This window comes from Lynx rufus, unplaced genomic scaffold (genome assembly GCF_022079265.1).
Source record: "Lynx rufus isolate CCGP_SWC_20201006 ecotype Redwood Valley unplaced genomic scaffold, mLynRuf1.p SCAF_34, whole genome shotgun sequence".
NCBI classification, from domain to species: domain Eukaryota; kingdom Metazoa; phylum Chordata; class Mammalia; order Carnivora; family Felidae; genus Lynx; species Lynx rufus.
The window spans coordinates 1,773,218-1,844,090 of record NW_025814850.1 but is presented as its reverse complement, the minus strand read 5'-3'; the positions used below and the strand labels follow the sequence as shown (position 1 = coordinate 1,844,090).

At 47.3% G+C, this 70,873-nt stretch overlaps 2 protein-coding genes across 4 annotated transcripts in view; one reads left to right on the top strand and one right to left on the bottom strand.

The window, feature by feature from the left end:
- The window catches only part of ETV4 (ETS variant transcription factor 4), a 13,762-nt gene extending 3,401 nt beyond the window's left edge, over positions 1-10,361 (top strand). Inside the window, exons 4-12 of one of the 3 annotated variants that reach the window (XM_047093544.1) lie at positions 4,262-4,315; positions 5,516-5,639; positions 6,061-6,222; positions 6,499-6,767; positions 8,713-8,787; positions 8,943-9,011; positions 9,163-9,335; positions 9,584-9,685; positions 10,053-10,361. In XM_047093544.1, the coding sequence (XP_046949500.1) occupies positions 4,262-4,315; positions 5,516-5,639; positions 6,061-6,222; positions 6,499-6,767; positions 8,713-8,787; positions 8,943-9,011; positions 9,163-9,335; positions 9,584-9,685; positions 10,053-10,277 (1,253 nt within the window). In that variant the 3' untranslated portion in view covers positions 10,278-10,361. Of the gene's footprint in view, positions 1-4,261; positions 4,316-5,512; positions 5,640-6,060; positions 6,223-6,498; positions 6,768-8,712; positions 8,788-8,942; positions 9,012-9,162; positions 9,336-9,583; positions 9,686-10,052 lie in introns of all 3 variants that reach the window. The other 2 variants (XM_047093545.1, XM_047093542.1) reach the window with 2 other exon arrangements.
- Positions 10,362-14,660: 4,299 nt separating this feature from the next.
- Positions 14,661-46,539, bottom strand: DHX8 (DEAH-box helicase 8). The gene is made up of 23 exons (XM_047093375.1): positions 46,334-46,539; positions 41,951-42,036; positions 41,328-41,400; positions 40,862-40,947; positions 38,602-38,711; positions 37,856-38,221; positions 37,293-37,437; positions 36,747-36,950; positions 36,008-36,095; positions 33,734-33,831; positions 32,656-32,803; positions 30,971-31,152; positions 28,786-28,980; positions 28,296-28,481; positions 27,959-28,169; positions 27,184-27,365; positions 24,951-25,091; positions 21,515-21,670; positions 17,975-18,112; positions 17,117-17,245; positions 16,740-16,936; positions 16,101-16,280; positions 14,661-15,367 (listed from the first exon to the last, which is right to left on the bottom strand). Exons 1-23 carry the CDS (start codon positions 46,479-46,481, stop codon positions 15,148-15,150), a joined length of 3,669 nt encoding a protein of 1,222 aa, XP_046949331.1. The 5' UTR covers positions 46,482-46,539; the 3' UTR covers positions 14,661-15,147.
- Between the last annotated feature and the right edge of the window lie 24,334 nt (positions 46,540-70,873).

Below are 70,873 nucleotides of genomic sequence, written 5' to 3'. Positions count from 1 at the left end.
TTTGCAAGCCGAAAGAGAGACCCTAGTGTGTGAAGGGTGTGCACGGAAGATGTGTTTCACCCGTGTGCTGCCGTATAGTAAAAGGAATTAGGGTGTGTGTGAATCTGTGTGCTTGCACGCTGGTGCCTCAGCGTGTCTGTGGGGCAAGATGGGGTTAATCCCCTCCCCCCCGTTTTTCCTAGCTACAATGCCTCCTTCTACATCTCTCTGTCTCCTCCCCTTCCAGAAGGCTCTTGGGGACAAATATCCCTCCATAGATAGAGAACTGGTTCCTTCCAGTACAGAGGCTACCAGGGTGGGGGCAGGGTAAGGGTGAGCGACAAGGCCAGTGGTGACACGGTGGAGCAGAAGCCCTGGAGAATGCCTCCCCCTACTTCTACTGGAACTCCTGAAGAGGCCCCTTCACCCTGTGATGGGGCCCCAGGAAGGGGAGAAGATGATGGGGCGTATATGGTGTAGGTAGGTGGCTAACCTGGGGTGAGCTTAAGCTGCTTGGCTATTTTAACCTGCTTCTCTTGGAGCCCAGCCTGGGAGGCTTCCAAGCCCCTTCTCTTCTACTGACCCCCATATTGGAGGGATGATCCCCCAAATTCTCTCTTTCTGGGCATTATGCTGGCGTGGCACTTTTCCCACCCCCTCCGTAATCATCTGCCATGTCCCCGGGCAGATAAACTCCACCTTAGTGCCAGGATGGAGTTGGGGGTAGACCCTGGCACACTAGCTCGGCAGCCAAAACTCAGCCAAGTCAACAAATAAATAAAATGGCATACACTCAAGACCAAACACGGTAATTAGAAATTCTCCTGCTCTCCAGGAACTCGGGGCTCGGTGTTCCTGTTCCTATTTCTATCCTTGTGGACGGTCTCTGATTGAGGCCCCTCTCCTATCCTTTTGGTTTGAGAAGCCAGTGTTCTGGGCAGGAGCCAAGCAGAGACTGGGGTTCACATCACAACCCATTTTTGCCTTGGCTGATTTGTCCTGGCCCTGGGAAGAGGATGGCCTCTCTTTGGGAGGAGGGGCTGTGTGCTGGGGGGAGGGGCCTCCCCGGGGACTGCTGCGGAGTGGACATTGGGGTCAAACCTCGGGGGCCTGAGGCGGGAGGGAAGGCAGGATGACCCCTAGGGCTCTCTAGAGTCATGTGAACTGGCCTGTGACTGGCCTGTGACGCCAGCAGGAGATGCCCCCAGCCCATTACCTCAATGGAAACTGGCAGGTAATGAAGCCCCAAAGGGGGCCCAGAATGCGTCAGCCTCCCCCACGCTCTGCACCTCTCCTGCCCTGGGGACCCTCCCTCCTTGCCTAGGTAGCAGGGATGGGAAGGTTGCTTATCCTGCTCCATCACCCCCATCCTGCCAATTTTGGGGGTATCGCCCGTGGCTGGGCCAGAGGGCACATCGGGGATGAACTTGGCCCTTGCGCCCCGGAGCAAGGTTTGCTCCTTCCTTTTATCTCATGTTTCCCAAACCTGACTTTTTTTTTTTTTTTTTTTTTTTAAAGAGAGAGAGAGAGAGAGAGCGCGCGCGCAGGGGAGGCCGGGGAGAGAATTTCAAGCAGGCTCCACACTCAGTGTGGACACTCAAAGAAGGGCTTGATCTCATGACCGTGAGGCGCCCCTCAAACCTGCCTGTTCTTATGGGCCACCAGGGGTGCTTGTTAAAAGTACAGGCGCCTGGGCTTCAACCCTGCCTATGGAATTAGATTCTCCAGGGGTGGGGACCGGGAGTGTGTGCATGTTTAAGTAAACTTTACACCCAACGTGGGGCTCGAAGAGTCACATGTTCCACCTACCTAGTGAGCCAGCCAGGGGCCCCAGGAATGTGTACTCTTTCTTCTTTTTCTTCTTTTCATTGTATTTACTTCAGCTAGAGAGAGCAGGGATGAGGGGCAGAGGGAGAGAGAGAGGGAATCTCAAGCAGGCTCTACACTCAGTGTGGAGCCCGACGCGGAGCTTGATCCCACAACCCTGGGATCATGACCCCAGCTGAAATCAAGAGTCAGATGCCCTACCAACTGAGCCACCCAGGCGCCCCAGGGATATGTACTTTTAATGCCCTGGGGATTCTTGATTTGGGTCAGTTTGGGGGATGGTTGCCTTCGTGCCTCAGCTGTGCTTCTGAGTAGATAGATGCTGCCTGTGTGTTTTTGCCAAGGGACTTCGTGTCCTACTCATTTATTTGATCACTTTGGAATAGTTTCCTGCTGACTTCTCGGGAGTCCTTCTTTAGCTGCTGGTGGCTTCTGATTCTTCAACCCCTCAGTCCAATCCCTCTGTCAAGATGTCATCTATCCATAAACGTATCTTGAAGTACTTGGCACATCTGATATTCAAAGCAAGTTGGGGAAGAATCCTCCTGCCGAGCAATTGATCACAGCCTAAAGCATCCCTTGTGAGATGTGCTTTCTCTGGAGGGAGGACCTGCCTCTATTAAAGTTAGCCTGTGTGTGTGGGAAGGGGGATGTCCTGAGGGAGAGGGAAGAGCTGATTTGTTAGGATCTCTGCCACTCTTGCTCCCCAGTCCACAGTGTCAGCTCCCACCAGCCTGGGGATGGGATCGTGGTATGTTTATTCACATAGTCCACAAATAAGGCAATGAGCATCTATTCTTAGCCAGACCCCATTTTCCAGATGCTGGGGTATCAGGAAGACAGAGAAAGCAAAAGCCCCTGCCCTCAGGAAGCTTAACTTTCAGGTGGAGAAGGTAGACAACAAACCCATAAAAGTAAATGAATTAAAGAGATCCAAGTAAATAAGATGCATCCACGTAGCTGTACATGCGAGGGCAAAAATAAACAAGGGAAGCGATGGGTAGCCAAGAGGGACCACTTCGGTGTGGGTGGTCAGAGAAGATGTCTGAGGAAGTGACCAAGTGACAGCTAGGACTTCGGTAGCCAGGAAGAAAAAAAAATACAGGCAGGTAAAGGTTTGGGGAAGAGGAATGAAGAGCTCTGGAGACGAAGGACAAGGAGAGGCAGGTCGGACAGGTAAGCAGGCCAGACCACGTGGGGCATCAGAGGCCTGCTGAGAAGAAGACTTTGGGGTCCCTGCTTTAAGCAAGGAGAAAAGGGAGGGGCCTTCTATTGCAGAAAGACCACTCTGACAGCTGTGTGGCACCTGCTGTAGGAGGTAAGCGCGGAAGCAGGGAGTTCCAATATTAGAGGCTCTGGCTGAAATCCCAGGAAGAAACCATGGAGCCTCTGCTGACTGGGAAGCCTAGAGGCTGGGGTGTGTGTGTGCAGGGCTGGGAGCGGAGGTATCCTCCAGCCGTCTCCTCCTGCCCTTCGTCCTTCCCAGCCGTTCTCGATCTGGTTGTCGTCTCCGTCACTCTCCTCCTTGTCCACTCTGAGAGCAGTCTCCTTCCTTGGCTTCCACCACCACGTCACTTTCAAGCCACTCTCTTCCTGGAGTATCCGGAAGTTCTTCTTGGTGTCTACCCCTTCCCACTTCTGTTTGGACTATTCTTGAGAGAGGGGCAAAGATTCTGGGGTCAGGGGAGGGACTCTGCTATATTCCCTCCTGAAGGTGTTGGAGAGGCCAGGGTAAGCACTAGAAATTAAAGCTGGAATATCCAGGTTGGAGATCATGGATGAACTGCTGTTCTATTGCTGCCTAACCCCCAAACCCAGTGCCACCCATGCTGGCACCCTGGGAGTGCTTCTCAGACCTCCAAGCTCGGAAACCTTCCTCTCCTAGCTGCACGCTGCAGACAGGAGGCAAGGGGACCTGCCCGTGTCCCCAGCCACTTCCTCTCCCACTGTCCTCTTATGCACGTCTCTTGGACCACCACCCTTCCTCTATTCCATCTTCTTCCCCAGGTTCTAGATTTCTAGATTTCACCCGGGAGGTTGTATAAAACACAGATTCCGGGGCCCGGCCCAGCTACAGAATCTCCCCATGTTATTCTAGGTTCATTAGGATATCCTGCAATGCCTGCCCATCCCAGATGTGACTCTGCTGGGAGCTCTGGGAGGGGCAGGGCTGCCTTCACTTCAGGAAAATGGAGGGAATAAATACAAAGCATCCAGGAAAAGACTCTGGAATCTGCTCAGACAGGTTCTGGGAACTTGCAGCCTGCCCTCCAGGGTCTTAATGGAGCGTAGAGATGGAGGGTGCTAGGACCTGGGGTGGGGTTGCCTTGCGTCCTAGGAAGGCTGTTTTCCCCTTGGGCTGGTGCTAATCTGCAAGGCCTCCGCAATGGTGTCTCCTGGGGACTGCCATGGGGGGGGCCCCACCCAGACTCACCTCTGACCTCTCTCTCTGCAGCCCAGGTACCAGACAGTGATGAGCAGTTCGTTCCTGATTTCCATTCAGAAAACTGTGAGTGGAGGGCCCTGGGTCAAGGGAGTGGGGAGTCGGGGAGGGCAGGAAATGAGTCATAGGGGTAGAGAATCACAAAAGATGAACTTGTTCCCTCCTAAAGGAAAGGGAGAACAGGGCTCCCCATTCTTAGGTTTGGACTCCAGGACTCAGTAACTGGGAGATGAGGCCCTTGGTCCAAATCGGGGCTTTCTGCATCCTGGCTGTGAGACGTGCGAACTTCATCTCTCTGATCCCCCACTTCCCAGTTTCCTAAATGAGGGGCTTGGACCAGCTCAGCAGGGTCTGGGTCTTTTCTCAGTTACTTTCACGCACCCAGGAGCAATTTTGCCCCCGAGGAGACACGGGGGCGACGTCTGTAGATGTTCGGGGTTGTCACAACCGAGGGGGGGGGTGCTACAGGCATCTAGTGGGTAGGGAGGCCAGAGGTGCTGCTGAACACCCCGTAATGCTCAGGACGGCCCCCCACAACAAGAATGATCTGGCCCAAAGGTCAATAGTGCCCTGTTGAGAAGCCCCGCTTTACTGTCAGATACTCCGGTCTCAACTGTCTTTGATAAAATGCAGGAAGGGCACATATAATGGAAAACAGGGAACAGTCAGTCACAGGCATTTGGCTCCACGCGGGGAAGACAGACCCTCGTGCTCAGCAGACTTGGAACCAAATGTGCTGCTCGGCCTGGTGGCTGGGGTTTGCAGACCCGGCGGGGGCCACAGGAGAGACTAGTCTTCACAGAGAATCAGGACCATGTGTTTAATGTTGGTCAGCTGACGTGCAAGTAGGCTAATATCCAACCTCAGCCGGGGAAAGAAAGATTCTTTAGAGCACCAAATAAGAAAACATCTCTCTCCCTTGGAATTTTCCAGGGCGCCCAGGCAAACCACAGGCCCTGGGTTGGAGGTGCTCAATCCTACAAAGGTGTTTTTTTGGGGGTTGGGGTGGTAGTAAATGTTGGATTTTGGACGGTTTCTTTGGTTAATATTGGACATCAGCCCGACGTATAAAACTAGACACGGCGTCAACAGCCAAACTGTCTGACCGTGAGTCTCTGAAAACCGAGACCCAGAGAGGGGCTGAGTCTGCACAGGTCACCCAGCTGGCCGTCAAAGAGCAGAAGGTGTCAGGAGCTCTTCTGGCCTCTTCTGTGACCCGCTCTGGCCTTGTTCTGCCCCCACCCCCACCCCTCACCCCTGCAGTAGCTTTCCACAGCCCCCCCACCAGGATCAAGAAGGAGCCCCAGAGTCCCCGCACAGACCCGGCCCTGTCCTGCAGCAGGAAGCTGCCACTCCCCTATCACCATGGCGAGCAGTGCCTTTATTCCAGGTGAGCCCCAGCCTGGCCCTGGTGAAGGGCCGGGATGGGGGAGGGAGGGCGAAAGGCGGCAGATGCCCTGCCACATAGACCACAGAAAGGATTTCTGAGCCCCTGTCAGGGGAGCCCGATGGCTCAGGATTTCCTCTGAGTTGTCGGGAGGAAGAACGCAGCAGGGGGTTCAAGGGATGTGTGTGTCAAGGCCTGGGCAGAGCCTTTCCACCCGAGGAAGCCACCGGCCCACCCAGGGGAGAGGCATTCTCAGGATTCACAAAAGGAGAAAAAGAGTTCGCTTGGGGCCCGGGCCTTTCCCAGCACCTTCTACTCTACCTCCTCCCCTGATCCCTGTGACTCACTTCCCGGGGGATAAAGGGTTCAAAGATGCTCGCCCAGCTTCTCTGCCCCCTCACCCCCATCTCCCCCTCAACTCCAGTGCCTATGACCCCCCTAGACAAATCGCCATCAAGTCCCCCGCCCCCGGTGCCCCTGGACAGTCGCCCCTGCAGCCCTTCTCCCGGGCAGAACAACGGAGCTTCCTGAGATCCTCCGGCACCTCCCAGCCCCACCCTGGCCATGGGTACGTCGGGGAGCATAGGTAAGGAGGAGGCCAGGAGACGCACAGAACCTGTGGGCCCCGGCCTCACCAGTTCTTCCTCAATCCCTGAGTGTTCTCCACCTGCCCTTAAGAGACCTGGCATGGGGGGAGGTAGGGAAGAAGGGATGTCGACACCCCACCCCCGACCCTGACACACACACACACACACACACACACACACCTGAGCCCACTCCGCAAGCTCTGGGGGTGGCCGGCGCGAGGACCCAACACGGCTCAAATTAATCTCTTCTTCCTTCTCCCTCCAACCACACCCAGCTCTGTCTTCCAGCAACCCTTGGATATTTGCCACCCCCTCACATCCTCCCAGGGAGGGGGCCGGGAACCCCTCCCAGCCCCCTACCCACACCAGCTGTCGGAGCCCTGCCCACCCTACCCCCAGCAGAGCTTCAAGCAGGAATACCTTGACCCCCTGTACGAACAGGCGGGCCAGCCACCAGTGGGCCAGGGTGGAGTCAGCGGGCACAGGTACCCAGGGGCGGGGGTGGTGATCAAACAGGAGCAGACGGACTTCGCCTACGACTCTGGTAAGAAATGCTCCCGGGGAGGGGGAGGAGGAGTTTGGGGGGCATCGCCGGGGAGGGTGGCATATGATCAAATGGACAGTTCCACTAGACCCAGAATGTCTCCCAAGTGTTTTACCCACCCACCCCCACGCCCATTTACCAGTGCCTACCTCCAACCCACCCAACCACTCGCTTTTTTTTAATGGAGGTTCAAAACAATTGTCATTTTCCAGTCAGCAAACTTGTACTCAGATAAAAGATGAGTGGTTTGCAGGTCCTTGCCCTCAGGCAGCTTGTGACTTCCTAGGAAGCCTTTCTTCCTGTTTCTCTTCAGCAAGGGTTTGAGGTTATAATGACCTTACCGGCCTGGAGTGTGGGCTTGTGGCGCTGGAAGACACAGTGATGAATAGGATGTGTCCCAGTCCCCACAGAATCCAAAACACATAAACGGATTTGAACGAAGAGAAACATGAACCCGCAACTAGCCAGGCTCAGTTCCCAACTGGAACGCGGGGTGACTGTGTGGTTTCCACCTTCTTGTTGGGGCCTCCGGGTTGATAGGGCCGGATACCGAAATAGGACTGCTAGTTCCGCCTGGCTGTGAACAGGAGTGAGATACGCTTAGCTACATTCATAAACAGCTGGAATTCAAAGCCTCAGGTCCCCGAAGGGAGGGCCTTTCTCATTTAGGAGGGACCCAGAAAACCTTGGTTTCTGTTCCACTGTTGCCATCCCCAAATTTGAATTCATCTGCCAGCTTGTATGAGAAAAATAAATACTGAGGTTCCAGTAGGCGCAGAGCTGGCTAGAGCTTTCGAATTTCCCTTTTCCTGATGTCCAGTCTTTCAGGGGTAGGGGGATGAACCACAACTCCCCCCCCTCCCCAATCCAGGGCTGCCCCAGTGAGAATCAGAAAGGCGCGCCTCTCCTCAAACCCGGGGCATTAGCTGAGTCTCACCAGGCAGTGAGGTGGAGGAAGGAGAGGGAAATGCTCTCGCTGCTGACCTTCAAAGGATGTAGACCGGAGGAGATCTGGTTACATGCCCTTGAACTCCTGCCCCTCCCCCTTCAGCTTCCTCTCAATGGAGTCAGGAATTCCATTCACAAAATGGAGGCATGAATGAGCCCACCCTCCCGCCTCCTCCCGGAGGTGTCGGGTTTCACCATCTCATTCATAGGTGGGAGTGGAGGGGGTAGGGCGGGAAGGGGCTGGGACTTGAACGGGTGGCTTCACACAGCCGCCTCCTCCAGGTGGAGTAGGGATATTTCCATCCTAGGGAGTAGAATGAAAAGGGAGAATATGCTCTGCTGTCAGAAATGAAAAAAACACGGCCCAGTGCCCACTGCCTTGTCCCCAGATACAGATACATTCTGGCTTCTGGCGTGCTCTCGCTCTCCCCCCTTCCTCCCTCTCTCTCGCTCTCCCCCTCTCCTTCCCTACCTACCTGCTAGTCTTCCCCCAGCCCCCGACCTCGGTTTCCTCCCTCCCTAAACACATGCTCAGTGTGCGCGCTCTCTCTCTCTCTCTCTCTCTCTCACACACACACACACACACACACACACACACACACACAGCTAGGAACCCAACCTGCTGACCGGAGGTTAGCCCATTCCAAGGGAGTCTTAGGCATGGACACTGAACCCTTTCCCCGGAGGTTCATCCCTCCCCTTCCTCCTCCCCCTAAACTCACAGGAAACAGCTGTTCCCTGGAATCTTGGGCCTTGTGCAACAGTTTGCCAGGCCCAGCTGCTGCCGGCCATGCCCTCTGGCCCAAACTTCAAGCTGAGAGGTTCAAGCCTTGTGCCCCCTCTGGGTGAACTTGCCTTGGGATTTGGTGGTTGGCAGGCAGCTGGGAAAAGAACCGGAAAGCAGGCTGGCAGGAAGGAGTTCTCGAATGTGGGTAGGACTGCTGCCCCCACCGCAGCCACCTGTAACATCACCCTTTCTTCTCTCCTCCCCTCCCAGATGTCCCTGGGTGTGCATCAATGTATCTTCACACGGAGGGTTTCTCCGGACACTCTCCAGGCGACGGGGCCATGGGTAAGGCAGCCCCCTCCTCTCCGCCAAGCCCTCCAAGGTGGAGGAGGGAGTCTTGCTGTCGGGGAGGGTCTCCTGTGCAGGAGTCCCTCCGGACTCTCTGGAGGCTCATATCGATGAGCCCCCAGATCTGAGTGACCCCCAACTTCCTCCTCAAGGTTATGGCTATGAGAAACCTCTTCGACCATTCCCAGATGATGTCTGTGTTGTCCCTGAGAAATTTGAAGGTCAGAGAAGTGACTACGAAAGGGCCAGGGTCTTACCCTTGCCTTCTGTGCCCCCCCCCCCCGAGAATCACAATACCGCTGGGGAGGGGAGATGGGGTTACTTGGGGGACCAGGAGGCACAAACCTGACACCTGCTTTCTGTGTTCCCCAGGAGACATCAAGCAGGAAGGCGTCGGAGCGTTCCGAGAGGGACCGCCCTACCAGCGCAGGGGCGCCTTGCAACTGTGGCAATTTCTGGTGGCCCTGCTGGATGACCCAACGAATGCCCACTTCATCGCCTGGACTGGCCGGGGGATGGAGTTCAAACTAATAGAGCCCGAGGAGGTGGGCCTCCCAGATGTCCCCACCTCTCCTCCCAACATCTCTGGGGCCTGGAGATAACAGGATCTGGGAATGCGGCACATGCCTCCCCTGACCTGAATTCTTGTCAAACCTGGGTCTGTGGGCTGCTGCTTGGTCTGCAGGACCAGCTTCTGTTTTGCACGAAGAATCTCAGGTGCTCTTTCTGACCTGCCCCCCGCTTTTGTCTGCTGAGCCAGCACCAGCATCCCAAACCTCTGTCCCGTCCCCAGGTTGCCAGGCTCTGGGGCATCCAGAAGAACCGGCCGGCCATGAACTACGACAAACTGAGCCGCTCGCTCCGATACTACTATGAAAAAGGCATCATGCAGAAGGTGAGGGGCCAAGGCCCCAGGGCCGGGGCGGGTGAGAGGCAGTAACTGTGGGAAAGGTGATGGGGGCAGGGGAGCATTTCTCAGCAAGTTGGTGGGAGCCGATAATGAACCGGACAGAGGGAATGAGAAACTGTGGACAAGATTTCCCTCTCCCCAAAAAAGTGCTCAAACAGTAAGTGAAAAGCCCAAAGTGTGGAGACATTGAGATTGGAGAACGGGAACTCTGTGGGGAGCTGGCTTCTCGGAGGAGCCGGCACGGGAGAGATGTGCCCCACGCACCTGCTGGGACCTCGCCCAGGGCTGCGTCCCCCCACCCACACTCACCTGGACGAAGAGCTAGGCCCACCCAGCCCCTCTCTTCCCACAGGTGGCTGGTGAGCGCTACGTGTACAAGTTTGTGTGTGAGCCTGAGGCCCTCTTCTCCCTGGCCTTCCCGGACAATCAGCGTCCAGCCCTCAAGGCCGAGTTTGACCGGCCAGTCAGTGAGGAGGACACAGTCCCTTTGTCCCACTTGGACGAGAGCCCTGCCTACCTCCCAGAGCTGGCTGGCCCTGCCCAGCCCTTTGGCCCCAAGGGTGGCTACTCTTACTAGCCCTGGCCGCTGCTCCCCTACTGCCGGTGGGTGCTGCCCTGTGTACATATAGATGAATTTGGTGTTGGGGAAACCCTCACTCTGAAGCCCGCAGATGTCTTTGGAGCAGATCCCTGCTGGCCCACCAGTTGCCCCTGCCCAGACTCTGAACCGCTCACCAGGGTTGATGGGAAGGAAAAGCGGAGACCCTGCAAGTGCAAAGGTGGGGTCTAGAAGCTCCTCTGGAGATGTCACCTCCAGCCTCTTCCCGGGTTCCACGTCGAGGCCCAAGCTTCACTCCTCTCCCCCATCACAGAGAAAAGAGTCTGCTCTGTTCTGGGGGACAGAAGGCGCGTTTCCCACTTTATCCTGGTGGAGAAGGGTGCATTGAGCTCCCCAGATCTCCCACTGTGGGCAGACAGAAGTCTGGATCCTGCACTCCGCTCCAAGCGGTGGCCCTGGAGGGTCCTGCTTGTCCATTCTTGGTGCTGTGTTCCCAGAGGCAGGGGGAGGCTGGAGTAAGGAACCTGGGGTGGGGGAGGGGCTGCAGGGTGGAGGCAGGGAGGGCTGGGTTCCTGCTCCTAGGGCCCTTTGCCTCTTCTCTGCCTTTTCCTAGGCCCGGGCCTGGGATTCCACCCCCACCTCCACCACATCTGCCAGACCCCAATAAAGGCCCCTGCTTCTCCTTAGCATCCTGTGTCCTCTTTGCCACCACGGGAGAAGAATTGGGGTTGGAAAGAGCCCCAGCTTTGGGGCAGACGATCAGAGTTTGGGGCCTGGCCCTGACACGTAACTTCCCTTATGGATCTGGGAGAAGACAGTTCGCCTCCGATTCTTTTCCTCTGAAAAATGGGCTCAGTGTTAACCTGGCCTCTCCTCCTCCCACGATTATTGTGTCCGGGTCCTGGAAGAATGGTTGAAGGGTACTTTTATAATCTGGCCTGGTGACCCCTGGCCACCAGGCATCTCCCTGCCCAGGCAGGGGCCAGATTGGGCTACTGAGCTTGGAGGCCCTCCGGGGGCTTCCTCAGGCAGGGTTTGGCCTGTGGGTTCTATGATGCCCTTCCCATGGCCATGCTACCCATGTCTACACCTCAACTGTGTGTCCCTCCCTCCTGCAGTGGCTCCAGGTTGGTTTTTGCTGAAAATGGGGACAAGAGTTTGTATGGAGAGGGTCTGGAGAATGGAGAGAGAAGAAAGGCACCCGGGCAAGAGGGTGTAGGGAAAGGCCAGAGCAGGCCCTGCATGCTGACCTGTGGAGGAAAAGACACTACATCTTCAGGGAAAGGGGAGCAGAAAACACGTGCCCCTTGCCCAGAATCCTGGGGCTGTTCTCTGTGGGTGCTGGGAGAGGCAAGGCTGAGAAAGTGGTGACACCTGGAGGGAGTAGACCTGATACCCCTCGAGGTGCGAGGGGGCAGAATGGAAGGTTCTAGACCCAGGCCCTGTGGAAACGGCTTCCCAGGATCCAGGCTCTGGTGAAAATGTATTCTTCAGGTAAACCAGAACTGCAGCACCGAGGCTGTGCTGGCCCAGCCCTCCTTAGGGCTTGAACAGCCTGGGTCCCCAGTCCCCAAGCCCTCAAAGGAAGGGTGCTGGTCAGCCACTATGCACAAATAAAAAACAACATTACTGTTCTTCCTAGAAACCCAAAACAACAACTTTTATAATTTAGAGCAAGGGAACAGAAACCTTTAAGATATAAGTTTTAGGGGCACCTAGGTAGCTCAGTCGGTTAGGCATCCGACCAGCTCAGGTCATGATCTCACGGTTTGGGAGTTCGAGCCCTGCGTCGGGCTCTGTGCTGACAGCTCAGAGTCTGGAGCCTGCTTCAGATTCTGCATCTCCCCCTCTGCCCCTCTCCACTCACACTCTTTCTCTCTCAAAAAGAATAAACATTAAAATTTCTTTTTAAATAAAACACAAGTTTTAAAAAATATACATGTTTTTTAAAAATACATATAATGTAGGGGCACCTGGGTGGCTGTCGGTTAAGCGCCTGAGTTTGGCTCAGGTCATGATCTCACGGTTTGTGAGTTTGAGCTAAGCCCCATGTCAGGCTCTGTGCTGACAGCTCAGAGCCTGGAGCCTGTTTCAGATCCTGTGTCTTCCTCTATCTCTGTCCCCTCCCCTCCTTGCACTCTCCCTCTCTCAAAAATAAACATTAAAAAAAAAAAATCTTTATTAAAAAAAATGCATGTTATTTAATTCCATATTAAAGCCAGGCTCTCGGGGCGCCTGGGTGGCTCAGTTGGTTAAGCGTCCGACTTCAGCCAGGTCACGATCTCGCGGTCCGTGAGTTCGAGCCCCGCGTCGGGCTCTGGGCTGATGGCTCAGAGCCTGGAGCCTGTTTCCGATTCTGTGTCTCCCTCTCTCTCTGCCCCTCCCCCGTTCATGCTCTGTCTCTCTCTGTCCCAAAAATAAATAAACGTTGAAAAAAAAGAAAATTAAAAAAAAAAAAAAAAAAAGCCAGGCTTTCATGGTAGGAAGGTGTAGAAGTCCATGGAAACCCTGGGGTCCTGAGTATGTGTGTAGGAGCAACAGATTTGGGTGAGAAATGGTGTCCACAGCCTGAGACACGTGACCTCTACCCTCTGAAATGTTTAACAAGTCACTCCTCACAGCTCTTTGTTCAAATCCTTAACCTTGGAGGGCCACCGCTTAGAGGAGGCAGCTTCTAGCAACCACCAGGGGAAATCAAGCTCCGGACTGGATGAAGGTAAACCCTAGACCGAGGAGCCTGACCCAGCGGTAGAGTTTACACGAGCCCCACGGGGATGGTCCCCCCCACGTACGCAAGCACAGACTCAGCACGTGCACAGGGGCAGGAAATCCCTGAGCTAGGCTCCTGCGGGGTGGGGTGAATGGCCTAGAAGATTCCAGCTCCCTGCAGGAGACCCACATCCTCTCCTGACCTGTCACTCAATCTCGGGAAATATTGTTTCGAGGAAGAGAAACAAGGGCCCCATTGTGTGGGAGCAGCGGGCAAGTTCTTCCCAATCTGGCCCATCTCCCTCTGAGCAGGCTCAGCGATGCTGCCGACATGCTGTTTCCTGATGGCCGGTCCGAAGGTCAGACATCAACCACCTTGACACAGCAGAGAGACAGCTCTTGGGACAGTTGTTTAAGGAACACCCACAGAGCCAGGGTCCTTTGCTCACCTAACCCACAGGAGATGGCTAGCCCTGCTGTCTCTCACCTTTGCCTGTGGAACATGTCCTTCTCAACCTCAGCTTCAATCCCAAACCTCCCCACCCTGCCCCCAGGGCCATAACCATCTCCTAGGTGCCAATGTCTTTGGTGCTGGGCGCTCAGCTGGGGCAGGCAGGCTGCCAAGCCCGGAGGGAGTTCTTAGAGACTGGGGAGCTGGGTGCCCAGCCCCTGCTTTGCTCTCGGCCTCCTCCTCTGTAGATCCCTGCCTCTCTCTCCCCGTAAGGCCTTAGAGGTGAACACACAAAGATCCCCTGCCCTTAATTACTGGCCAGGGCTTCCCAGGAGCAAACAGAATTGGAGGCGCTTGCTCAACTCAAGGAAGGGGTGGGGATCTCAGTCAGCAGACTCCCTGGCCTGAGCTCTTCTCTGCTGGATTCTCTCTGAATCGTCTTTAGGGTGGTCAGTTTGCTGCCCAGCAACAGCCTACGTTCTTTCACATCCTAGAATGTCATAAACTCAGCATCTGGTGGACAAGTCAGTAGTTCTATACGAGGTGTCCAACCCCCCAGGGGCTTCCCTACAAGCTCCACATCCAGACCAGCTTTCCAGAAGCTCTGGAAACAACCTGGCCTGGCAGCATCTGTGGGATGTCCTTCAAAGTCAAGAGCTTCCTTGGGAGCCATGACAGGGGCACTGGGAGGTGGCTATTCCCCAACCAAATGCTACAAGAAACCCACTCGGCAACAGCAAGCTGACTCTGAAAGGGGTTCGGTGGGTTTTCTGTTTGTGGTGGGGGGACGAGAGGCTTTGACCATAAAAACCCTTTGTTAAAGCCCATCGAGGACCTGGGCGGGGGGAGGGGGAATAAAAACAAAAAACAAACAAAAGCTGTGACGTCCCTTGCATGTTTCAAAAGGAAAAAGGACACGCTGCACATTGTGTGGTGTGCAGCGGAGGGAGCCAGGAGAGCCTTCTGTATCCCACATGCTGCATCTGTAACCACTCAGGCGCCCAGACTGGGGCAGTGGATGTGGTTAATCATGGGACCGTGTGCAGCCACACCGGGCTCGTGCGGGTGTCAAGAGATACGACTGCAGGCTTGGGCTATGTGTCACCTCCGAGCCCAAAGAGGCCCCAAGCTCTGGTTACAGGGGACTCTCCACCATGTGCACCAAAGCCACAAATCTCCCCACCCTGGGCCCAGGCCAATATCCTAACCTTTCAGCTAGAAGAAACAGCCACAGAAAACCATTTATGTTTCCTTAAGAAAATAAATATTTCCAAGAGGTTAAGCGAAAGTACAGGGGCTGGGCAGGGGCAGAAGTGGGGCCAACACTGTCAGTGAGCTCAGCGGCCCCTTCCTCCAGAGTCCCAGCTCGGGCGTCGGGGCCCTCGCTACGTCTGGGCGTCAGATGCTCGCAACTCCGTTTTCCCATCCTAGGGCTCCACGAGTTGCCCATTTTGTGGAGATGATGCCATGTACTCCCATACTGGCTGCGAGCCCCGGCTGGCCACAGTGCCTTGAGGTGGTCAGGGCTGGGGGCTCTGGTCAAACCAGGCGTAAATCCGTTTCTATTTTGACCACCAGGGAAGAAATAAGAATCAAGTTTAGAAAACGCCCAGTGAAGATATTCAGTCACTGGACGGCTGCATCCTCAGGACCAGCTCTTCATCAATAAAAGGGAGTCCAAGCCCTGGGCCCCCACTGCAGGAGAGGCAGACAGAGAAGTGTCACCTCTCAGCGCCGTCGGAAGGCCCGGGATATTCTCCAAGCGTTGGGTTCCTCGTAGCGGTTGTACAAGGGTTCAAGACGCTGCTGCTTCTTCTGCTTGCTTAGCTTGGTCGGGTCGGAGACCTTGAAGAAGGCTGGAGCAAATTCCACAAGCCACCTGGGGTCGATAGTGGTGACCTCACGCATGTACTCCTTCGTGGTCAGTACCAGCTCGTGATACACCACCCTGAGTGGGGCACAGAGATCAGGCTCAAGCCTCCCATCCAGGCTCCACTCCAGTCACTGTGGTCCCCTGTGGGCCTCAGCTGAGCTTGAGTTTTACCCTCTTAACTCCCCTGCCTGAACCCTCAGGGGACTGCAGTCTCTGTTTACGACAGCCACACCCCAGTACTGAGGAGCCTGCACACCTCTACCCACGAGAAGGCTGTCAGGAGGCTCCGGCCCTAACTGGTTAAGTGACACGAAGCCAAACACAGCTCTTCTCTGGACCTGGCTCCCTGCTCTGTGGAGCGTGAGGGTGGTTTTTCAGGCTGTCTACACAGACTCTGGGGCCCTGAAGAGGAGCCTCGGGGGCTGCCACAGGGACTGGGGAAGGCCACGCAGCAAGGCTCTGCATCTCCGATCCTCCCTGCAAGGCAGCACTGTGGTTTCTTATCAGTTTGATATTAGGGTGGGTAAGAGTCCAATTTTTTAAAAATGTTACGTAAAAAACTTGTTTAAACCACCTCATTAGACAATCCCTAAAATCCGCCTTCCCTCTCACCCCTATGATTTTATTTCTCTTTAACAGGCCAGATACTGTGCCTACTTCAGGCTTCCACTGTTCTAGAAACAGAAGCAATGTCGGAGGAGAATGTGCTGGGTTGGGTGAACAACTAAATGTAAAATGGCAGTAGAATTTACAGGTTCTTTCTGTCCACAACTGCCCCCAGACCCTGGCCCTGCCCCTGCCCACCTACCATTCTGGCTGTCTATTGAAGAGAGCACTGGAAGGGTGGATGTAGACCACCTGTTGGTCAATCAGTGTCCGGTAGCCCTCCTGAGGGTCTTTCTTGGCAGCATTCCGGAAGAATCCACTGCAGATGGCCTTTTGCACTCGGACTGTGGACTTGCCACAGGAGACCACATCCAGCTTGTGTCTAGCAGGGCAATAAATCAAGGGAAGATAAAGATGGGAGACTAGCTTGCATTCAGAGGTTCTGTCTTCCAGAATGATGATGCCCAACACCCCCACCATGGGTCCCCAGAGTCTGGGGTTCCCCTCTGGAAGAGGTACCTAAAGGTACCACAGGCACAGCTCCACAGTGGGCAAGATGGATACAGTAAGAGCCAGAGATCTTATTCAACTCTACCAGTAATGTCCCAGAGGCCTGTAAACTAAGCATTTTTCAACAACTAATAAGTCAACCTCTTAGGAACTTTCTGAAGTGATTCTCAGCTGCACCCTTGCTTGGAGAGAGGTATAACAAAGATGGAAAAACTAGAGGAAAAAGCTTATGTGAGGGGCCTGTAACTTCTCTCGGGTGCATTTAGAGATCAACAGACATGACGGTCAAGCAGGTTGAATTCACACATGGGGAAAAGTCGCCAGATGGTACCTGTCCATTATGCCTAACATCTGCTTGCGAATATCCTGGGCCCGACGCAGCGAACGAGCCTGGATGAAGTTCTCATAGCACCAGGGGTTGGAGAACTTGTTGTTCTTCCAGGAGTTGTACACAGCCAGCAGGGTGAGGTGGTCCCCTTCGGTCTGGTGGAATTTAGCTTTCTTTTGATCTGCAAGGGCTTGTTTATCCTGCCAAGAAGTGGGATAGAGGATCGTTTTCTGTCCAACAGCTACTAAGTAATCACCCAGCAGTTCCAGGGAGCCCTATGTGACCCTGTCAAGTGTCCACTGTAAGCACTTCAGTGGCAACAGGCTGATTTTACCCAACTTCGCCACACCCCTACCTGAATTTGAGTCTGAACTCCCTACCTTGGGCCTGTAGAAGACATTCTGCACAGACAGCATGGACACAATGGTCAGCATTTCCTCACTGCAGCCCAGATGCACAGACATGATCAGCATTTTGCACAGCATTGGCTCCAGAGGGAATTCTGCCATCTAGAGGGAGAAGAAGAAACTACAGTTGCCCTGGGGAAAACCCGTCGGTACTTGCCAGCATCAGACACTGATGGTCCGAGTGGGCAACAGACCACAGGACATTGACTCAAGCATGATGATGTGAGTTGCCTCTCTCTATCAGAAGAATGTTGTTTTTTAATTTCCCAAATAAACCTCAACGAAATGTATGTGACCAAAGACATAACTATTGTCGGGACAGATGGGAATTTTGCAGACATCTTTTAAAATTTAAACTCGATAACATATCCTGAAGAGGGGTACCTGGGTGGCTTAGTCGGTTGAGCCTCCAACTCTTGACTTCAGTTCAGGTTATGATGCCACAGTTATGGGATCAAGCCCTGTGTTGGCCTCTGCACTGAGCATGGGGCCTGCTTAAGATTTTCTCTCTCTCTCTCTCTCCTTCTTCCCCTCTTCCCACTGGCATGCATGCACATACACTCCTCCCCCAAAATAAAAGAAAATTGTTTTAATTTAAAAAATATACATATATATATACATCCTGAAGTAAAACTGTGGATAGAATTCCTTTTTCTGTAAAGAACAAATAGTTTTAAGTAACAGTGGAAAATCCAATTTAAAAACGGGCATCTAGAATTCTCCTCAAAGTTTATCCAGGGCCCCAGAGTTTGATTTTGCACAGAATAAAGAGTATGGAAGGCTGGCCAGGGAATCTCCCCAAAAGGACCAGAAGTTAAGTCTGTCTCCTACCCTGCGGCCCAGGCGAGTAAGCAGGCCCTCGTCATCCAAGGCCCCCAGTGTGTACAGTTGCTCCATGGCTGTGATCAAGGTTTCCATCGGAGGGGCATCCATGAAGTCAAAGGACAGCAGGTCATTGATGCCCATGGCCTAGAAAAGAAGGAAAGAAAGTGTGTGATGGGAGGGTCAGCCCTGCCAGTGTTAACGTGGAAGGAGAGTACTTGTCTACTTCTTTCCAGTTTCTTCTGTTGCAAGTAGGAAGTCATCCTCAAGATTAGCAGTCACCTCCACGGCTGAACCACATAAAACTCAGACCGATAGAAAGCTTATACGTTCTCAGGAAACTTTTTTTTTTTTTTTAATTTTTTTTTTTTCAACGTTTATTTATTTTTGGGACAGAGAGAGAGCATGAACGGGGGAGGGGCAGAGAGAGAGGGAGACACAGAATCGGAAACAGGCTCCAGGCTCCGAGCCATCAGCCCAGAGCCTGACGTGGGGCTCGAACTCACGGACCGCGAGATCGTGACCTGGCTGAAGTCGGACGCTTAACCGACTGCGCCACCCAGGCGCCCCATTTTTTTTTTAATGTTTATTTGTTTTTGAGAGAGAGCACGAGTGGCAGGGGGGCAGAAAGAGAGGGAGACACAGAATCTGAAGCAACTCCAGGCTCTGAACTGTCAGCACAGAGCCCAACACAGGGCTTGAACTCACAAACTGTGAGATCGTGACCTAAGCCACAGTCAGACACTTAACCGACTGAGCCACTCAGGCGCTCCTCTCAGGAGACTTTTAAAACCACTTCTTCAGGGCGCCTGGGTGGTTCAGTTGGTTAAGCGTCCGTCTCTTGATCTTGGCTCAGATCATGATCTCACAGTTCGTGGGATTGAGCCCCACATCAGGCTCTGCACTGACAGCGTGGGGCCTGCTTGGGACTCTCTCTCTCCCTCTCTCTCTTTCCGCCCCTCTCCCACTCGCGCCTATACACACATACGTGCTCTGTCATTCTCTCTAAATATAAAAACTTAAAAAAAAATAAAATAAAAATAAAAACCACTCCTTCAAAGTAAATGTAAATACAACTCAACAACAAAAAGAAGACAACTTACAAATTGGCAGGGGCACCTGGGCGGCTCAGTCAGTTAAGGATCTGACTCTTGACTTCGGCTCAAGGCATGATCTCACAGTTTGTGAGTTCGAGCCCCATGTCGGGCTATGTGCTGATAGTGTGGAGACTGTCTGGGATCCTCTCTCTCTCTCTCTCTCTGTCTCTCTGACCCTCCCTTGCTCATGTGCTCTCTCAAAATTAACTAAATAAACTTAAAAAATATATATATATATATATAATATATATAAACACACACACACACACACACATATATACACACACACACACATATATGTACACGTATATATATATACATGTATTTTTCCCCCTAAAGTTACTGGAAGATGATTTTCAAAAAAAGGGGGGGGGGCAAAGGATTTGAAGAGACATTTCCCCACAGAGGTTATAAAAATGGTCAAAAAGCACATGAAAATATGCTCGACATAACTGGTAATTAGGGAAATGCAAATCAAAAGCACAACGAGATGCCATTTCACACCCACTAGGATGGCTAGAATCGGGAAAAGAACAGAACAAGTGTTGGCAAGGATGTAGAAAAATCAGGACCCTCATACATTGCCAGTGACAATGCAAAAACGGTGCTGCTGCTGTGAAAAACAGTTTGGTGATTTCTCAGTAAGTTAAACATAGGATCACCATATGATCCAGCAACTCCCACTTCTAGATATGCCCAAAAGAAAGGAGGGACACAAGCAGACACTTGTACACTAATTTTCACAGCAGCACTATTCACAATAGCCAAAAGGTAGAAACCACCCAAATATCCATCAACAGATGAATGGACAAACAAGACATACACGATGGAATAGTATTCACCCTTAAAAAGGAATGAAATTCTAACACATGCTCCAACATAATGAACCTTGAAAACACTATGCTAAGCAAAATAGCCCAGACACAAAAGGACAAATACTGCATGATTCCATTTACATGGAAATTAAGTTCACAGAGACCAGAAAGTGGAATAATGGTTACCAGGGGCTGGAGGGAGCAAAGAAGGGATGGTTTAGTTTACGGGGTACAAAGTCTCTGTCTGGAATGAAGAAAAAGTCCTGGGAACGGACAGTGGTGATGGCTGCACAGCACTGTGAATGTACTGAACGCCACTGAACTGTATATCTTAAAAAGGTTAAAAGGGTAATGTGCTGTGTATTTTACCACAATTTAAAAAAGAAAAAAAGAAAAAAAAACACAGCACACCAGCTTCTCCTGTCTCTTGCATACATAATTACTACTGTGCATCCAGGAAGTGCCTCATACCCTGTCAGGCTATGAGGATGACTAAGGTATGGTCCCAGTTCTCGAAGAGTTCACAATGGAAAACACAGACACAAAACCACAATAACAGTGCAATCGGCGTGCCTTGCAGAGTAGGCATTCAATACATTTGTTAGCTAATCTGATGAATCAAAGAAACAAATGAATGATGCATTATCCCAGGGTATATAAGGGGGATGCGGTAGGACCTAAGCCTTCTGTTTCTCTCCCCTAACGTGACTGTGACCATAAACACAGCAGGTGTTCAATAAATGCTTATTGTATGAATAACAACTACAAGGAATTATGCTAGCAATCAGTAAGCACTATGCCAAGGGCCTTTACCTGTATTATCTTTTATTTTCACAACAGATACTATTAATAGCTCACTTTTGGAAAGGAGAATGTAGAACAGAGGGCTGAGCAGATAAATTTGCCAAGGACTCAGAGCTCGGAGCAGAAGTTTGAGCCACAGATGCCGCTCTGTTCTCACTCCAGAGACTGAACCAGGGTTTTTTCCTGAAGCTCTGGTTTAGTCTCTCTTATACCAAATGAATAATAAATTACAACAGAGCACTCTGCACCAGTAGAGTGCCAGGGCCCCAGGGCAGCATCAGTGTCAGGGGGTGGGGATGCCATCATCTGGGAAATTATTCATGCAGCTCCCCCTGCCAAAAGAAAATGAGGGTCCTCACTGGGGACTGAGAGAGGAAGAGCAATGATTCAGAATGAAAACCAAGCTCCCAGAGGGTCAGTCTGAAACCTGTACTGACAGTTCCCTTGCAAAGTTTTTGGACGGGGAGTTCTGCTGCCATTCTAAAAGAAGAGAATTGGACGAGGGTTGAAGGAAGTGTGCCTGTCCACAGTTTGGCACTAATTAGATTTTTCTAATATCCTTTTAGAAAACGCTAACTAAAATCTTTTATAACCAAGTATCCTGCTGGTTGTTAAGGTAAGAAAAAACCGTGTGCTCACAGCAGACATGGCAACTTAGCCCCAGACCCACAGTGGAGAGGCTGTTATCACAGCCGTTTGCATTCCTTTCAAAGGGACTGGTTCCAGGAGGTTACTAAAGTATTTAACGAGGTTCGTAAAACTGACATTCATTTACTATGGACGTAGGATTGGACTATTCCACCAACCCATTCTAACAAGACAGTGATTTCTACCTTGAGAGAGAGCACTGTGCTCGCCAGGTTGGTCCTCTGGATTTCCGGCACATTGGTGGTCAGCATTTCATCTCGGTAGGCACGTTCTGTGTACAGCCTGTAACACTTCCCTGGGCCCGTTCTCCCGGCTCTGCCAGCTCGCTGCTTTGCCTGAGCCTAGAGGGGCGGGCATATAAAAGTAACATATCTGTAAAACGCTGCTGAACGGCTTTACCCAGGAAATCTGCTAAAGGGCGGGGGACACTTAGCAACCGGCAAAAATCCGAAGTGGGGTTTTTCACTTCCTTTAGGACCATTTCCGAGACTATCAATGCTCTTATCATTCCCTAAAACTCAGCATTTCAGGAAAGTTTGTTCAAGTGAGGCAAATACAAGCAATGCGAATGGAAGAAATATAAAGATCCCAGAAATACACATTCAAAATAGTGTGGCACAATAGAAAAAGCATAACATGAAAAACACCATCCCCACAGTTGTGGCCAAAAATGTAAATGAACTAAAGAAATGTAACGTTAACCATAACAATGATGACTCTTGTAGCCATTTTAAAAATCAGGTTGGGACTCTCAATGATAGAAGGAAATGTTCATGCATATAAGTGAAAAAGCAAGTTATAAAATAATACTAATTTTGTACTAAAAAAAAAAAACTAGCAAAAGGAAAAAATTGCCCTAAAACTGAGGCTAACTCTGATGGTAGGCTTGCAGATAGGTTCTATTTTCTATACTTTCGCAAATATTTGATGTTGAACATGTTTTATACCTTAATAATGAAGAAAATTAAATATTTAAACCAAAAATGCACAAAACTGCATACTTAGTAGGTTACTAGACTTGCAAACAAGCAACAAACATGAAAAAAGATGGGCAAGGGGCGCCTGGGTGGCTCAGTCGGTTGAGCGTCTGACTTCGGCTCAGGTCATGATCTCGCAGTTGGTGAGTTCAAGCCCCGCATCGGGCTCTGTGCTGACGGCTTGGAGCCTGGAGCCTGCGTCAGATTCTGTGTCTCCTTCTCTCTCTGCCCCTCCCCCGCTTGTGCTCTGTCTTTCTCTGTCTCTCAAAAATAAATAAAGGTAAAAAAAAAATAAAATAAAAAAGATGGGTAAGAAAAACATCAAAATGACGACAGTTGGTGGTAGTAGGATTATGGATAATTTAAACATTTTTCTCCTATTTCCCCCAAATAATGTAATACTTCTCCGCACTATTTAAGGGAAAGGAGCACTACTTTTTAAATTAAAAAGATATATCAGGGCGCCTGGGTGGCGCAGTCGGTTAAGCGTCCAACTTCAGCCAGGTCACGATCTCGCGGTCCGTGAGTTCGAGCCCCGCATCGGGCTCTGGGCTGATGGCTCGGAGCCCGGAGCCTGTTTCCAATTCTGTGTCTCCCTCTCTCTCTGCCCCTCCCCCGTTCATGCTCTGTCTCTCTCTGTCCCAAAAATAAATAAACGTTGAAAAAAAAAATTTTTTAATTAAAAAGATATACAGGTAGGGGCACCTGGGTGACTCAGTTAAGCATCCAACTTCAGCGCAGGCCATAATCTCACGATTCATAGGCTTGAGCCCCGTGTTGGGCTCTGTGCTGACAGCTCACAGCCTGAAGCTTGCTTCAGATTCTGTGTTTCCCTCTCTCTCTGCCTGTCCCCTGCTCCTGCTCTATGTCTCTCAAAAATGAATAAACATTAAAAAAAAATTACAAAAAATAAAAAATACAAAAAAGATATACAGGTAGTTTAACCACACGTTGCTAGGAAACAGTGAATAGCAATCTGAAGAGGGCTATTTGCTGACAAAACCATCTGTCTTACGATAAACGGTATCGGGATTGGGGCACCTGGGTGGTTAAGCGTCCGACTTTGGATTTCGGCTCAGGTCATGATCTCACAGTTCATGAGTTTGAGCCCTTCATCAGGCTCTGCACTGACAGTGCAGAGCTTGCTTGGGATTCTCTCTCTCTCCTTCTCTTGCTCTGCTCTTCCCCCGCCCTCAAAATAAGTGAACTTTCAAAACAAAACAAAACAAAACAAAAAAAATGGTTATCAGGATTTTACAAATTCCTATACCAGCCCCAAACCAAAGGATACAGAAGTCTCTAACCACACAAAGGCAGGCAGCAATGGCACACACTAGCGGACTCCACAGCATTCTACAGATGTCTCTCCAAATCAGAGAGGCCAAGTACAGCTAATTTCTCAATCACTGCGAGTTGCACCCACCACGCAGGGGCCAGACTACCCCGGTTCCAATCCTGGCTCCCCCCAGCTGTGTGACCTTAGGCAAGTCACTTAACCCCTCTGTGCCTCATGCTCATCTGTGAAATGAGGGTAATACCACCACCTACCACCGAGGATGGATGCGAGAATGCAATGAGTTCGTGTATGTACAAGTACCTTGCGCCTGGCACTTACTAAGTACTCTACAAGTGGTAGCTACTATTACCTTAAGCTCAAAATGAAAAGAGCCTTATGATTTTTATGGATGATGAAAATCATACGTGCCTCTTATAAAATATTAAGAAAATATGTAGAAGCATAAAGAAAAACAATGCATTTCACCCCCCTCAACACGGTAACCAGCAGCTCCACCGACAGATAACCCCGAGGACCGTGTTGACCACGTGCTTCCAATCCCAGGCACGCTCATGCACACTGTATACCCACGTGCGCTATTTATTTTTAAACAAAAGTTGGATTCTACTGCTCATGCTACGTTTCAGCTCACTGTTTTCAAAAAACATATCACAATTATATGCTGATGTCATTAAACATAGATGCGCACCACCCTGTTAACACCACACAACATTCTATGGCGTGGATATACCATCTTTTATTCAACGACTTTCCTTTTGGAGTTCAGCTAGAATTTTCCCAGGTTTCCTTTCATATAAATCATGCTTCAGTGAACATCCTTTTCCCTTACTCTCAGACATGCGCTCAGTCACTACTAAACTTTGAGATGTACTCCTGGAAGTGGAACTCTTTTGTCCAAAGAATGAACTTTTCAATGTCGGATACGCTGTAGCCAAAATGCCCTCAAAAAGGCGGACCAGGTTATTCATTTTTAAAAATAATTTGAGTAGGAAATGATTCCATAATAACCAAAGAAACACATTAACGTCTCATGCATTATTACTATCTCAGATGTCTGTGGCTAAGCACGGTATTTTTAAAAATACGTTCTTTTATATTTTTATAATCTAGAGTGCTAAGTTAAACTTTTTTTTTAATTTCACATTTGGCGAGGATTTTTAATATCAAAACACTACCCTGAAGATTAAACACAAACAACACAAAAACGTCCCTTATCTCACAAAAGCCCCTAGTACCTTAAAGGTTCGTCTTTGAAAACAATGAAGTTCAGAATACAAAATCATAAAAAATTTTCAGAGAAGCCTCAAAGAGGATTTTCAGGACCACTGTGGGTAGACGTTGCCATACCTGAGAGATTGGAGTGACCACGAGCTGGTCGATGCCAGTCTTGGAATTGTAAACTTTCTGCTTCACAAACCCAGGGTCCACCACATAGTAGATGCCGTCAATGGTCAGCGAGGTCTCTGCGATGTTCGTGGCAATCACGACCTGCAGACAAGAGGGACACAGCTGGAGTGAGCTGCCCAGGCTCAGCCCTGGGGTGTGACACAGGACGTCTGACCCCAGACATCTTCCTGAAGGACTGTGCAGCGATCTCCCTCTCTAGGTGACTAGCTGGCACTTGTTCTGTTTGGCTTCATCTTAAGGGTCAAGTTGGGGACAGGGTGGTACCTGAGAGGAGAAGTGGAAGAGGAGAAAGCAAAAGCCAATGAAAGCCAATTTCATTTGGTGCAAATGGCTACATATCTCATTTTCTAGATCCAATGTTGATTACTACAATTTTAATTTTCTCGCACCCTGGGAAAGCAGAGATTTCCTGGCATCACATGTGCCAGTGCAAAATGAGATTTTTCTTCCCCCGTGGGGACATCTGGACTACAAAATGGGCTGTTTGTGTATGTGGAACAAGAGAGAGATTTTTTTTTTCCCTGATCATAAAATGAACGAGGCGGCAGAGGAATTTCACGGTTTGTGTGTATGCAGCAGTACGCGTGATCTAGAAGATTATTGGTCTCGGCTTGGCACTGCCACTGTTCTTCCACAGAGGTTCAGCTAATAAACCACAATTGCTTGGAAAAATCATTGCAAGGAAGCACCAGAACATCCCACGTCATGCCAGCATCTCACTGGCCCTGAAAGGCTTCCACCTGCCACAGAGCTGCAGAGCTCTCTTCCAAAGAAGTCCGATCATCACCAACAGAACAGAGGAGGAATCGCCGTCTTTCCACCCCCCCCCAAACCTGCTCCTCCTCCGTCTTTCCCTCCTCAGCACCATCTCCCGTCCAGCTGTCCAAGCCAGAAAGCTGGGAGTCATTCTTGACTTCTCCCTGCCCTTCACCCCTACACCTCCAGGCACCCACTAGGTCTTGTCCACTCTAACTCTTCAATGTTATTCAAATCCATCTGTCTTCCATTCCTAGGAACATACTCAAGAGAAGTGAAAACATATGCCTGCACAGAAACTTGTAAACAAACGCTCCTAGCAGCATTGTTCATAATACCTAAAATGTGGAAACAACCCAAATGTCCAACAGCTGAGGAACGGGTAAACAAAATGTGGTACATCCACTCTGTGGGTGTAGAATATCATTCTACGACAGAATATTATTCGGCAATAAAAAAAAAAAAAATGAAGTCTTGACACATGCAACATGGATGGAGCTTGAAAATATGCTGAGTGAAAGAAGCCAGTCACCAAGGACCACATATTACATTATTCCATTTATATGAAATGTCCAGAATAAGCAACTCCAGAAAATAGATTAGTGGTTTCCAGGGGCTGAGCAGAAGGGGGAATGGCGGGGGGGGGGGGGGGGGGGGAGGCGGTGACTGTTAAAGGGTACAGGGTTTCTTCTGGAGGTCATGAAATTATCTAAAATCAACTGTACTAATTAATGGTTAATTACTATTAATGGTAATTAATGGTCAAACAATTCTGTGAATGTACTAAAAGTCACTGAATTCTGTTTTAAAGAGGTGAATTGTATTTATATCTATCTTAGTAAAACTGTTATTTGAAAAAGTCCATCTGCCTCCTCTCTCCCGTCTCACATGCACAGCAGTTAGCTCCAGCCATGAACTACGAACTATACAGCCCCTGAAAGGCTCTGCACGCTCTTGCCCCTGGGCTACCACAGGCTGTCCTCTTGTGTCCTGCTGTCCTTCTTGCCTATGTAAGCAGCCACGTGCTCTTCAGGACTAGCTTAGATCCTCACCTCTTCTAAGAATTCTGGGTCAGGGGCTCCCCCTCTGGGTACACAGAGCCCCAGCAGCTCTTTCACACCATATGTTAAAGGCCTGTCTCTCAGTAGATGCCCCATGGCAGATAGAGGCCTGGCCTCCCGCCCCGGCGTGTACCCCAAAGCCTGACAGACGTTTCAAAGATACTTGCTGAATGAAGGAGAGGAAGAGGAGCAGGGGCCGCATATAAGATCCTCATTCCTTAACAGATTGGTCGGACTATTTTCTAAGACATAAAAAAACAAGGCTCGCATACACCCGAAGCAATCCCCATCAGGGCCAGGTGCACACCCCACGTGGTTTCAGAGCATGCGGGCACTTCCCGTCTGCCCAGCGTTACCTTTCTGCTGCCAGGTGGGGCCGGGTCAAAGATTCGGGTCTGCATCTCACTGGGGAGAGCAGAGTACACGGGCAGGATGATCAGCTCTGGGACATCCGGTCCCAGGGATTTCATTCTCTCGTACAGGATCTCGCACGCGGTATCGATCTCCTCCTGACCAGTCAGGAAGACGAGGATGTCACCTAAGAAGAGAACGTTTACTTCCTGTGTGTATGTTCCACACGAAAGCCACGGTGACATTAAAAGAACGCCCAATGATGGAAAACACGCTCCTATTCTGACCTCTAAGAAACCAAGAGGTTTTCATCTGTCCATGTTTATTCTGGTTTTTCATTTTTTCTCATTTTTCATTTTTTTAAAATTTGTGTCCAGGGGGCGCCTGGGTGGCGCAGTCGGTTAGGCGTCCGACTTCAGCCAGGTCACGATCTCGCGGTCCGCGAGTTCGAGCCCCGCGTCGGGCTCTGGGCTGATGGCTCAGAGCCTGGAGCCTGTTTCCGATTCTGTGTCTCCCTCTCTCTCTGCCCCTCCCCCGTTCATGCTCTGTCTCTCTCTGTCCCAAAAATAAATAAACGTTGAAAAAAAAAATTTTTTAAAAAAATAAAATTTGTGTCCAGGTTTCACATTATTGTTTAGACCTTTACCACCGCTTCAAACATGCAAGACTTGGGCTTGCAGAGAGACCAATATTTAAAAGACATTTTTTAAAAGATGAGAAAAAAAGCTACCTGCATTAGGACTTTTGGCCCACGAGGAAAAAAATTCTTTTTCCTCCTACCTGGTGGTTCTGTTAAGTGGATCTGCATGACAGTGATCAAGCTGGCATCTAGATAATCTGTCTCAGGTTCCTTTGTGTACAGTATTTCCACTGGATATGTTCGACCTGGGATGGTGAAGATGGGAGCTTCATAGAAGTACTGAGAAAACTTCACTGCATCCAATGTGGCTGAGGTGACAATCAGCTTCATGTCCTGCCGTTTCTGAACCGTCTAAAGAGAAGTGCAGTGTGGCTTTACTAAGAAGGACTAACCAGCAAGTCACAGGTACTCAAATCCAATTCCCAGGATTCAGTCCCCAACAGGTAGAAGAAGGGTTGCCAAAGAGCACCTAGTTACCTTCTTCAACAATCCAAAGAGCACGTCAGTGTGAATTGTTCTCTCGTGCGCCTCATCCAGCATGATGATTGCATACTGTGTGAGGTCGGGATCAATCAGGCACTCTCGCAGCAACATCCCATCTGTCATGTACTTGATGACTGTTTCTGGGCTGGTGCAGTCCTCAAACCGAATGGTGTAGCCCACCTAAAGCAGAACCAAAGCTGAAAACCTAGACACAAATCTCTCCTTTCTGCAATTCCCAACCAAGACTGCAGCCCAGTTAGACTGTTACCTGAAATCTTAGGTAAGAATCTGAGCAAGATGTGCAGTGATTTCCTCTTAGTAAAATCTGCCTTGGACTTGACCCTGAACGCATCAATGACGACAACCCTCTCCCCCTCAGGAGAAACCTGAAGAAAGGTAGTACTATTCCCATTTTATAGGTGGAGATGTGGGCCTTTCCACACTTTCTTTAGGCATTTCCAAAACAACTTCAGTACCCATTTACCTCCTGGCCTAAGCAACAACCAAACTCTTCCGACACTCTTTTGGCCACCGACATGGCTGCTACTCTTCGGGGCTGGGTACATCCAATCTTGCCCCGGGAAGTGTAGCCTGCCTCTGCCAGGTATTGGGTGATCTGCGTTGTCTTCCCAGATCCTGTCTCTCCAATAACAATCAGGATTTGATTGTCATGAACAGCCTGAAATTAACAGAATATAAATAAATACAGTCATTAAAATCTCCCACATTGCTCTGGAGGAAAATAATATTTACGTTCCAACACTAAAGAAGAAAAGGGGGATCGATAATATACATATGGTGAGATTACAGAGTTAAAATTATTTTTAATCACACATAAAAAAATATTAATGGTGGTTTTCTATGGGCAAGGCTCTTTCTTATTTTAACTGCATGTATAATTTAAAAACTTGAAACTTTATGGGTATTCTTTAAATGACTCAATTCTATTTTTTAAAAATTTTATTCGCTTTCTTTTTAATTTTTTTTTTATGTTTTTATTTATTTTTGAGAGAGAGAGAGAGAGCATGAGCAGGGGAGGGGCAGAGAGAGGGGGAGACACAGAATCTGAAGCAGGCTCCAGGCTCTGAGCTGTCAGCACAGAGCCCGATGTGGGGCTCGAACTCACGGAGTGTGAGATCATGACCTGAGCTGAAGTCGGACGCTCAACCGACTGAGCCACCTAGGCGCCCCTTATTCATTTTCTTAAATTTATAAAAACATAAAGGCAATGCTAAAAGCATAAGCTACCACCCAGGTATCTCTGATTGTACATATTTTTTTTAAGTACTACATCCACATGGTTAAAGAATTCAACAGTAAATAAAATAGGCATATAACGTGTTCCTTTCCACTGCCAAATCTCCATACCCCAAAAGTCATCTTATTTCTACACCGTTTATAAAAGCAAAGGATTGCCATCAACCTATATGTCTATTAATACAGGACTAGTTAAATAAGGACTAGTTAAATAAGCCAGAGCATATCCACATAACAAACCACCACACACACAAAAAAAGGAACAATTTCTGAGCTGTATCATTAAGGGGAAAAACAAGATGCAGAATATATGCGTAATATGCTGCCTGCCATCTAGAAACATACAATACACATAAAACATATAATGTCTATGAATGCATGTACATATGTACTTGTACTTGCTTGCGTACGTCTGAGATAGCACTGAAAGGATTCACTGTGAACTAGTAAACTCAGTTGCCTAGGGAAAGTTTGGTTGTCTTAAAATCCAATCTCCAAAAAAATGGAAATAACTACCTAAAGCAAAGTCTTGCCCATATGGGATCATTGGTCAAGCATCCCCATTTTTCTTTTTTTTTTTTTTTTTTCAACATTTATTTATTTTTGGGACAGAGAGAGACAGAGCATGAACGGGGGAGGGGCAGAGAGAGAGGGAGACACAGAATCGGAAACAGGCTCCAGGCTCTGAGCCATCAGCCCAGAGCCCGACGTGGGGCTCGAACTCACGGACCGCGAGATCGTGACCTGGCTGAAGTCGGACGCTTAACCGACTGCGCCACCCAGGCGCCCCAAGCATCCCCATTTTTCTTACTGACCAGAGATATTGGTCTGCCCACTTGGAACTGCTCTAGGGGCCACCAGTTCAAACAGGTTTATTTCTTCTTTGGGGGGAAAAAAATAGGTAGAGGCGCCTGGATGGTTCAGTCTGTGGAACATCCAACTCTTGATCTGGGAGTTGTGAGTTCAGATTACTTAAATAAACTTTAGACAATGTATACACTAATACACATATGTATTTTAAAGTACTTGGAAACGTTCTGGGTTTTTTTCTATTCTCTTTGGAGAATGTACAAATGTACACATACCTGTCCAGCTAATTTCAGTTCAAACACGTCATCCTTCTTTTAGAAAACACCGCTATTGAGGCGCCTGGGTGGCACAGTCGGTTAAGCGTCCGACTTCAGCCAGGTCACAATCTCGCAGTCCGTGAGTTCGAGCCCCGCGTCAGGCTCTGGGCTGATGGCTCAGAGCCTGGAGCCTGTTTCTGATTCTGTGTCTCCCTCTCTCTCTGCCCCTCCCCCGTTCATGCTCTGTCTCTCTCTGTCCCAAAAATAAAAAAACGTTGAAAAAAAAAAAAAAAGAAAGAAAACACCGCTACTCCTGCACCAATACAACACAAAGGGGCATCTCACCTGGACCAGCTGCTCCTTCAGTTTGTAGATGGGCAGGCTCTCTCTCTGTTCAATGATTGACATCTGGGTCTTTTTTCCATAAGAAGCTTTGTTGCCCCCAAAAGCATGCTTCTTCCACTCGGGAATGTCATTGGGCATCATCCCGATACCCCTCATATTGGCAGCGATCTGTCTGCCTTCCGCTGCAAAGGAAAACAGGCAACTTAGTACTATCCTGAAGCTACCTCAGTGCCCCTGCCCTCAACAGTCAACAAATCCCGTTTCTCCGGTTCATCCCTCCCGTCTGCTACCTCTTGTGTTCAAGCCACCATCCTGTCTCTTCCATTAGAAAAGCCTCCTAAGTCAGCTCAGGTGTCTACACTTGCCCATCCAATCCATTCTACAGGGTACCCTCAGTAATTCTTTGGTAATGCAACTCTGATCATGCCCTTCCCCTGTTTAGAACCTGGCAACACTCCCGAGTGGACTTTAGAATTGAGCCCCAATTCCTAATGCCATCTCGAAGTCCTGCCCCCGCCCCCCCCATCCCCACCATTCCAGTCCAGCCACACAGGCCTGCTTTCCACCTCACGGCCCAAGCCCAGAAAATTCCTCAGCCTGGAACACATGCCCCCTGGCCCCACCTCAGCCCCTCCGATGACAAAGTCCTATTTATCCTTCCAGTCTCAACTTTCTCAGGAAAGTGACCTACACCACCTGTACTTCTTCACGTACCACTAGTCATGATTTAGTTAGTAATTTGGGAACTGTTTGATTAATAATTGATTTTCCCCACTAAACTGCAAGCCTCATAAGAGAAGAGATCATGTCTACTTACTTTAAAGTGTGGCTCAGTTCCCCAGTTGCCTAACACATATTACTAAGTACTTGTTATGACTGTATTGAGGAGTTACTTAACATTTACTGCACAAAGAATTATGTAAAAACGGAAGTTTCAAAGTTGTATTATCTTTAGCATAAAAAAATTCTTAGGGTGTCTGGCTGGCTCAGTTAGTAGAATGTATGGCTCTTGATCTTGGGGTTGTGAGTTTGAGCCCCACACTGAGTGTGGAGATTGCTTAACGATAAAATACTTTTTAAAAAATCTTTTTCTTTTTTAAGTAAGCTCTATGCTCAACATAGGGCTTGAACTCATGACCCTGAGATCAAGAGTCCCATGCTATATTGACTGAGCCAGCCAGGCACAAGAATTAAAAAATTCTTAAGTTATTCAGAAGAAAAACTCAGTCTAATGATTTGACCAGGGTTACTAAAACATTTTTGGGGGGCACCTGGGTGGCGCAGTCGGTTAAGCGTCCGACTTCAGCCAGGTCACGATCTCGCGGTCCGTGAGTTCGAGCCCCGCGTTGGGCTCTGGGCTGATGGCTCAGAGCCTGGAGCCTGTTTCCGATTCTGTGTCTCCCTCTCTCTCTGCCCCTCCCCCGTTCATGCTCTGTCTCTCTCTGTCCCAAAAATAAATAAACGTTGAAAAAAAAAAAATTAAAAAAATAAATAAACATTTTTGGTTTTAAAGGTTTAAAAACAAACAAACAAACAAACAAACACACACAAAAAACATGCTTTAACCAAAGGGAAAAATCCCCAAATCAAAGCTAAGGCTAAATTTTTAGTATGTGCTGGCAGTGCTTGTACTTCAAGGCTCGGGTTATTTTTGAGAAGTCCACACACCCCTACCAGGGTCTTACCATCAGGCAGAGGATCAACCCAGTGTTTGTTGAGCCCCATGGGAATAGAATCCATCTCAGCTTCCCGCTGGGCCTGCTTGAGTTCCCGCCTTTCTTTGGCTAAGGCACTCTGCATCATTGCTGCTTGGGAGAGGGAACCATCCGGGTTCTAGTGCAACAGAAGACAAGCAGCATCAGAATGAGATCTCAGCACAAAATAGCCAGGAGCTAAAATGTAAATGTTAAGCCCCTTGAATCTAAAAAACGAGACCCACCTAGAAGGATGTACCATACTACACTGGAGGTACTGGGGGAGTTGGTTGAAGATGAGAACCCCATGAGAGATAGGACAGACAAGAAAGGGATAAGAATTCTTCTGTAAGGTCCCAAGAACTAAAATTAAGACCAACATGGATGCCTCAATGAGAGATTTCAACTCTGCTTACAGAAGAGCTAATAATCAGATCCATCTGGAGATGGAATGGCTCTCCTTAAGGGTTGATGAGTTCTCTGTCACCAACAATGTCAAGCAGATAGAAGACTACATGGGAGGAACACTGCAGGACACAAGTGAATTACAAGCACTGCATGGATGGCTGGGCTGGGAGACTTTAAAAATACCCTTCTCCAAAATATAAATTAATTAATAAAATAAAATACCCTTCTCCAAACCTAAAAATTTATCACAACTTCCCACGAATTCTCTTCACAGCTCTATCTTTCCCAGTACCCGCTTTCCACTGAGGGCCAGCCCCAAATGGTCAAGTGAATGCTTCAAAACTGCCTTTGAACGTGTAAGGTAATTATCCAAGCCCCTAAGGCAAGGGCAAAAGCAGTGATAGATCAAACACTCCTATTCCCCTCTTTCTTCCCAAAATACAGTAGAATGAGAGCAAAAGAATTAAAAAGTCCAAAGTAACAAAGCCGTCAGTCACCCTTTAAAACAATAATATTCTAGACCCTGACCAACAATCAATACACCTTCTAGCCTGAGTTCTGCTTACATGGACATAATAGCCTGCTCTGAAAAACGGAACAGTTACTTTAGGGAAAAGAAGTTCATGTGACGTGTCCAAGTTAGAGTCCCAGCATTTCTCACCTTAACGATTTTAATAGGGCTCATGTCCATGCTTTGCTTGGTGTGCCCTCTCAGGAATGGAGGCTCTTCCTCAACCAGCTCGATCTCAAGATCTTCATCTAAAAGTCCCCCCAAAGAAGAATTAGCAAAAAAATAAGAAAGAAATAGCCAATCATTTTCACCACAACTGGTTTCCATGGGCACCAGCAATCTTTATCAAAGATAGCTCCCAAGGTCAAAAAGACAGCAATCCAAGTGAAACTAATGGAAATGACTGTTTCCCCTGCCCTCCAGGTATTTCTGAGCATTTATGTTCTGGCCTAAAAACTGATCAGCGGAACTACTTCCAAAAGAAGTTAAGCCTGTAGAAAAACGTGGTCTAACATTCCAAATGTTACTAGGTATTTTCCACCCAACTTCATTATGGAATAACTTAACCCACAACAGATTGGCAAAAAAATTAAGTTGAACAATCAGACGATACCGACTGTCGTCAAGAATATGAGCCACAGGAGCGCACACTTGATAAAAGTATAAATTGGGGGCACCTGGTTGACTCGGTACAGCATGAGACTCTTGATCTTGGGATTCTAAGTTTGAGCCCCACGTTGGTTACAAAGATTAGTTAAAACCAAAAGTCTCTTTTTAAAATGATTTTAGTGTTTTTTATTTGAGAGAGCAGGTGCACACACAAGCAGGGGAGGGGCAGAGAGAAGGAGACAGAGAATCCCAGCAGACTCGAGCTGTCAGCACAGAGCCTGACACAGGGCTCAAACCCACAAATCACAAGATCATGACCTGAGTCAAAACCAAGAGTTGGAAGCTCAATCGACTGGGCCATCCAGGCTTCCCAAAAATAAAATCTTTAAAAAAAAAAAAGAGGTGTAAATTGAAACACAAACTTTAGAAAGCAATTTGGACTGCCTCATAAGGTTTAAATCACACATTTCCTACTACCCAGTCATTCTTCTCCTACACATATAGGGAAAAGAAAAGGTCCTGTTATGTGTATTAAGAAACAAGAATAGGAATTTCATAATAGCGTTATATGTAAACAAAATACCGGAAATAGCCCTTATGCCCATGGAAAGCAAAATGGATAAATTATGGTAAATTTCTATACAGAAAACATTACACCAGCAAAAGTGAAATACAACTATAAAAATCATCATAGATAAATATCAAAAGCATGATCAGAAAAAAGGAATGAAGTTCAAAAACTGACCAAACAAGACAATGTTTAGGGACAGATATACAGATAATAAAATGTTAAAAAAAAAAAAAAAAAAAAAGGCAGGGAAATAATTAACACAAAATTTAGAACGGTGGTTACCCAGAGAAAAGAGTAAGAGGATTTCATCAGAGGGGTACATGTAAGGGCTTCAAAGCTGCTGATAAAATTCCACTTAACCGGGCGCCTGAGTGGCTCAGTCAGTTAAGCATCTGACTCTTCATCTTGGCTCAGGTTATGATCTCACGGTTCCTGGGATCAAGCCCCAGGTCGTGTGCCGTGAGCACAGAGCCTGCTTGGGATCCTCTCCATCTCTCTGTCCCTCCCTGGCATTCTCTCTCTCTCAAAATAAAGAAATTTTAAAAAAAAATCCACTTAAATTGAGTAGTAGGTACATAGGTGTTCCTTTATTACATCAATTATATGTCTTATTGGATTTATTTCACAATCTTTAAAAATTGTTACTAGACTGAGTTAAAAGTTGTTTCCAGGGCAACTCAGAGGTAATCTACTTGGATCCAGGGTTTGCAGAACACTTACTAAGAATATGAGATGAAATTTCTTCCTCAAAATATAATCAGAATTTTTTGTATCCTGAATATGTATCATAACCAAAAAGTATAACAATATATAAACATCTGTCAGAAAAATGAATTTTTGGGTGGCTCAGCTGCTTGAGCGTCTGACTCTTGATTTTGGTTCAGGTTATGATCCCAGGGTCGTGGGATCAAGCCCTGCTTTGGGCTCCACGTTCAGCATAGAGCCTGCTTAAGATTCTCTCCCCCACGTGTGCACTCTTGTGTCTCTCTAAAAATTTAAGTTAAAAAAAGGAAAAAAAAGAAACCAATTCGCACCTTTAAAAAAAAAAGAAAGAAAAAAGAAAAATGAATTTTCTGCTTCCAACCTGGAGGACCCTTGTTCTTGGAGGTAATGAGTGGTAATACCTAGGAAACAAATGAGTTAAGCCACTAGGCTAAACTACATCTAAACCACCCTACCCAACTGCTCAACTCATCCACTGTCCTCCTGATCCACGATCCTGCTCAATCTAAGTGGCTAGTTACCTTCTTCATCATCCACTTTAGGGAGAATGCCAGTCTCTTCATCGAAGTCCGGAAACTCTTCTTTGGAAAGGACATTGGCAGCGATCATCTAGTGAAAGGACAGAAGCGACATCTGTAACCTGCTGGGATCGAAACTCTTCTTTTGCAGTACAGAGGTTCCACATAGGAAACCAAGGTTTTTCCTCTTTTGACCGGGATTGCAGGGCCTCAAACATCACATATCTCATCTCTAGGGGGCACAACGTGGCGCTTAAAAGCAGGGCTCAAGGGTCGTGCCCCCAGGAAGCATTATCTGCTCCTTCCCTGGTTTCCGCAGCACTGGGCACATTCCCTGTTATGTAACATCCAACTTTGACAATTATGTTTCCACCTGTCTCCCGCCACTAGACCTTGAGCTCCTCAAGGGTGAGGAACCATGATACATTTGTCTCCGTCACCTGGCTCTGATATGTACTGAGGAATGGTGGAAACAAGAACTCACACAGCACTAACCACACGCAGGCACTAACGTAAGTGCTCCACTTCTTCCGCCTCATTTAATCCCCACGGTGCCACTACGGGTCCTGTTCCACAGATGAGGGTACTGAGGCACAAAGAAGTAGAGTGGCTTGGCTCAGGATCCCACGGCTAGTGAGCGGCCAGGAAGTTCCCCCGGGCCACTGAGCTCCAGGGCCCACACTCCTAACCACCACGCTACATGCAGAATGGCTATGAAGCCATACAGGCAAATGGCCCCAACCTGTTTGATCTCCCACTTCTCTGGATCAGAGATGCGGGTAAGGCGCTTGCGCTCCAGAGAGTCATCCTCTACTTCAGGGGCGCTGACGAGGGAGAGGTGAGTGGGTCTGTCCGGATTCCTCATTGAAGTCTCTTCATTGGTCTCCCCAACAAGATTTCGTCGTCGATTAGGATTTAGATCTTCACCAGTCTCTTGATCCACATCCTAAGGCAAAAAAAAAAAAAAAAAAAAAAAAGGAACTAACTCATTTGCTGTCCTCTTCTTGTTTCCTTGGCCATGAGACATGGAAACGGGCACCTGGGTGGGTCAGTTGGTTAAGCATCTGACTTCGGCTTAGGTCATGATCTCACAGTTCGTGAGTTGGAGCCCTGCATCGGGCTCTCTGCTCTGAGTGCAGAGCCCGCTTCAGATCCTGTCTTCCTCTCTCTCTGCCCCTCCCTTGCTCGCACGCACACACGCACTCTCTCGCTCTCTCTCTCAAAAATAAATAAGCGTTAAAAAAAATGTTTTTTTAAGACCTGGAAACAGACTGGATATCTCACCTACCTTCATGCTCAGACTGGTCTTGGTCCCAGTGAAGGATAGCACTTTGACTTTGACCCTCTGGCCTTTGCTCACCACATCAGCCACATTGGCCACACGGCCTTCTCGCCGGAGCTCAGAGATGTGCACCAGGCCTTCCCACCGCTTCCTGAGGGAGAGTCACATATATGTGGAGCATGCCTAAAATACTTTTTCCCCAACCAATTTCCACCCTGTTGGAACTCAACAAGAGGAAATGGTCTTAAGCTCAAAAACTCAAGAGGAAAGTACCAAGAAGACGGTTAAAAAAAATAAAATAGTATTACCACCCTCCCAAAGAAAAGACATGGGGCTAGGGGGGACAAATTCTCATGTGTCTCAGTGAGCAAAAGGGCAGATCTCTTGAAGGGAGAGTAAGGAATGTGTGGCTATATATCATTTCAAATAAAAGTCAAATTCTAACAACCTGATATGGCTGATTTGATTAAAGCGACATTAATCGTAACAACTTTTTAAAATATGAAAATCCTCAGCGATAAGAGAAATTCTGCCCATCACAGGTTTGAAAGAAGATCGCCAGCTAATACCTTAAACCCTCTAGCTGCACGAAGCATCCAAACTGCATGATGCTGGTAACTTTGCCATTGTAAATGTCCCCAATGGCAGGCTCCTCCGGGGGAGGGCGGTCCACGTGTTTATCCCGCCATCTGTCCAGATTCCTCTCCCCATACTTGTCCCGGTCCTTCCGGTCTTTGGGGGGACTCTGACTTCTGCTCCTAGACCGATATCTAGACTTCCCTTTATTCCTCTCCCGGGTCCTGGAATGTGACCGAGAGCGGGACCGGTGTCTCCTCTTGTGGTCTCTATCACGGTCTCGCTCCCGCTCCCGGTCACGCTCGCGGTCGCGGTCACGGTCACGGCTCCGGCTCCGCTTCTTCTTCTTTGTCTTGTCTCTAACAAATCAACAAACATTTGTTTTAAAAAAGAAATCAGCCCAATTTCACCTCTGCATCCCCAAGCACCCAGCACAGTGCCACGCACATGTCAGGTACCTACTAAGTGCTGAGTTGAATTAGTTTCTCTCGGACATCCCTGTAGGCCCATAAAGGATGAGGTCACAAGTGCCTCCTTCGACCCTGATTTCTAACTTATAAACGTCTCAGCGTTTCCTGCATAAATACTCTTTGCAGGGAACAATGAAAATAGATCTAACAATACAGTACATGGCCAGTCTAGAGTCTGTAAGCTTGTCCCAAATTTTGCTTAGCTGGCCCAGAAAACTCAATTATCGCAGCACCCTAAGCCTCCAAAGGATAGGACATGATGGACAAACCGGTGCTCCGCATCTCTTTGCTTCTCCTGGCCTGCTGCACTGGGCATTAAGGCCTCCAGTTCTTTCAGGACATCCACAGCGACTTTCACATCATCCTCATCCAGCATGGTCTGCAACACCAGAGGCCAGCAAAGTTAGGAGGGGAGGGGAAGAAAATCATGTAAGAATCTGTATTCTGGGTACATCTACAAACCTGACAGCCCTTACATCACTGACCACTTATGTGAAGGAAGCAGAGACGGGTGGAGATTTCCAACACCATTTGAGAGAGAGACGGAAGGAGTGAGCAAACACTCTTGGAAGCCGTTGATACATCTGGCAAATGCCCTTTGTCCTTAATACAAGCCCATGGAGGGCAATTAGCCATCACCCCTCCCGTGAAAGCATGCAAGAAGTATTATAAATAGAAAATGATGTTAAAATTTTTAAAAAGCAATGCTTTAAAAAGAAGGCTTAGGGGGGTGCCTGGGTGCCTCAGTCAGTTAAGCATCTGACTCTGGCTCAGGTCATGATCTCAAGGTTCATGGGTTCAAGCCCCGAGTCAGGCTCTGTGCTGACAGCTCGGAGCCTGGAGCCTGCTTCAGATTGTGTCTGATTCCCTCTTAGTCCCTCCCCTGCTTGTCTCTCAAAAATAAATAAATGTTAAAAAAAAAAAAAAAAAAAAACTTAAAAAAAAAGAATTCTAGGGGCGCCTGGGTGGCGCAGTCGGTTAAGCGTCCGACTTCAGCCAGGTCACGATCTCGCGGTCTGGGAGTTCGAGCCCCGCGTCAGGCTCTGGGCTGATGGCTCAGAGCCTGGAGCCTGTTTCCGATTCTGTGTCTCCCTCTCTCTCTGCCCCTCCCCCGTTCATGGTCTGTCTCTCTCTGTCCCAAAAATAAATAAACGTTGAAAAAAAAAAAATTAAAAAAAAAAAAAAAAGAATTCTAGCAATTCTTTTTAAAGAATTTAAAGAAGTGTTTTTAAAGAATTGCACTCTCTTCCCCCCTTTCACCTGCTAAATTTTTTTCCACAGTGCTTACTGTTACCAGCTATATTATACACTGTGTACTTGTTTACTGCCTGTATCCTCCCCACTAGTGGAGTTTACATGTTTATTTCCTGCCCCCATCCCAATACTATGATGTAATCTCCAAGAGAGCAGACATTCTGTCTGTCTTGTTCACAGCTGTATCCCTGGTACTTAGATTAGTGCTTGGTACAAAGTAGGTACTCAATAAACACTTGCCAGAATAAAATTTAAAAATCAAAACACTTAAAAAAAATTAGACCATGGGGCGCCTGGGTGGCGCAGTCGGTTGGGCGTCCGACTTCAGCCAGGTCACGATCTCGCGGTCCGGGAGTTCAAGCCCCGCGTCAGGCTCTGGGCTGATGGCTCAGAGCCTGGAGCCTGTTTCCGATTCTGTCTCTCTCTCTCTCTCTGCCCCTCCCCCGTTCATGCTCTGTCTCTCTCTGTCCCAAAAATAAATAAACGTTGAAAAAAAAAAATTTAAAAAAAAAAAATAAAAAAAAAAAATTAGACCAAACACATACCAGAGCAAAAAAATCTCACTTCACACATCAGGTATCTGTTCTAGAACCTTATTTCATAGCCCTAATCACTGCTTCCCACAATTCTCAATCCCATTTCCCTCAAATATTCTCTAAACTCTTTAACACTATACTATGTATAGTACATGCTCAGGGAGTGATCCAACACTTTCAATTTGAAAAATATATTATGGGGCCCCTGAGTGGCTCAGTCAGTAAAGCATCTAACTTCAGCTCAGGTCATAATCTCACGGTTCATGAGTTTGAGCTCCGCATCAGGCTCTGTGCTGACAGCTCAGAGCCTGGAGCCTGCTTCAGATTCTGTGTCTCCCTCTCTCAGCCCCTCCCCTGCTCACTCACTATCAAAAGTAAATAAACATTTTAAAAAAATAAAGAAAGAAGAATATATTACAATGAGAACTCCTGGGTGGCTCAGTCGGTTAAGCGTCCAACTCTCGATTTCAGCTCAGGTCATGATCTCATGGTTTGTAAGACTGAGCCCCACATCGGGCTCCATACTAACAGCGTGGAGCCTGCTTGGGTTTTTCTCTCTCCCTCTCTCTCTGCCCCTTCCCAGCTCACACACTCTCTCTCTCGAAATAAATAACTTAGAAAAGAAAAACATGTTACAATGAACACAAACGTAAAACCAGTAACTAATGACACACACAAAAGGGACAGGGCTCAGAGAAATACCCAATTAGAAGAGACATTCTCAAAATGGTATCAATACCCGGACAGAAGGGTTGTCTGGTTGACAAAGCACTGGGAAGAGTTCCTTCAGCTTTTCCTTTCCAGTTTTGGGTTTAACAACTGGATCTTGTTTCATCACAGAGCATATAAAGGGGTTAAAAAAAAAAGATGTATTTAATATTCTTAATGGTTAACAATGAACTTTAACATCAGATTTGCATCAAACTAAAAACAGAACATGGCATTTTTCTACATATCATTCATATACATTACTATACACATAATTCAATTTCCTAAAAATAACGTTGATTACAAACTACACGGGCATGGGGGAGGGCGCGAAGATACATCAGAATTCATCTGGTTATGTAAGCTTAAGTCATTTGGAAAATTTTACCAGAACGTGTACTTGCTCAGCAGCTGCTGCAAGGGACAGAAACAATTTACAGGATGCTCACAAGCTAGACCATTCTGGAGGCTGAAGCTCAGCCAGATGCCCTACTCACCTTTGCTAGTAGAAGGCTTTGCTGGAGGCCGCATGGTTTGTATGAGGCGTAGCAAGTTACTAATAAGAGAATCCTTTGAAAAGAAACAGAACAAAAATGATCAGCCCCTGAATCAGTGCTTGAAAACAGTCAGAAATGGGATGACCTTTAAAGGGTGGCTGCATAGCTGAATTTAGCTAATTGGAACAAATGAAGTGCAGAGTATCAATTTGATGTGGTGTGAACCTAGCAAAGTAGCTTCGGATAAAGCGGATATTTTTGGACTTTTGGGAGGGAAAGGTAATTTAGTTCCCTTCAACTATTTTTATTTTCCACGGTTTAGAACTACCTCCAAAACCTAAACTCTTTTGTTTTTGACTTCCAGATTCATAGAACAAGGATATAAATACTCATAAAGACTTAATGATGGAAATCCTACCCCATTTTCTTAGGAAGGTGTCACAGGAAATCCAGTTATATCACCACTGCTCGGTGACATAAAAAAACATTACACACTTAATGGTTTCTTTGATTGGTATGTTCAAGTTCTCTCCTTTCTCTATCAAAATCCTATGTTAAATCCTATCAAAATTTAAATTCAATAGTGACAGTAAAACAAAATAGGGGTCTCCAGATACACATACCGTGAATTCAGCACCATTTTTGACCAGAGAAGCCTTAAAAGTATCAAACGTGGTATTTTTCTCAGCAAGACTGATCACAAATTCAGCTGCAAACGAGAAAAGGGATTAAAACTGGAACAGAGGCGAGCAAAAAATCATTTTCAAGTACATTAAAAGCAAAACCAATTAGCCAATCCAACAGTCATAGAAACCAAAGAATACTATCCAGTGAGGGTAAAGAAAGAGAATTTAGAGTACCAAGATTATCCGTGCATGTTCTAGTTAATTTTTAGAAACAAAAACAAGATATTCCTACAAAATGGCACACCTCACTGTCCCAGATGATCTCCTACTCTTCTCATGAGACTACTAGCTGTGACCTGTTGTCATACAGACTCCAGAAGTAACAATGTCCAAAAGCAAGAGCCCACCCTCACCCTCCTGATGAAAGCCCACAGTAGGATGCATTCTACAGTGTCTGCAAGGTCGGACTCAATCCACATATGAGAGCCAGGCAGCTGCTGGATGGTCCAATCTCCAAGTTGATAAAAGACTTACTTGCTTCCCAAATTCTTCACTACAAACCTGCCCAGTGTTTGAATATCTTTTTTTTTTTTTATGTTTATTTTTTGAGAGAGACAGAGACAGAGACAGAGTGTGAGCAGGGAAGGAACAGAGAGAGAGGGAGACACAGCATCTGAAGCAGGCTCCAGGCTCTGAGCTGTCAGCACAGAGCCCGATGCGGGGCTCAAACTCATGAACCGTTATATCATGACCTGAGCCAAAGTCGGATGCTTAACTGACTGAGCCACCCAGACGCCCGTCTTTACCTTTTTGACGACATTAAGCAAAAGCTACATGCCTTCAGGCTACATGAACATAGCCTACGCATAACAAGTTAGTATCAGCAATGCCAGTGGTTAAGACTTTTGACCACCTGCTACATGCCAGGCACTATGCTAAGTGCTTCACATGAGCTATCCCCATGATCCTCATAACCCTCACTGGTAGGTACCATTACTGGCCCTATTTTACAGACGAGGAGGCTAAGGGTTTGAGATGCTGACCTACCCAATAATAAATGGTGGAGCCAGGACTGGAACCCAGGCAATCTGACTTCAAAGCCCACATTTGGTAGAGAAATGTGGAGGGAGAAGTCAGTCATATGGTGCTAGACATGCAATGTTCAAGAGTCTATTTCAAAGCAATCAGCAGCATATTCACACTGCAGCTGTCATTAGTTAGGGCGGTTGTTTTCGTTTTTTGTTAATTTTCAGAATTATATGGGGGCACATTAAATTAACCGAGCTACCAAAAATGAATTAGTGGTTAAAAACAAGTCCATTGGAGCACCTGGGTGTCTCAGTTGGTTGAGTGTCTGACTCTTGCTTTAGGCTCAGGTCATGATCTCACTGGTTCGTGGGATCAAACCCACATCTGGCTCTGCACTGACAGTGGGGAGCCTGCTTGGAATTCTCTCTCTGCATCCCCCCCTCTGTCCCTCCCCCTGCTCGCTCTCTCTCTCAAAATAAATAAGTAAACATTAAATACATATATGTGTGTATATATTTATGTTTATTTATATTTATATTCATATTCATATTCATATTTGGTCTTCATCCCCTTACCAGGCACAGCATTCCTAAAAGCCTTGGAATTTCAGGAAGTGTAGAGTGAAAAACATCTTTTGTTACATTAAGATGACTTTAGTAAAACCCCTAGGTAATGTCATTTGGGAGCTGGTTGCCAGGGAAACCAACCATGCGATTACAGGCTGGAACTTTTAGCCCCACTATTGACCTCCAGAGAGGGGAGAGGGGCTGGAAATCGAGTTGACTTACGAATGGCCAATGATTTAATCGATTATGCCTCCTATAACGGAGCCTCCACAAACACGCAAAAGGACTGGGTTTGGAGAGCTTCTGGGTAGGTGAACAAGGGGAGACCTGAGGCAGTGGGGCACTCAGCATGGAAGCTCCTCAACCTTTCCCACATACCTTGTCCTACCCATCTCTTCCGTCTGGCTGTCCCTGGGTTATCTCCTTCTCTAATAAACCAGTAATCTAGTAAGTAAAATGTTTCTAAGTTCTGGGAGCTGCTCTAGCAAATTCTCAAATCCAAGGAGGGGAGTCGTTGGAACCTCTGATCTATAGCCACTGGCTCAGCACAGGTGACCACCTGGACTGTGAATGGCAACTGAAGTTTAAGGTGAGTCAGTCTTACAGGCCTGAGCCCTTAACCGGTGGGATCCGATGCTATCTCCAGATAGTGTCAGCATTGAGTTCAGTGACACCGATCTGGTGTCACAGAATTGCTTAGTGGTACTGGAAAAAACACACATCATAAATTGGGGGGGGTAGGTATGCCTGGCTGGTTCAGTGGGTGGAGCATACGACTCTGGATCTCTGGGTTATGAGTTCAAGCCCCATGTTGGGTGTAGAGATTACTTAAAAAAAAAAAAAAAAAAAAATCTCAGGACATCTGAGTGGCTCAGTCAGCTAAGCGTCAGACTCTTGATTTCAGCTCAGTTCATGATCTCCCAGTCCATGGATTCAAGCCCCACGTCGGGCTCTGCACTGACAGTGTGGAGCCTGCTTGGGATTCTCTCTCCCTCTCTCTCTGCCCCTCTCCGACACACGTGAGCCCCCGCTCTCTCAAAATAAATAATCTAAAAAAATAAAGTAAAATCTTTTAAATAAATAAACATGTGAATAAATGGTGTTGGAATTAGAAACAGAAAAAGCGTATTTGTGGCTTACTTGCAAATTAAATGGGGTCTTCAGTTATATACAGGCTAGAAAATCATGGAGTGTACACCTCACTTTACTTTTGTACATAATGAGGGTAACATCGAAACAATTTAACACTGGCTCAGTAAGTATTTGCTGAATGAAAGAACATATTACCCAGATAGTAAACTACAGGAGTGTTGCTCATTACCATCTAAAAGAGAAAGAGAATGAGAGAAAATGATACAGGACAGGCACATCTTGACTGGGAAGCAAGAAAAAAGTGAACTAAAATACACTGGCAGCAGGGCATCTTCCTAGGTGCTACATGGTCACCCTGGGAAAAGCAACTATCATCCCCATTTCATAGATGATGAAAAGGGCTTCAGAGAAATTGGGTATCTTACTCAAGGTCACACAATCTAATTCCCCGGACCCCTTCTGTCACATGCCCTTTCCCTTCCATCTCTCCAGCTGGTGACTTAACTTCATCTTCATTTAGAAAGCAGAACAATCAAATAGATGTCTCTCCCTCATCTTCCTACCACCAACCCCTAAACCTGTCCGCATCTATAACCACATTCTCTGTTCTCCTTCCTATTAAGGAAGTGGCCATCTGGCTATCAAATGGACTGCCTGGCTGGCTCAGTCAGAAAAGCATCCGACTTTTGATTTCAGGGTCATGAGTTCCAGCCCCACATTGGGTACAGGGATTATTTAAATAAGACTTTAGGGGCACCTGGGGTGGCTCAGTCAGTTAAGCTTTTGACTTCGGCTCAGGTCATGATCTCACACTTCGTGGGTTCAAGCCCCACATCCGGCTCTGGGCTGACAGCTCAGAGCCTGGAGCCTGCTTCAGATTCTGTCCTCCTCTCTCTCTGCCCCTCCCCCACTTGCGCACACTCTCTCTCAAAAATAAATTTAAATAATTAAAAAAAAAAACTTTAATGGATCAGGCATCCCTCCACCTATCAAAGGTCAATTCCTCCACTCATGCTCTTGACTCCATCCATCCCTTTGCCTTCATAAGGACTCCATTTTTCTGTGGCCTTAGCTCTAGGCCCTTAGCCTTTTCCAGTTCCTCGGTTGGGGTTCTCCACCTGTACAGTCTGTCCCAAAACGCCTAATAAATGGTTGAGAACTGTTAAAGGCAGACCTCAAAAGACCTGGGTTCCAGATCAGGCTCACATTTGATATGTGATATCCAGGGGGATTACTTAATTCATTAATCAGTGCCTTGTTTTCTTAATCGAAAAACAGATAATACATCTCACAGGGTCGTGACAAAACCAAGTAAGATAACATAAGTAAAACACCGTGCATAACATCTGGCATGCCAATAAATCTCGGCCATTATCATCACCATTATGATGCGGCTGCTGCTGCTGTTATTATTAACGCTGTTTAATTAACTGGGACCTGAGGAAAATAAAAACAGGAAGCAGGAGTGATAGCCACTCTGGGTTTCACTGACAGCTCTGGGCAATGGTTTCTAAACAGCTCGGCCTGGAGAGTTCTCAAACGGGGACCCCGGGCCGAAGGTACCGCAGGACCGAGTGTCTGCGACAGAGAAAAAGAGACTCATACGGACACAATACTCAGCCTATCAACCCCATTTCTCCTTCGCTTCCCTCGACCCTAAGCCCAGAGGCCGCAGGGGCCTCCCCGAGCTTACCCAGGTCCTTGTCGTTGATCCCCAAGTGATTGTCCAGCTCGGTGCAAACTTTCGACACTAAAGACAGATACTCGAGTTTGGCGAGTTCTTCCGCGGGGCCTAGCTCTGTTCCGGTCACAGCCCCCGCCAGGGCCACGGCCACGGCCATGGCTACAGCTGCCCGCACCCCGCTTTACCGGGCCTTCTGAACTGCTCCGGGCCTGCTCCAGTTTTCACTTCCGGGTCGGCGCACGTCCCTGTTGTTTACAGTACATTGAAAACTACCGGAACTTCCCATGACGCAACAGAGAATCATAGAGATCAGACAGGAAGTGCTTAAGGAAGGGACGGCCAAGTGGGTTACTCTGGGCGCCGGCCGCGCCCTCTACAGGCCATCCAGCTTCTTGGTCTGTTCTCAGGCCAGGAAACATTCACTCTGAGAGCTCTCCCACCCACCGTCAGCAGAGGGCGACCGTGGCCTGCGCAAGGGGCGCCGGGGAGGTCACGATCCCCGCGCCTCACGCGCGCCTGCGCCTGCGCTTTGAAAAAGGAACCCAAATGCAAGATTGGAAAAGGCAAAACTCGGTTTACAGAGGTTCCCTGTATTACCAGGGCTTTGCCTCTTCGTGGCTCATAACTATCTCGAGCGATTCTGTAGGTGATAGTCTACTTCTGTTATTAATTCATTTTACGGATGAGGAAACAACACTTCTGTTATCTAGCTAAATGACATTGGGCAAATTAATCTGTGGAGCCTGTTTTCTCATCTATAAACCGGGATAATGTTCTAACTGGGCTTAGGTGATAACGAAATAAGACAATTGTGCAAGGAACCTAATGCACAGTAAACACACTACAAATGGCGGTTACTATAATCCCAAAGCTGAGAGAGACGATGGCTACTGTAAAATTCATCTGTCAACTACAGATCCCCTCAATCTGAGACCCCAGGGAGCCACCTGGCTCCTCTCTTGTGAAAACCCCTTCTGGGGGGGGAACCTAGGTGGCTCAGTCAGTTAAGTGTCCAACTTTTTTTTTTTTTTTTTAAAGTTTATTTATTTTTGAGAGAGAGAGAGAGCCTGTGAGTTGGGGAGGGGCAGACAGGAGAGAGAGAATCCCAGGCAGGCTCTGCATTGTCAGCACAGAGCCCAATGTGAGGCTTGAACCCATGAACCATGAGATCGTGCCCTGAGCTGAAATCAAGAGTGGGACATTTGGGGCGCCTGCGTGGTTCAGACGGTTAGGCGTCTGACTTCAGCTCAGGGCATGATCTCGCGGTTCGTGAATTGGAGCCCCGCATCGGGTTCTGTACTGACAGCTCAGATCCTGGAGCCTGCTTCAGATTCTGTGTCTCCCTCTCTCTCTCTGCCCCTGCCCTGCTCATACTCTGTCTCTCTGTCTGAAATATAAACATTAAAAAAAAAATTTTTTTTAAAGAGTAGGACACTTAACTGACTGAGCCATCCAGGTGCCCCAAGTGTCCAATTCTTGATTTTGGCTCAGGTCATGATCCCAGGGTCGTGGGATGGAGCCCCCAAGTTGGGCTTATGCTCAATATGGAGCCCGCTTAAGATTTTCTCTCTCTCTCCCTCTGCTCCTCTCCCCCACTCGCAATCTCTCTGTGTCTAAAATAAAAATAATTTTGGGTGCTCAGTCGGTTAACGTTAACCGTTAAGGACTTTTCCACACCACACTGCTCTGTGTGATGCATAAGGAAATGAAGGCACCCCGGAGTGAATGACCCTCCGATCAAGTAAAAGGGAGGAAATCGGACCCTTTTGCTTTCAGCTTCGGGCTACATTACCCTGCTGCACCTTTGGACTGTGTCCCTCCAACATCTCAGCATGGGCTTAGAAATGGCAGAGCAAACCACAGAGCAGTAGTTCTCGCTGACTGCAAGAGCTCCGGGTTTCCACGTCCCTAAGGAATCAGTACTGCACTGATTCCTTTTCCCCATGAATGGAAAGGAAAATCCTTCAACGTGTTCAACTTGCCAGCTTGGAATTAGGATATTAGAGACTTACTCCAATTGATTTCCTTTCTCTATGCTTCTTGGCTTTTAAAAATGTTATATTTATGGGGCACCTGGGTGGCTCAGTCGGTTAAGTGCCCGACTTCCGGCTCAGGTCGTGATCTCGCGGTCTGTCAGTTCCAGCCCTGCAGCGGGCTCTGTGCTGACGGCTCAGAGCCTGCTCTCTGCCCCTCCCCCACTCGTGCTGTGTCTTTCTCTCTCTCTCAAAAAGAAATAAACATTAAAAAATAAATAAATAGGGGCGCCTGGGTGGCGCAGTCGGTTAAGCGTCCGACTTCAGCCAGGTCACGATCTCGCGGTCCGTGAGTTCGAGCCCCGAGTCAGGCTCTGGGCTGATGGCTCAGAGCCTGGAGCCTGTTTCTGATTCTGTGTCTCCCTCTCTCTCTGCCCCTCCCCCGTTCATGCTCTGTCTCTCTCTGTCCCCAAAAAATAAATAAAAACGTTGAAAAAAAATTAAAATAAATAAATAAATAAAAATGTTATATTTATATTCTGCTTTTCTCCAATATTTAACGGGGGGGGGGAGGGGGACATAGAGTCTGTTTTGTCTTAAAATCTCTGTGGGGAAAAGGGCTATAGAACCACAATGGGTAATAGTAAGAGCAGTAAAATACTGTAGAAACTTTTAGAATTATTTGGGAGTTATTGAACATACATCTCAACAGTAAATACGAACAGGAAAACTTATTAAATTTTATTTACATAGGTATGTTTCAGGAGTGCAAGTTTGTTATGCAATACACATATTTCCTGTAACACCAAGGAATTTTTTTGAAGCCAAAGGAAAAGAAAGAAAAGCATAGATAATGGAACCTGACAGCCAAACACAGATGCACATGGAATCCTCCTCTTAAGAGACACTGAATCAAATGCAGTCCAAAAGTGAATGCATTCTAATTGTCCTTTAGTTCTTAATATATTTAATTAATGTTTTTATTAATATTAAAAGATATTTTTAATATTACATCAATACAATTAATCCCCCATTATTATTATATTGCTTTCCTTGGATGCCTTCCTTGTGACCCTCTTAACACAGCCATTGACAGTTCCCTGTAAATAATTTACCTTCACCAAAAATATATACATATATTAAAATAAATAGCCTGTGTTTAGCATGCTTGGTCACCACCTTCACCACCACCCATGATGGGTAAGAAATGATTTCCTACCACCCTCTTTGTAGTAACAAGGACTTTGCATTTACATCTGTACCTAGGCTGATACACGTGTTTGGCCCTAATCGCAATTCCCACGTTATTTCTGCTCTGTCCCAGAAACTTGTCACAGCTCCTGGCATTTGGCTAAGAAGCTGGGGAAGGTAGAAAGCAGAGCAGAAGGTACTGAACCTCTTAGCAACCCTAGATTGGATGGGGGAAGGCAGAAATCATCTAAGTGTGTGTAGCTGAAAGGTGGCATCCTTAGGGAAGTTGGTGAGAAAAATCACAGGACTTCCTGTCACCAAAACAAAATGGTATTGCTACAACCAACACAGCCTAGCTTGTTCTGCTGGGGTAAAACTCAGGTCTCAGGAGAAACACCTCTGCTCTGGAAGGCAAAATCAGAATGATTTGCTTCTAAGCATAGAACTGCCACTCAGTTGTTACTGTTATTAATGCAGAGGAACTTCAGAAAAAATGGCGCCTCCCTCACTGCTCCACTGGGGCCCTGAGGCAACCCAAAGATATTGACAAACATGGCCTGAGCCCCTGCATTTGAGGCCCTCCCTGATAGGGACGGGACCCCAGAGCAAGTGAAGTCCTGAAACACCCCTTTGCCTCTTCCTCCAAATTCTTCTCCAAATTTGAATCAGTTCATCCAAACACATATTAAACTTCTACTTTGTGCCTGGGCACTGTGGTTGGTTCTGGAAAGGACCCTTAGGGATCTGGAAGGTGGTGGGAAACGATCAAGGAAGGACTAGAATCCTCTAAATGCTGCACTCGGGGCTGGTGGCAGAGCTGTGTTTATAACAGCTGCTCTCTGCTGCCTAAACGCGAGGGCAGGTGATTGGAAGACAAAAAACAAAGCAGGTCTGCTCCCTGTCATCTGGGGGCAGCTGGGGGAGGAGAAGGGGCAGCCCAGGGTCAGGGCCATTTCACAGGGCAGTTTCTCTTGCTGCAACCCATTATTTGTCAGCCTTATCTTTTTATGCCCAGGCACAGCCTCAATTTTGCCCCAAATATCCCTGACCTAAAATTCCCTCTCTTGTTAGACCATCAAATACCATCAGTAATAATGGATACTTTGGCTGCAATTCTCCAAAACTTCATGGTATTAGGCAAAAAATATTCCTCAAGAGGCTCTTTCTTGAGGCGCCTGGGTGGCTCAATCAATTAAGCATCCAACTTTGGCTCAGGTTCAGCTCTCGTGGTTCACAAGTTCAAGCCCCACATCCAGCTCTGTACTGACAGCTCAGAGCCTGGAGTCTGCTACAGATTCTGTGTCTCCCTCTCTCTCTGCCCCTCCCCTGCTCGCACTCTGTCGCTCTCTCAAAAATAAATAAACATTAAAAAGAAAAAGTGGCTCTTTCTTTTTCATCACAAATTTCCTCATTCCTCACTTTAAGGCCTATCTTTAAAACATCAGGAAAAAAGAAAAAAAAATCAGACATCCAGACAGCCTTACAATTTGAACTTGGTGAAAAACGAAAAACAAAAGATTATTCTCTCATCTCCACCTCCTCACCTTCTGTGAGAATGATAAGGAATTTTCACATATTTATTTATGAATTAATCATCCTTTAAGTGACCCTGCTTCTTAAACTTAATTTAGATTGGTTTTCTTTATTTTTTTAAGTGTCTTTTTTTTTTTTTTTTTTAGTTATTTCTATACCCCGTGCAGGGCTCGAACTCATGACCCCAAGATCAAGAATCACATGATCTTCCACCGAGCCAGCCAGGCACCCCTAGGTTGGTTTTCTTCAAACAGAAATTTTTACCCGTCACGATGATAAGTATGGGCAACAAAGTGACATGTTACATTAGGCTTATTTTTTCTCTAGTGATATTTGCAGCCTCTGGTTTCTGTTTGAGGTCATTCTTTTTTTTGTTGTTTTTAACGTTTATTTATTCTTGAGACAGAGACAGAGCGTGAACAGGGGAGGGGCAGAGAGAGAGGGAGACACAGAATCTGAAACAGGCTCCAGTCTCCGGGCTGTCAGCACAGAGCCGGGCCCAGGGCTTCAACCCACGAACTGTGAGATCATGACCTGAGCCGAAGTTGGCCGCTTAACCGACTGAGCCACCCGGGCGCCCATGTTTGAGGCTGTTCTTTAGGAACTCTTAAGGCTTTCCTCAGAAGAGATGCAAAGAACAAGCCCAACCAAGCAGTGCATTAATGGGAGGAGACCAGAATAAAGAGGGGCTGACATTCTCTTTGCAAGCCAAGCATGTAAACGGCTGTCCAGTTAGTCCGGGACCAAAGATCTGGGTTAATCTGCAGACTCTTGCCACTAACTCAAAAGAAACTGCTCCTCTGGAAACTCCAGTTCTTCCCCCAAGTGGAGGAGGGTGAGTTCCCAGCAGGGCCTCCATCCAGAATCTGGAATGCCCAGCAGAGCAAGCCATGCCAGACTCCTTCCCCAGCCTCTCCGGGCCCCAAGCCTCCCGTCGAAGAGCTTTGGCGGTAGCAATAGCTGCTGCCCTGTGCCAGAATAGTGCCTGCCCACTTGGGGTTCACAGCAATTATGGTGATTTATGCCGCCAGAGTGAAAATTAGCAATCTGGTGAGGTAACTAAAAATGAATGCATCTCTTCCTAGAGTTCACTCCACCCAGCTGAGCCACCAAATAAAACCAGCATATGGGGCAATTAGGGAGCCAAGCTCCTGCTTTCAGGGCTCAGCAGAAGGAAGCAGAGTCGCCCGGGGTCCCCTGCCCGGTTCAATAAGGATCGCAGGTCCTACCGAGCATCTCCGTCGCCCCTCCACAGTGCCCCTAGTCCTGTTGTGAACACCAGCCTGTGGTGCTACCTTTCCAAGTCATTTCTTTCCAGGACGAGCTACTTTACCCTCTTTTGTAGCAAACTGGCAGAGAGGGGGAAGTAAGGATCAACCTCTATCACGTGGGTATGTGTGGGGCAAAGATATTTTTTCTTCTTAATCATATATTTGCCTTTACGTGACCCAGAAAGAGTCTGATCTTCCCTAACTTCCCCAGCCCAGCCCATAGAAGTTATATGAAAATGTGTGAAAGACATAGGGATCCAAAATGGATTGATCATCCTCACCACTGAGCACATGCAGAAATCCCCATTCTGTCTTACCCCCACGGACAAGGATCTAATGGGGCTTCCCAGATAACAGAGATTGATTGGAGTCACACTGTCAGCTACTTGGAAATTTGGATGTAAATGAGGTATTCAATCATTCGTATTACTCATGAAGTGTTAGAGTTGGAAGGGATTTGAAAAACAATGTAATCAAACTCACTCTGAGATACTGACTTAATTGGTCTGAGTGTGACCCGGGCATCAGGATTTTGAAAAGCTCCCGGATGCATCTACTGTGTAGCAAAGTTTGGGAATTGCTGTCTTAATCCCCTAATGCGAGGTTTCTCTTGTCAGCCCTATAGACACTTGGGGCCAGGATCATTCTTTGTTGCTGGGGGTTTTCCTACACATTGTAGGCTGTTTAGTAACATCCCTGGCCTCTAACTACTAGATGCCAACAGCATCCCCTCCCCCCAGTTGTCACAGATGTCAAAAATGTCTCCAGAGATTGCCAAATATCCTCTGGAGAGCAAAATCAGACTGGTTGAGGGCCACTAAAGAATGTCTTCAGTTCCCACCCTCCTTGACCTGTCTGTAGCATTGAAAAAACTCTCCTTAAGAAGACTCTCCTTAATTTGACTTTCTCAACACTGCCCTCTCTGACTCAGTGTGCAAAGACGTATTGATATTCAAAACATGTTTACAGAGTGGACCTAGAAGTTGCTCACATGTCTTTTGCTCACCTCCCCTTAACCAATTATCTACAAGGGACACAAGAAATGTGACTTTTATTGTGGCCGCCATGTCTAGCTAAAGACTGGGGTTCTGGTCCTATCATACTTTCAGGTCATGTCTTTTTCCCACTTCCCCCTCTCCCTTCCCACTGACTGGAAGTGCACATGTGGTCGTGTTGAGCCATCTTGGACCCTATGAACAAGGTCACGACCCTGGGGTTGTTGAAGCAAAAAGACAGAAGGAGCCTAAGTCTCTGACCTCCCGGAGCCACCATACCAGACCTAGACTGCTCACTCCTGAACTCTTATGTGACAGAGAAAGAAATATGCTTCTAGGGGACACCGGCTAGCTCAGTCACTAGAGCATGCAACTCTTCATCTCGGGATTGTAAGTGTGAGCCCCACGTTGGGCATAGAGATTACTTAAAAATAAAATCTTAAAAAAAAAAAAAAGATACACTTCTGTTTGGTTTAAGCTACTATTATTTGGGCATCACTATTGTATCAGCTGAACCTACAACCTAATCAATACAGATTCAGTCAAGTTCAACTATCACTTCGAGCAACTCTCGGATCTATGTCTCCAGACGCCATAACTCTCCCAAGCTCCAAGTCCACATTTCGGTTACCTATTGGAAGCTGCGGCTGGATCCTCCACCTAGGACCTTTAACTTCAATATGTCTAAAACCAAAAGTGTCACGCTTTTCCCCCCACTAACTCTTCCTGCTATTTTCCTGCTTCCTTCCTATTTTGCTGCTTAAAAAGCATTCCAGTCTCCAAATCACTCAGGCTCCAAATCCTAGAGGCATATCTGAGTCATCCCACAGAAGTCCGTCCCAGAGCCTTGCACGTGGTAGGCACAAAAATGTTTCTCAAGTTGAAGAGATCAAGTGGCTTGCCCAAAGCCACACATCTAGTTAGAAATGTTTTCCTATATGAGGGAGATTTCACGTTCAAATGATAGATGATTTCCTGCTTTTTTTGTGGGGCTGACAATGCCATGAGGACACAGACTTCTTAGGACAAGGTTGTGATTTGAGAAATTCTAAACTACAATTAAACAAGTGTTCTGCTATTTTGAGCCTTTGGCATACGTGCACTATAATTATATTCGTGCATCTGTGTACTATAAGATATAATATAAGCATTTTATGTATTTTCATGGGCTAGATGTAAATCTTCACCCAAGCATGCTCTAGCCTGCCTAACTCATTGTGGGCCAGTAAGTATTTAGAATACTGAGACATTTTTGAAATTAAGGATCATCGTGGGATCCTCTGGGCCAATGTTAAGCAAATCAGAGGGTACCATAGTCAATATTTGAGCCATATGGCCTGCTTTTACAATTGAATGTCTGTAGCCAGCCCTTTTTATGTGCCCGTGATTTTTTTTTAAAGATTTTTGAGCTATAGAAAAAAAAGAAAGAATCAGTATTCATTGAATATCTACTTAGGCATGTGGCTAAATGCTCTATTTGTGATCATCACAACCCTAGGAGGTAAGTAGGAACCGCAAAATACAGGAAAGTGGGGAGACAGGCAGCAGGGCCATTTGGCTAGCCCTCAAATGATGGGGCCTGCAATTTTCACGGCTTTTCAGAAGCAGATCTGAGCACAGCTGGTTTAAGCCTTGAACTATATCCTCCAACTCTTTCTAAAAGCCATTTGCCCCCAGTTGCCTTGGCCTGGACTAGTCATTCACAGCTATGTGTAAATTCCAGCTGAGTTGGTGATCAAGAAACTATCCCCTTGGGGCGCCTGGGTGGCGCAGTCGGTTAAGCGTCCGACTTCAGCCAGGTCACGATCTCGCCGTCCCGTGGGTTCCAGCCCCGCGTCGGGCTCTGGGCTGATGGCTCAGAGCCTGAAGCCTGCTTCCGATTCTGTGTCTCCCTCTCTCTCTGCCCCTCCCCCGTTCATGCTCTGTCTCTCTCTGTCCCAAAAATAAATAAAAAACGTTGAAAAAAAATTAAAAAAAAAAAAAAGAAACTATCCCCTTGGCCACTTAGGAGAGAGTGTTCGTGCTATTATCACTCTGGTTCACAAAGAGACCTTTCTTCCTCCAGAGCACAAGGAAATACGCTCTCTGGGTATCTTCTAACTATTTCTATGAATATAAAAGAAAGACTGGTATTCATACTCTTGTATATTGCAAATTACATATATAATAATACATATTATTGATATATTTGTTTATTATAATTTTAAATTTCTGATTCATTAAAAAATATTTCTTATAATTTTCTATAAATTTCTTATAATTATCATTCCTGTATTCGTTTTATTTCTTTTTTAATGTTTATTAATTTTTGAGAGAGAGAGAAAGCAAGGAGGGAAGGAGCAGAAAGAAAGGGGGACAGAAGGTCTCAAGCAGGCTCCATGCTGACAGCAGAGAGCCTGATGTGGGGCTCAAACCCACCAACCGCAGGATCATGACCTGAGCTGAAGTAGGACACTTAACCAACTGAGCCATCCAGGCGCCCCTCCCTTTATTTGTTTTTTTTTTAATTTGTTTTAAATGTTTATTTACTTTTGAGAGAGAGAAAGACACACACACACAGACACACACACACACACACACACACACACACACACACAGGTACGAGTGGGGGATGGGCAGAGAGCGAGCGAGACACAGAATCCGAAGCAGGCTCCAAGCTCCAAGCTGTCAGCACAGAGCCCAACCGAGGCTTGAACTCACAGACCGCGAGATCATGACCTGAGCCGAAGTCGGGCACTTAACCAACTGGGTCACTCAGGTGCCCCCCTTTCTTTGTCTTAAACCTGGTTTACATAAAACAGAAAGATTTCACATTCAATTATGTTCGTTTATGCGTATACCAATGCTTTTTATCTCTCTGTCCATTCTGTAATAATAGACTTCATATCAGTTTGCATTTTTTTAATACTCACAGAGTCACATTTACCATTTTTAAAAATATTGTTGTTTTCTTTTTTTTAATTTTATTTATTTATTTTGGGGAGAGAGAGAGACAGAGCATGAGCAAGGGAGGGGCAGAGAGGGAGACAGAGAATCTGAAGCAGGCTCCAGGCTCTGAGCTGTCAGCACAGAAGCCAATGCAGGGCTTGAACCCACGAACCGTGAGATCATGACCTGAACAGACGTTGGATGCTTAATCAAAGCCACCCAGGGCTTTGTTTGTTGTTTAATGAGACATGGAATTATTGTTGTTTAATGAGACACGGAATTCCAAAATTTAGGTCTTGCCCAGGAAATAATTTGTTTAAAAGTAACTGCTCTGGGGCACCTGGGTGGCTCAGTCGCTTGAGAGTCTGACTCTTAATCTCAGCTCAGGTCTTGAACTCAGGGTCTTGAGTTCAAGCCCCACATTGGGCAGAAGTAAAAGTAACTACCTTGCATACTTTTGGTATGTGAAAGTAAATATTGCGTGTCACCAAGTTTCTTTGTATTAATACGTTAAAGATTTTCTGACTTGTCTCATTATTTTTCAGTCCCCAGGTCTTGCTAGGTGTCAGTACAAGACGGAAGTGTCCAAATGTGAGGGCTGTATACCCCACTATGGCTTTGGATGGTGTTATTAGTCTCATATTACAAATGAGAAACTGAGTCTCAGAGGTGAAGTGCCTGTATCAGTGGGTTCTCCGCCAGGCTCACTGTGAGTTTCCCAGATCTCTGGAAATGGTTTCGTCTCCACTGCATGACACCCTCCCTCCCCAACCTTGCCACATTTGACTGGTCTATGACCAGACACCTGACCCACACCAGGCAGTCCAACTTCTTTTCTAGGATATTTGAAAATGGAATTGAGGAAAGAGACCAAGCCTTCTCTCATGGTAAAGTTAGGATCCATGAGACACAAGAACTACCAAAAACCTTGATGCCCTCTCTGGAGAGAAAGCCAAATTGAAAGAATAAAGCCAAACGCGTGAGAGAGAGAAAAAAATTCCAGGGGAGAGAGTGTCCTGGAGGCATTTAAGTCCCTGACTTCAGTTATCCCTGATTCTAGATGTTCTCGGAACCTTCCACTAAATCCCCCTTTCTGCCTAAGCTGAGTCAAGTCGCTTTTATGCAACTGGTAACTGGCAAGTAAAGAGGCCAGTTCGGGAAGCTGACTCCCGAGCCCATGCTCTGTTTGCCACAGTAGATCAACGTCACCTGGCTGCTCAGATCTTGTCCCTGGCAATGTGGGAATGAGCAGTACAAAGGCACCAAACCCAGCCCATCAACTTCACTTGATCCACACATATATTCAGCTTCAATCCCCCACAGCGTGTGGGAAGCTGATGTTCCCACTGATGTTGTACATTTAGAAATGACACGTGCACCTAAGGGCATGGGCTTGGAAGGGAATGTTACACTCCTAGCTATGTTTCTGCGTGGGACTTGAGGAACACGGTGAATAATCAGCCCTATGAAGCCACACCCAGACAGCCTTGGAAGAATGGGAAGGGAAAATAGAAGAAGTAGAAAAATCTGAATTAAAGGCAAAGATAATAGGCCTCTATGTGGTTATATGCCTTGCTGCTTTCCGAAGTTCTTTCTCATGCATTACCTTGGTTTGGGTCCTATGGCAACTCAAGAGGGATAGAAAGCAGGTGCAGTATTAACCTACACTTTACGGAGAAGGAGACTAAAAAGATACCTACCGCAGTGTCAGGAGCATAGTAGGTGCTCAGTAAACTCATCCATTCATTTCCTGCACTACTGACATTCAGTAACCATCTGATGAATGAAAAATGTGGCGCGAGGACGTGATGTGACTTGTCCAATGTGACACAGCTACTCAAGGGCAGAGCGAGGCAACTGCCTCTCTCTGCCCTTGACTAAAGAGGAAGTGCGCATTTCTAACCCCTTCGTGAATTCATGTACTGCAAGTTCAGAGAGCTTAATTCTCCACTGCACGAGAGAGGCAGTGGGCTTTACTGTGTCTCAGGCTTGCCAGCCCTGAAGAAAGTTCTTTGAATAAATGCTGCCTGGCTGCAGATATTATTATGCCTTCTAGCATTGAAAGGTCTTGCTTCTCAAGCAAGCACTCTCTGAAACCTAGGGTTCCAGCACAAAAATGCTCAAGAAAAAAAAAGTGATTACTGCATGGAGCTAATGAGTGATTTATGGGTCAAACGTACAGTCCCAATTCCTTTCTGCTACTCTCAATGGCATGTGAAGCTAATTCAAGGAGGCAGAAAGGACATTCCATGGCCCAAGTTCTGTAAAAGGGAGGTGAAAACCCCACCCTTCTATAGAGGCAATCCCAGTGGCAGAAAATGTGATCTCTCCTGCCGAGCACATGAAGATGATTGAGGCCTGTCATTGCTTTATTCCCTTGTCACCAGAAGAATATCAGTGCAGAAATCACGTGCAGAAATTAGATCAAAATTTAAATGGAGCTGAAGGCGTTGCTGTCACTTGGGGAATCTCCCCCTGGTGAAGTTACAGAAGCTCTTCCTGTACCCCCTGGGAGCCATCTGTCACTGACTCCCCCGCCCTCCCCGTACCTGACAGATGCTTCTGTTCCCTGGGCAGGCAGAATCAGCTGGGTGTGAATCTCCAACTCAAATCTGTCTTGGACAATGGGAGTTCCTGGCTAGATTCCAAGCAGACCCAATCCTGAGGAAATAAATAGAATAAGTCCCAGCAGAAGAGGATTTGCTCCTTAGGGCAGACTTTTTGGGGTCAGCCACAATCAACCTGGCATCCCCCCAAGCTTTGGAGATAATGAGCATGCAGATTTATCCCGGGTCTCAGGGTGGCTCTGGGAATTTGGTAATTCAAGCCAGCAATGCAGCAAAGCAACTGAGCAGTGCACGATACGGGCTTTAGCAGTGCAGCTACACTTTGGTCAACCACCTCAAACCTCCAGTGGAGGAAGGAGATGGTAAGTTGCACTGGTCCACCTAGGTTGGCCAGCAGTATCCAAAGAATTTATGACTACTCACCCAAGTCACCAAGAGACTGACTTAATCAGGCCGCATCGACCGTTTACAATGAACGTGAACCTCCCCAGTGCTAGGAGTCCTCCAGTCTGAAATTATGCAGGTGCCAGGACCACATGGCACCTCCATCAGCTGGATGGTCCTAACTGAATTATTGCATGAGAATCTCTCATGTTTAGAGTCACCAGGCCCTGAGTAAGCTTCTCAAGAGGTTAGCGGTTGTCTTAAAATTTGTATGTTTCCATACTTGGCAATATCCATCTAATTTTTAACTCTTGTTTCTAGGAATGTATCCTACGGACATGTGCACAGCAGCATGTAAGACTACACGTCCAAAAGAACAAAGATGTTCATTGCCCCACTGCTTACAACAGCGAAAACCTGGGGCGCCAGGGTGGCTCATTCGGTTAAGTGTTCGTTCGACTCAGGCCATGATCTCATGGCAGTGAGATTGAGCCCCACCTGGGGCTCTGCACGGGGCATGGAACCTGCTTAGGGCATGGAGCCTGCTTAAGATTCTCTTTCTCCCTCTCCCTCTGCCCTTCCCCCACTCGCACGCTCCCTTAAAAAATAAAAAAAAAAATTAAAAAAGTGAAAAACTACAAAGAACTCTAGGGCCCATCAGCAGGGAAACGGTTAAATGAATTGCAGCACGACTGTATGGTGAGCGGCTGTGAACTGGCAGAGTGGTGTGGTGCCATCATTTTTTTCTTTCTTAAAGAATAGATGGTACAGATGGATACAAACACACTTAGAATCATAGGTTTTCATACGTATCTAATCTAGAAAAAAGCACAAGAAACAAGGGAACTAAGAAAGGACAATTAATTTAACTATTTTTTTTAATTCTATTTGATCTACCTCATCTTTTATTAGAATTAAATCTACTTGATCTTTTATCAGAATGATGTCAGCCCAGCATCTGTCCTGAGTGACCATTGTCTGGACCATCAATTACTCAGTGAGCTTGCCATTGAACTTGATAGGCTTCCGTGAGTTGTGACTCCAAGGTCCCTTCCCTGCCCACAGCTGTAAAAGGAAAAGGTTCAATCATTTGACCCCATTATAGGTGAGTGATTCATGTGGTTGTACAATCATTTCTTCCTAGAAACAGTGATAAGCAGAGACCTGGGTCAGTTAAGGGGGACAAATCCACATTGTTAATGCTCCTTCCACCATCTTAAAACATACTGTCAAAAGAAAGGGTGAGGGCAGGATGGGGAGTTATTGTTTAACGGGTGGAGAGTTTCAGTTTTGCAAGATGAAAGAGTTTTGTGGACGGATGGTAGTGGTTGCACAATGAATGGACTCAATGCCACTGAACTCTACACTTGAAAATGGTTAACATGGTAAATTTTATGTGCATTTTGCCGCAGTGTACTAACTGTGGCTTCACACAGCCATTAAATCAGGGTTTACTTTTAGTTTTTTCTTTTTAAGTTTATTTATTTATTTTGAGAGAGAGAGCAGAGAGAGGGAGCAGGGGAGGGGCACAGAGAGGGAGGGAGAGAGAGAGAGAGAGAGAGAGAGAAAATCCCAAGCAGGCTACGCACTGTGAGCGCAGAGCCTGATGCAGGGGCCTGAATCCACAAACTGTGAGATCATGACCTGAGTCAAAACCAAGAATCGGACGCTTAACCAACTAAGCCACCCAGGCACCCCTAGGTTTTTTTTTTAACGTTTATTTATTTTTGAGAGAGATCGAAAATACAGGCAGGGGAGGGCAGAGAGAGAGAGAGGGGAACAGAAGATCCAAAGCAGGCTCCATGCTGACAGCAGAGAGCTGATGTAGGGCTCGAACTCGCGAACCTCAAGATCATGACTTGAGCCGAAGTTGGATGCTTAACCGATGACTGAGCCACCCGGGCGCCCCAGGATTTTTTAAATGTTAGCAAGAAAATAAAACAAAAGCAAATGCCCTACCCCCCCCTTTTTTTAATGTTTATCTTTTTTGAGAGAGACAGACAGAGTGCAAGCAGGGGAGGGGGAGAGAGAGAGGGAGACACAGAATCCGAAGCAGGCTCCAGGCTCCGAGCTGTCAGCACCCGAAATCGATGCAGGACTCAACCCCACTAACTGTGAGATCATGACCTGAGCCGAAGTCGGCCACTCAACCAACTACGCCACCCAGGAGCCCCTACGTCCCCCCTTTTTAATGCATTCTATCTGAAAGCAGAATCAATGACAGCCATTAGAATCTTGGCAAATTAAGCCAACTCGCTCCTCAAAACAACACAAAAAGCCCTTCATATATTATCTAGCTCTAAACAGATCTATTCTCTCTGTGGCAGGGTACTATCTGAAAAGGAAAGATTTTTGCAGGACACCAGGAAGGGGGCCATTTGTAACCTTCCTGTAAAGCACCAGGACAGATGAAAATTAATTGTGAGCCCTTGAGGGTGACAGACAAACAATGGAGCAAGGTGCGTGAAATGGAACAGTGTCCCCTCCAAAGAGAGGGGCCCAAGCAGAGACATCCCAGCAGCTCCTCCAGCAGGTAATTGTTTCCCTGCGTGCCCATCAGTCACTCATTAGCATCCAAATGCCTGGCCAAGTCACATGGGAAATGCCGGACTCTGGCCAACTCAGGAAAACCAAGGATGTGTGGCAAGTTCTGCTTATCAAAGTTTACTAACTGCAGGCTAGTAATATGTGGGGTGAGTGAAAGGAGAAGGCTGGCTCCGTCCTTATCCTGATTTCCAGTTCTAATCCAGGCAGACTACAGATGGGGGGGGGGGATGTTTCTATCCTCAGAGATTCTAGAAAAATTATAAGTAGGAAACATTTGGAAAAATCTTTTGAGCCAAGAATAGGCATAGGTCTATATCCCCATTCCCACCCAGAGGCCGAGTGCTTCCTTTCCTGCTGCAAGTATTCTCTTAACTTCTTTGAGCCTCGATTTTGTCACCTGAGAAATGGGATAATTGTAGTGCCTATAGGCAACAAACAAGCAAACAGGATGATGTTAAATTAGTAAATTAGTAAACAGGATGATGTTTGATAGCAATAAAGGCTGTGGGAAATATAAAGCAGGGGGATTGATTCATTCAATGTTCATTTAAAAAAAATTTTTTTAATGTTTGTTTTTGAGAGACAGAGAGAGATAGAGTGCGAGAGGGGGAGGGGCAGAGAGAGAGGGAGACACAGAATCCGAAACAGGCTCCAGGCTGTTAGAACAGCGCCTCGAACCCATGGACCGTGAGACCACGACCTGAGCCAAAGTTGGACGCTTAACTGACTGAGCCACCTAGGCACCCCCATTCAATGATCATTTATTTTTTTTTTAATTTTTTTTTCAACGTTTTTATTTTATTTTTGGGACAGAGAGACAGAGCATGAACGGGGGAGGGGCAGAGAGAGAGGGAGACATAGAATCGGAAACAGGCTCCAGGCTCTGAGCCATCAGCCCAGAGCCCGACGCGGGGCTCGAACTCACGGACCGCGAGATCGTGACCTGGCTGAAGTCGGACGCTTAACCGACTGCGCCACCCAGGCGCCCCTCAATGATCATTTAAATAAGATGTAGGAGCATCTGGGATGGGCCAGGCTAAGTGCTGGAGATATGTCAGTGAGCAAAATCTGACAGAGATCCCTGCCCATTGGATCTTATTTATGTTCCAGCTCCTAGAGGCTAGAGAGTGTGGGGATAAACAGAAGCAGTGGGCAGGGGGAGCCTCTTTAAGGAAGAGACTTTTGATCTGAAAAGGAAGTCACTAGAGAACTGCACAGGAGAGCAGTAGATGCAAAGGCCCTGAGGCAGGGGGGAGGCTTCCAGGAACCGAAAGGAGGTCAGTGGGGGCTGAAAACAAAGCAGGAGGGAACTGACACTTTCTGAAAAACTCCACAAGTTTCCAAACTTTGGCACTGTAGGTGGGCAGGGGAGTCCTTGGGACACTCACTGGGCGTGGCAGTGGGTTTGGAGGATGGGAAGGTTTTCACTCCCTTCTCCCGCTTGCCCATTTTCCTCTGCCTGGAACAGAACCCAGAAAGGGACTCATCCAACTTGTTTGCTTGCTTGCTTGCTTTGGGCGGGGAGGGGGGTGTGGGTTGGGGGGCTCGTCCAGCTTTCTAATCTGAACTCCCAAGGAAGTAAGAGTTCAGGTGAGGAAATACTGCTGTGCCACCACCCACCGGGCTGGAGCCAGTCACCCTCTCCAAACTCGGGAGGTTCCCTCTGCCAGATGCATACCTCCCTTGCTGGAGGGAGTGGAGGCACCCAGGACAAGTGCCATAATGGTTATACTAGATTTTTCCAGCATCCAAGCGCCAGCCAGCCACTTCTCACTTGTCTGCTTTGTTAGAGTTCGGAGTCGTTCGGCCCCCAGGTGCGCCGAACGTGAGATAAGCTGCACTTTGGTGTAGGGTTAGGTCTGTTTTCTCCACCCAGGAAATCCGCCCCCCACCCCACCCCCAGCAGCCTGGACAAACCCACTTTCATTCTTGTGGATTTCCCACCTCAGGTGTGAGGCTGTCAGGCCCGACAACTGCCAAAGGAAGGCGTCTCTCCAAGGACAGCCTCTCCTTGAAGCTGTGACATGATGTTGGGGTGTAATTTATACTGGAAGTAGATGTTGAAAGTCATTCTTAATTTGCAGCTCGCTGGCATTTCACACAACAACGTTACTGGTCCTCATGGTGAGGGGCTAGGTCAGTAATGCCTTTTGCATTTCTCTCTCTCTCTCTCTCTCTCTCTCTCTCTCTCACACACACACACACACACACACACACACACTGGGATTTGCCACCTTTCCTTTCACTTCAGAGGGCAAAAAGGAGTTCAACCCAGAGCTGGCAGGCAGAGAGGGGTGGGTCAGGACTTCACGTCTTGGGATGGAAGAGTAAAGTGCCCTCCCTTGCCCCAGGGCTCAGCACTTCCTCAGCCATTTCTGGGAAGGCTCTCCATCCCAGAGCGCTGACAAATTGGCTTCGGGTTGGAACTGCAAGAGCGCCCGCCAGGAACTGAGAGGTGCCAACGTGGGAACTTGGAAGAAGCTCAATCTTAAATTAGGTTGGATGGCTGCCTCTTTGGAAATGGCAAGTTTCTAGAAGATGGCGGAGTCAATATTGTCTGTCCTGATGAACAAACTTGAGTCTTCTACATAAACAGGGAACCCAGAGGAGCAGACGCCCCAGTTTCCAGTCATGGGAGGAGACAACGGGGTCACCCCAGGGTGGCTCAGAGAGGCTTCACCCATACCCTGTTATCAGCCTGCCTTGCTCCCTGGTTTTGATGGGGAATATTGATCGATATTGACTATTTCCCAGTCTTTTCTTCTTTTTTTTTTTAATGAAAAAAGTTGTTTAATGTTTATTTATTTTTGAGAGGGGGAAGGGGCAGACGGAGAGGGAGAGAAAATGAATCCCAATCAGGTGCCACACTGTCAGTCCAGAGCCCCACATGGGGCTTGAACCCATGAACCATGAGATCATGCCCTGAGTGGATGAGCCACCCAGGCACCCCTCCCAGTCTTTTCTGAAATACAACCCCCCACTCCCACTTTCCATGTGGTTGCCCTCTAGGCCCTCTTGGATAGAAATTTCTGAAGCCACACTGGTAAAACGAAAAAAAAAAAAAACATAATAAAAATAATAATCACTCAAAACCACTCTGACCCTATGCCATCTACACTGTCAACCTCAAAATGTTGTATATTTATAGGATGTGTCACAATTTTCACTCCCCTTTCCCCGTAAATTATTGTTGTGAATTTCACGACAAACCTTCAGGTAATAGGTAGGGGTTATTAGCCCCTTTTCACTGCAGAGGAAACGGATGCTCAGAGAGGTTTAGTAACTTGGCCAAGGTCACACAGCTAATCAGGAAGTGGTGAAATAGGGCCCAAGATCCAAGCATCTGGATTCCTAGTTCCAGAGTCTTAACACCATATGCCCTCTGCTCCATGTAACCTCGGATTCACCCAGATCTCGGTGGTTGGCAAACCGCATGTGCTTGGGGGGGCACGGAAGATAGGGAACGGGCTTTTTCACCAGATGTGGCCGTGCGTGCTCAGTGACAGCCTCGTTACAATGATTAAATCGTCCCGTGTTGGTGACAGATTAGAAGATTGGGAGGCAGGTGGACTATGAACCCAAGAGTGCCTCTGGGACAGCCAACCAAGGAGAGCCATCCATCACTAGGAGCTGGCAGGCCCGATGGGCACCTCCAGCGCCTCTGGGGACAAGAGAGCCCGGGGCCCCTGATGAGCCAGATGTTATCCACTGCCATTTGCATCTAAAATCCCTTATTTCTTGGCATAAATTGATGGAGGAAGCAAAAAGGGGGTGGTGTAATGAGGTTGGTACTTTCAGCTCCTTTCTGACCTCCATTTAGGGCAACCTCAAGGGGGAAGCTCTCCTAAGGTTAAATGGCTTTAGGTGTTGAGCAGGAATATAATCAGATCACTTGGCCAAGAAGTGTCAGAGGCCTGTGGAGGGCAATTTGGCAGAATCTATGAGACTTTTAAATGAATGAACTTATCCTACAAATATATTCTCTCCTGGGCCAAAGGAAGCATTCGCAACGACGTTCATCATGGCATTTTGTATTGCCACAAATGTCTATCCATGTATTGAACATCTATTAAGCCCTGTGGATACAGCCAGAACCAGGCCAAAGTAGCTATCCTCCAAAGCTTTGATTCTAGGAAACATTTATTCATTACTAAATAAACCTTTACTGAGTCCCTCTGTGCCGGGGACTGTTCTAGGATAGAATTGCCAGATAAACTACAGGCTGCCCAGTTAAATTTTTTAAGTTTTTCTTTATTTATTCATTCAAGCAATCTCTACCCCCCTACATGGGGCTTGAACTCACACCCCGAGATCCAGTCACGAACTCTTCCAACTGAGCCAGCCAGGTGCCCCCGCCCAGTTAAATTTGAATGTCAGATAAACACAATATTTTTGTTAGTATAATTATGTCCCAAATGTCCTACCTTCTTGGGACATAAATATGGGACATACTTATATTTTTAAAATATTCATTGTTTACCTGAAGTTCAAATTTAACTGAGAAAGCTGTGTTTTAATTTGCTAACTCTGACAACCCTTTTTCAAGGACGTTGTTGGTAGCCAAAGCTCAGACACAACCTAAGGGTCCACTGACGGGGGACTTAAGTAAATTGTGGAAATCCAAGCCATAGGAAATTATTACCAAAAAAATAATAGGGTAGATCTATATTATGATTTGGAATCATTTCCAAGATGCATAGTTAGGTGAAAAGAGGAAGGTTTGGAATAGTGGGATAATTTGCACACCTTCTGGTAAAGAAAGAGATAGCGATACATGCATATATGTTCATGGAAGGTGCTTGCTTCAGAAGAAGGAGAACAAGAAAACTGGGGAATAATTAAGGTGCCACAATGTATACCCTTCTGTACCTTTTGCATTTTGAAATCTATCCGTACATTACTTACTTTTAAACAAATTAGTTATCTGTGTGTGTGTGTTTTAAAATACTTTGGGGGCGCCTGGGTGGCTCAGTCGGTTGAGCAACCGACTTCGGCTCAGGTCATGATCTCACGGTTTGTGAGTTCGAGCCCCACGTAGGGCTCTGTGCTGACAGCTCGGGGCCTGAAGCCTACTTCTGATTCTGTGTCTCCCTCTCTCTCTGCCCCTCCCCCACTCGTGCTCTGTCTCTCCCTGTCTCAGAAATAAACAAACATTAAAAAAATTAAAAAATAATAAAATAAAATAAAATAAAATACTTTGGCTGGTGGAGCACCTGGGGGGCTCAGTTGTCAGTTAAGCTTACGACTTCGGCTTGGGTCATGATGTCACAGCTCGTGGGTGTGAGCCCTACATCGGGGTCTGTGCTGACAGCTTGGAGCCTGGAGTCTGCTTTAGATTCTGTGTCTCCCTCTCTCTCTACCCCTACCCCACGCATGCTCTGTCTCTCTCTCTCTGTCTCTCTCTCTCAAACATAAATAAACATTAAAAAAAAAAATACTTTGACTGGTGAGGCTGTAAGATTCTTGGACAGGGTCGCCATAGCCTCCCTCAGTGTCTTCCACAGTCAGGATTTCAGGATGGTCCCAGAGGCAGGAGGTAAGACAGAATGACCTTAGAGGGTCACCTGAATTCAACATCAAGAACCATGGCACATAAGTAGGACCAGACACATAATTCTCAGGGCCCAGTACAAAATGTTGACTACTTATTCATAAATTGTTAAGAATTTCAAGAGGGGAGCCCAGTGGCTTCATTGCTTGAGCGTCCGACTTCGGCTCAGGTCATGATCTCATGGTTCCTGAGTTTGAGCCCTGCGTCCGGCTCACTGCTGTTAGCGTGGAGCCCACTTTGGATCCTCTGTCCCTCTCTCTCTGTCTCTGTCTCTTTCCCACTCACACTCTCTCTCTACAAAATAAATAAACCTTTAAAAAAAAAAGGGGGGGGCGCCCGGGTGGCTCAGTCGGTTAAGCGTCCGACTTCAGCTCAGGTCACTATCTCGCGGTCCGTGAGTTCGAGCCCCGCATCGGGCTCTGGGCTGATGGCTCAGAGCCTGGAGCCTGCTTCCGATTCTGTGTCTCCCTCTCTCTCTGCCCCTCCCCCGTTCATGCTCTGTCTCTCTCTGTCTCAAAAAATAAATAAACATCAAAAAAAAAATTAAAAAAAAAAAAAGAATTTCCCAAGAGTCATAGTAGAACATTAAATCCAGCGTGGGGGCCTAGTCAACACAGGGCTCTGCTCCTGTGCATGCATCACCCACCCATGGAGCTGGCCCTGCACACACACAGTGGCCAGCGGGGCAGAAAGGGACAGTTTGGCCGCAAGACATCCAGCCCCACAAAGCAGGGAAAAACCCATGGCACCTGGTCGGTTTCCTCGAACAAGGACACCCGGGAACACATTTCCTTACAGAGTCATTTTCCACGCTCGCTGCTGCTGTGGTCACGAGCTTAGAAGAGAAACCAAAGCAATAAAATGGACATAAATCAAAGCCAATCATGTTAATAAAATGGATCCAAAGGGTCAGTGTGGCAGGCAGGACATTAGGATTCAGACAGCTTTAGTATCTTCCCGGAAAAATTACACACATTGCTGTCAGAGGTATCTCAAAGTTCACACAAAATATGTCTCCTGGCTCATTTAATTCCCATTTCCCCAGCAGTAAATTATTAACCGAACAAGCTCGAGCTGTGGTACAGCTGCTGTTCCAACATAAGCCTGACGTCCGCACAGAAACCTGCTCAACGATTTGTCCCGGAAGTGACCCGGCTCTGAATCCATCTGTCCTGGAGATGGCATCAGCACCTGGCTGTGGAGGAAGATGCCCCCGCACGGCGTCCAGCTTCCTTTTGGACCGGGGTGCACAGTCCCCATCAAGGGGCCTCGGGGCAGTGGTCCACAACCCGGTGATCAGCGACCTCATAAGGCCGAGGCCACCAGTGTGGGGAGAAGGAAAAGGGGGGAGGAAGGGAAAGGAAAGAGGGGAGGGGATCGGCAGAGGAAGAGAGAAGAAATACAAGCTTTGGGACAAAGTACTTGGTTCCAAAGTGCAGCTTCTACCTTTTCTGGAAGGAAACTTGAGTCCTTGAGGCTCAGCTCAGGAGGTATTTCCTCCAGGAAGCTTTCGCTGATTGCCACTGAACAATGTTGCTACAAAAAGAAACAAAAGCTAACATTGGTGGAGAGTTTCCCATATGCCACCTGCATCATCTTGTTTAGTCCCCCCAACCCCTCAAGGTGGGCGTTATTAGTGCCCCGATTTTGCATATGAAGAAACCGAGGTGCAGAAAGGTTTAGTAACCTACTCAAGGTCACACGGGGGGGGGGGGGGGGGACAAGTGTGCAGCTGGGACCGGTCCGACTCCAGAACCCTCACTTTGAACATTTCAGCACTGCTATTTCCTTCTCCTGCCTCACTGTGTGTCCTCAAGTGGCTCAGACATTTCTACTTGTAGTAGGGACGGTGGTGTCCCAGCTTCCTCTCCACCCCCACTCCTGAGAAAGCTCCCTTGAGCATATGACACTGCCTTCCTTAGACTCCCCCTTTCCAGCAACCTAATACAATGTCTAGTACATAGTAGGTGCTCAGTAAGCATTAATGCCATTCCTTTCTCTCCTCAGACACATGTACACAAAGGACTGTGTCTCAGCTGCAGACGGAGAAGATATTTACAAATCACATACCCAACACAGGATTTGTATCCAGAATATATAACAAACTCTCAGGACAAATGGGAAAATAGACAACTCAATTAAAAAATGAGCAAAAGGCATGAGTGAATACTTTACCAAGGAGGATATAAGGATGGCCAATAAGCACATGAAAATGTTCTCAATATCATTAGTCATTAGGGAAATGCAGATTAAAACCATGACGAGGAGCGCCTGGGTGGCTCAGTCGGTTAAGCAAGCGTCTGACTCTTTTTTTTTTTTTTTTTTTATATATGAAATTTATTGACAAATTGGTTTCCATACCAGCGTCTGACTCTTGATTTCATCTCAGGTCATGCATGGGATCGAGCCCCGGGTGGAGAAAGATTCTCTCTCTCTCTCCCTCGCTCACTGCCCCTTCCCCCATGCTCATGTTCTCTCTCTCTCTCTCTCTCTCTCTCTCAATATAAATAAACATTTAAAAGAAAAAGAAAAACACGATGAGACATCACTACACAACTATTCGAATGACTAAAATAATCACTACTGATAATGCCCAATTCGTCCATTGCTGGTAAGAACACAAAATGGACCAGCCACTTTGGAAAACAGCTCAGCAGTTCCTTATGCGATTAAACACACATACATTTACCCTATGACCCAGTGTGCCCACTCCTGGGCATTTGTCCTGGAGAAATGAATATTTATGTCCACACAAAAACCTGTAAATGTATATTTATGGCATCTCTCTATATAATTGCCCCAAACTGGTAATATCCGAAATGTCTTTTTAGTGGTTGAACAGATAAAAGAAACTGTAGAACGTCCATTCGATGGAATCCTACTCGGCAATAAAAGGAACAAACTTTTGATACGAACGACTTGGATCAATGTCAAAGGCATTTATACTGAGTGAAAGAAGCAAGCATCAAAAGGTTACATGCTGTATGATACCATTCATACGCCGTTCTCACATGATAAAACTATAGGGATGGGAAAAAGATCAGTGGCTGCCAAGCGTGAGGGGTGGGAGAGGGATGGCAATAAAGGGCTAACACAAGGGAGTTTTTTGGGGGTGATGGAACGATCCTGTACCCTGATTGTGGTGGTGGTTATAAAAACCTATATATGTGTCAAACTTATAGAACAACCCACTAGGATGGTTATAACCTAAAAGAAAGATCATTACAAGTATTGGTGAGGATATAGAGAAATTAGAACCCTGGGCGCCTAGGTGGCTCAGTTGGTTAAACGTCTGACTTTGGCTCAGGTCGTGATCTCACAGTTCGTGGGTTCAAGTCCCGCATCAGGCTCTGTGTTGACAGCTCAGAGCCTGGAACTTGCTTTGGATTCTGTGTCTCCCTCTCTCTCTGTCCCTCCTCGGCTCAAGCTCTGTCTCTCAAAAATAAATAAACCTTTAAAAAAAAAAAAAGGAATGAAGTAGTGATACATGCTACAACATGGATGAATCCTGAAGACATGCTAAGTGAAATAAACCCAACACAAAGGCCACATATCGTGTAATTCCATTTATATGAAATGTCGAGAATAGACAAATCCATAGAAAGGGAA

Coding starts and splice junctions, on each gene's coding strand:
- DHX8 (XM_047093375.1), bottom strand. CDS start 46,481: ATGGCCGTGGCCGTGGCCCTGGCGGGGGCTGTGACCGGAACAGAGCTA. Junction 42,037..46,333: donor GATCAACGACAAGGACCTGG/GTAAGCTCGGGG, acceptor TCTCGTTTGCAG/CTGAATTTGTGATCAGTCTT. Junction 18,113..21,514: donor GCACAGTGCTCTCTCTCAAG/GTAGAAATCACT, acceptor CTTCTTTTCTAG/GCCATGGGCATCAATGACCT.